This window comes from Martes martes (assembly GCF_963455335.1).
Source record: "Martes martes genome assembly, chromosome: 15".
In the NCBI taxonomy this organism is placed as follows: domain Eukaryota; kingdom Metazoa; phylum Chordata; class Mammalia; order Carnivora; family Mustelidae; genus Martes; species Martes martes.
Window position 1 is genome coordinate 20,573,401 of NC_137903.1, and position 72,089 is coordinate 20,645,489.

The following is a 72,089-nucleotide window of genomic DNA, read 5'->3' on the forward strand; positions in this document are numbered from 1 at the left end:
GTTATCTCATGATATTAATTTAGACTCTGTATTCTAGTAATCCTATTTTCCAAATTTCTTTCCTTTAGGGATTCTCTTTATATTGCTATATTTTATAAAATGGAATCTCCATTGTTATTAGACCATAGATTAACCAAAACCTTCTTCCATTTTCTTCATAATCCTGAGACGTTGTACTTATCAAGCCAGTTCAAAACACAAGAAGCAAAATATGCTAGCATATAACAGACTGAAGCACAAAGATAAACTAAAAAGGAGTTCTCAAGAAATATCTCAGAAATGTGACATAAGGAAAAATAGAAAAGGAGTTGTGGGAAAGAGAGGTTGCCTTCTCTCTCATAGAATTGTCAAGTGTTTAAAGACACAGAACAAGGAAGATGAGAGGTAGCTAATAGCTTCTCTATGGCCTATTAACTTCTAACAGGCTCACACAACAATGGCAGCTGAAGGGCTTCAGAGGAATTTCTCTGCCTGACTCCGTTCTTCTGTATGAGCAGCATGTGAAAGCAAGATTAGGGAGAGGAATGAATGACAGAGATGCTTCCAGTAGGAAGCAGAGGAATGATGACAATGAGGATGGAAGCAAGGACAATGGAAAAGTTATGAGACTTAAAACATGAAGCAACACTCCACAATTCTGAAGGTGGTCTGATGGAGGGATAAAGACATTTGTTAGGTGTTGGCCGGACAGTCACAGACTATTTAACAGTTCTGATTGCCTACATATTTAACATTTGGTAAATGTATCCTAAAATATTTGTGCTAGTTCTTCTTAATCCAAGTGATTGGTAAGAGTTTATCCCGTGTTTTTGAAATCGTAAATAACTGAGTATGACCATGGCACTAGGCACTATTCAGTATGATTAACGATGGGATAATTTAAGAAGAGAGTATACAGGTAGAGGTTCTTATGATGGATTTTCATTTTGCAGTAGCTCTAAGGAGTTGCTGGATTTGATTCTTTCACATAGGAAAGTAAGGAATAGCAACGACACACTGTTGCCTTCACGGAGTATTGTTCCCAGAACAAGGAGTAAATGAACAAATTCAAAAACATGGTAAGGAAGGAGCAGAGATGACAGCTTTTTTAGTGGGGAAATGGAGAAATTGTTAGATTATTTAAAAATCATAACATAAACATTGCCAATATTTGCAATACATCATATAAAAAGAATTCCGGGTCATGAAAATAACTATTCTTTTAGTTTATTCTCCCAATATCTCACTGCCATCGCTGTCCACTATCTTCCAAAAAAGCTTAAAGGATCATGAAGCTAAATACTGGGATTTAAAACCAGAATGCTGCAAAAACTTTGGAGATGCCATTAAATACTCTGGAAGTAGTCTCCATTAAAGGAACTGAACCATTATAATGCTTGTGGATAATGTTTATGTTCAGTGAAGTAAGTGGTTTCTCCAAGCCCTTTTCTGAAAATGATAGGTCCTGACATCATGTAGAGTATGTGTAATAAAAACATTGAGGGCAAAGAACCAAAACAATTTAGACAGATAACATCTTTGAGACAATCTGATAATGCTTATGTTCAAGAATTCCAGAGGGAAGAAAGAATGGAATGGGGTCACTGGCATCTTCTTGCAGTTTCATAAATCTGTTGACAAATGCCGAATGTGGAAAACCACATGAAAAACGATGAGGTCAGAGTAAAGAAGATCACAGGATGTCATTGGTTGTTACTTCTGGTAAGAGCATCAGAAAATCCGCTCATCTGAACTCTACAATGTGGAGAGGACAGTTTTGTGCCTGGTGACTTCACGTAAAGACAAAGAGGGAAGAAGTCCCTAGTAAATCTTTGATAAGTTGTCCTTATGTCAATGTGCTCACAAAACTGTAGAACAGATTTCTTTTACCAGCTGCAAAGTGTGATGTCTTATGGACAATATAACAGAGTTACAACTCAGTCACCTCAGAAAATCTTTGGAATATTTGCTTATGTATCTATATATCTATATCTATATTTCAGTGGTTCCATATATATATGCATATATATATTCATAATAAATACATATGTGTGTATAAATATATTCTAGTGGTTGGCTGGATAACTCATTTTCAAGCTAATATTCAAGCTAGGCTGAAGGTGAGTTGTTCAATATTTGGCACAGAATTTAGTGCTGGAGAGAACTGGATTTGAGTCTCAGCAGTCGCCTGCTAGCTGAGGAATCATGGGCATCTCACTTGGCTTCTCTAAGCTTCAGGCCTTCAGCCACCAGATGAAGATAACAAAAGGATGGATGTGGAGTATAAGACAGAAACAGGCATCAAGAATGAGCCATCTTTTTGGCTTGAGCAATTGCAAGGATAAAGTTGCCATCAATAGAAATAAGGGTTTGCCCGGGAGGAGCTAAGGCTTTGGAGGTGGTGCTTAGTGTTGATCATATTAGATATAAGATGCCTTTTAGATACCTCAATAAAGATGTTGGGTAAGAAGTTGGACATGAAAGTCTAAAAAGAGGTTGGGGAGGGAGATAAATATTTGGGAGTTGATAGCATGTGTTCAAAGGTATTGCTATGGGAGTGAGTATAGATCAAAGACACATTCTGAGGCTAAGAGGTTGGAAAGAAGAGGAGTGATAAATAAATAAACCTGAGAAAGTATGGCCATGATGTATGAAGACAAGGGAGTTCATGTCTTGGAAGCCAAGGAAAATGAAATATTTCTAGGAAAAGAGACTAATCATTTGTACGCTGCGGTTAGGAAAAGTAACATGGAATGACAAGTGGATTCAACCACTGCATTATGGGTAATCTTGAGAAGAGCAGTTCGGGAGGACCCCTGGGGATAAAAGTTGGAGTGGATTTAAGACAAAATAAAGATAAGAGAAGAAAAATTGGAGACGATGACCACAGACGAAGTTTTTTTGAGTTTTCTATTAAGAGGAGCAAAGAAATAGTACTGTCACTAGCAGAAAAAAAGGGATCAAAATACTTTCAGTCTCAATAATCTCCCTCTTACTTCTTATGACTGGAAAAGCTAAAAATGCTTTTTTCTTTTTTAGGATGAAGTTATCTGAAAATGTTCATTCGTATTCTGCTGTGTTTTAGACACGGTATCACAAATACAGTGTCACAGTATAGATGTACGTATCATTTTTAAAATATCAATGACCTAGGGGGAACCTCGGTGGCTCAGTCGGTTAAAAATATCGATGACCTAGACACAACACAACTAGAAGTCAAAAAGATTTAAAGATTCCAGTAGATGTGAGAACTCGGCAAAATTAAAGGTCATAAAACAACCAGCACCTTTACCCAGGGACATTCACTGTTCTGTGACCACACATAGGACCACACCATCCTTTTTTTAAAAAACCACAAAGACAAATGCAAAACCACCAAAATAAAACTAAGCTTTTAACTCCACAAATAGTTCATTACTTTATACTCTTATCTTAGCCATAATAATATAACAAATGTGCCACAGACCTGTAGTTCTTCACGATTCCAGTGCCACAAGAGAGAGGTGTGCTGTACTACTAACTCTGACCAAAAAAACTGTGGGCAGAAGTGATGTGTGTCACTTCCAGACTGAGGTCATGAAAAGCCCCAGAGGAGTACTGCACAGGTTTTCATTCCCTGCTTCAGTGAACGTGGAAAACTAGCGTTGAGATGACAGAGTCAAGATGGAAACTTGAGTTATTGCTTAAGGTAAGCTGCCCTGGCGACCCACCAGGCATACTGAAGGCTTTGCTGTATTAACGCATTGAGATTTCTGGGCTGTTTTGTTACGGAGGCATAGCCTAGCCTCCCTGACTACAGCACCTTGAAACTTTCACTTTTCTCTGCATTCCACAGTATTTCTTTTAAGATTTGATTTGATTGATTGATTGATTGATTTGTCAGAGAGAGAGAGCGAGCATGTGCACAAGCAGGCAGAGGCAGAGAGAGAGCAAGCAAGGACCCAATGTGGGACTCGATCCTAGGATTCTGGGATCATGGCCTGAGCCCAGGGCAGAGACTTAACCTGACTAAGCCACCCAGATGTCCCTATTCCACGGTATTTTAATCCATTTGCCACAAAGGTACTTATCTCTATGTAAGCTTTGGGCATTGTATTTAAACAGTCTTTGCTGAGTTAGACAAGTGTATTCTTAAGACCCCCCCCCTCATCCAGGGGCACCTGGGTGGCTCAGTGGATTAAAGCCTCTGCCTTCAACTCAGGTCATGATCTCAGGGTCCTGGGATCGAGCCCCACATCAGGCTCTCTGCTCAGCAGGGAGCCTGCTTCTCCCTCTCTCTCTGCCTGCTTGTGATCTCTGTCTGTCAAATAAATAAATAAAATCTTAAAAAAAAAAAAAAAGACCCCTCATCTGCTGCATTGTAAAAAGCATGGTATAAACTATTCGGATCTTAAAAATAACGCATCACAAACTAATATTTAAATTCATGCTTGTAAAAGAGATGTTGGCAATGTGCATCTACAGAAAACAAAGCAAAACAAAACAGAGACAAGAGAATTGATTAATTGTACCTACCTTTCTCCTATCAGTCATATTGAAGAGACCTAAATGTCATGTGCTCGTTTAAGAACAACACACACAAAAAGTACCAGAAATCAGTTTATTACTATTAAAATATACACGTGTATGTGTGATTAAAGTATCTTTGATTTGCATATTAAAAGTAACAGAACTCAGTTTCAAGAAGAAATGTGGATAAAGCAGAATCTTATCAACTAAAACCAAAAAAAAAAAACAAACCAAAACAAAAAAGGTTAGCATAACTCCAGCTGGCATCTGAAACTACTGGGCTATATATAAATGCAAACATGTAAGTTAATTACTAATATGTCTCACTTAGCTGAAGGAGTCAGTATGTTCGGAATCCAAGCCATTCAGCTCTGCGCTGCCTCAATGAAGCTGAAATGGTTGTAGTGGAAGCACACTTGGGTTTCCCAGGACAACCAAAAATATACGTGCTTGCCCATCATCTTGATATATTCCTAAAGAAATATAAAGCCTGTTTAAAATAGCGCTAAAGCCCAGGGACAATCTGTGGCACTTATATTCAGACGTACATAAAATTACATCTTCCAGTTAGCTTCTCAGGACATAAATTCCTAAAGATTTTAACTGCATACCTTTTTCAGCCCAGGAAAGTTGTGCTTAACTGTTTGCATTAAAACAGTGATTTTCAGGATCGAACGCACAGTGGGAAAGTAGAAGGTGAGAGAAGACATTAAAATCGTCAAGGGAGAGGGTGCCTCGGGGGCTCAGCCAGTTAAGCATGAGACTCTTGATTTAGGCTCAGGTCACGATCTCGGGGTTGTAGGATCAAGCCCTTACACCCCATGCTGAGTGCAGAGCCTGCTTAAGATTCCCTCTCTCCTTCTCCCTCTGTTCCTCTGCGTGCCTCCTCCAGCTCATAAAACCAAAAATCAATCACCAAGAGAGAACTTTCAAACCAGCTCATATCCCCACCCCACTACCCACCAGAGTTGATGTGCCCCTGGGACCTAGTGGGGCGTGGGGAGGAGGGGGGCAGCATGTAGGGACCTTGGTGATCTTTCTCCATCCCCACACCATCCCCCATTGGCAACTCCTGAAACGAAGAGAAACACATTTCTTTTTGTAAGATGTTTTAAACATAGACTCCTGAGAGAACAAATACAAACAAAATAATCAGCAGAACAGTCTCAATGTTCCTGACAGATATTGAACCGAATGTTTCCTGAGCATTCTCCTTCACACTTGTGTTATCGAGGAGCAGAACAACTTGTTCCAACTTTCTCACTTGACTCTCACATTCTGGGTAACAGAATGTCTCCCAGTACTGAAGAGCACTAGAGGGATTATGCTGAAAATCTTTTGTTGATGGCTTCCTTGAGTTTTAATGCAAAGGTAGAATTTAATAGTATTGTCTAAATGTAATGTTCTGTATCTTCCCCAAATTTTCTTTCTTCACAAAATTTCATCTTTCCTTGAAGTAAATTAATCCATGCTTATTGTATGCTGTATAGTATCAATATTTGTCAGAAATACGTATCCAACTTTATTTGATTCAATTGTGTAATTTGACTCTTGGGCTTCAAACCATACTAATTCAACTCCAAAAACATCTTAAATTATACCTATCCTCTATCTCTACTACTGGAGCAGTAAATCCAACTCATAACCTCTCATGAGAGCACCATTTTCAGACTACCTAACCATCCACTTACACTTTGAAGATTTATTGCTCTCCAACCCAAGTCTCATTGGGTCATATTGGATTAAAACCTATTGTTCCTTCTGTACAACCTTAAAGACAAAACCTAAACTTCTTTTGCTTTGCAGAAGCCCTTTCACAAGCTTTAATCTCAATTCACGCAGCTCCCCACTGTGTATAGTATACTCCGGTCTCATTGAACCCATTAGAGTTTTGAAAATTATTCCTGAATTCATCAGGACTTTTCTGTGACTTCATATATGCCATCTATTATTCTTAGAATGCCTTTCCCCCACATTCTTTGTGGAAAAAAATAAATAAAAATAAAATTTCCTATTGGCTCTTCAAGAAACAGCTCAAATTATACGTCTTCTCTGAGTGTTTGAGTATCTGTTACTGTGTGGTGAGTTGCTCTAAAACATAGCCACTTTTAAAACAACCAACATTTATCATCTCACAGTTTCTGTGGTCAGGAATTTAGATGGAACTTAACTGATGGTTCCAAGAGAGAAGTCTCATGCAGTTAAGATGTTTGCTGGGGCTGTAGTGATCCGAAGTCTTGACTGGGCTGGAGAATCCACTCCCAAGATGGCTCACTCACATGGCTATTGGGTCAAGTTCCTTACCGACTATTGACAGAATGCCTCAGTTCCTCATAATGCAGATCTCTCCATAGGCTGCTTAAGTGTCCTAATGATATGACAGCTAGTCTAGAGCGAGAAACTTGAGAGACAGGGAGAGCGAGGAGACTACGGGGTCTTTTCTGAGAGATGCTGTCTATTCTGCCACATTCTATTCATAGAAAGTATTTCACTAAGTTTTGACAACCCTTCAGAAAAGCCTCCATGTTTTGCATGGAGGACTGTGAAAGAATTTATAGACATATTTTTAAACCATCATAAAAGGTTTCCAGGATTTCCTCAGGAAGTCAGTTATTCTTTTTTATGTATTCCCAAGGTTTATCATACCAGTATTGCAAAGCTTAATATATTATATAATGAATTAATTTTAGAGGACATTTTTGGCTTTAACATGTAAACGGTAAATTTCTACTTTGATACTTCCATATGTTTGAGTCACAAAACCCCTAAAATTTGTTTTTCCACTAACCCAAATTATTATTTCACACCTTTTTATTTCCTTTAAATCTATGATACCCCTGCCCACTCCTCTCATTATCACAAGATAACCTGACTCATACTTCATTGAGCAAATAGAAGGACTGAGATGGAAATTTCCTCATCTCTCCCCCATCAGAAATACACTTCTACCTGTCAAGTCTACCTTGGTGCCTCCTCTTCCAACACATGAGATATTCCTGCTCCTATGTGCTTCTCCACCTCAGCTTTGGATCACATCCCCTATCATCTTTCCAAAGACTTGAGGCATACAGTAATCTCTTCTCCCTCAAATGATAATTATAAATAATATATGAATGGTGGGTGGGTGGGTAGGTGGGTGGATGGATGGATGGATAAGAAGAGAGAGGAAGGGAGAGAGAATTACATTCCCCTGATCACACCTGCCTGCAGCTTCAAACTTCACCCACCATTTTTATTTTTTATTTTATTTATTTATTTATTTTTTGTTTCTTCTCCCAGTAATACTTCTCTGGATTAATGCCTAAAGTCATTCTCTTCATTTCCTCACTTCCTAGCTTCTCATCAACCTGATCTAACTGGGCTTTGTCACCACAATTCTACAGGAACTGTGCTAATAAGCAAGGTCACGAAAACCCTCTCACGTCCAAACTGATGACACTTCTCTTCTCTTATCTTAAGAACTCAGCTATTTCGCTACCCCCTTCTTGAAACGTTTTCTCCTCTGTGGCAAGGCACTGTCCGGTGCTCCTCCTGGCTAACTGGCTGCTCATTCTCGGCTCATTCACATCTTCAGATATCACCTTATACACTTCTTTCTTACAAATCTGTATTTCCAGCTCCAACCTCTCCCCTCAGTTCTCTATCTAAAATGCACTTATTTCCATCTTAACATGTCCAAAACTGAACTCCCGATTTTCTCCCATATAGGATCTTCTACCATGTTCCCCTTATTAGTAAATGGTACTACAGCCTACCCAGTTGCTGAAGTCAGAAAGCTATTAGTTACTTTTTTTTCCTTTTTTTCCTCACATCCCAAATTAAAGCTATCAGAAGTCTTTAACTTTAAAAAATATATCCTAGCTCTAACCATTTCTTTCCATTCTTTATCACAGTGTTCCAAGCCATCATCGTCTTTCACTCATACTACTAAAATCTCCTCCTGCTTGCCTACCCATCATTCTTAGAGCAAAAATTCTGTATTTCATACAAAAGCAAGAATGGATTTTTTTTAAATGCAGGCCAGATCATGTTGAAAACACTGCAATGAATGTTCTTTACACCTAAAATAAAATAACTAACCTTCAGCGTGGCCTTGAAGCCCCTGTAACGTCTCATTTCCACCTACGTGACCTCATCCCATGTATCACTCCCCCATTGCTCAATACATTTCAACAATATTGACCTTTTTCTTCCCTGGTTGCGATCAAGACCTTTCTCAGAATACGTTCAGATTCCAGTTTCCCTGGTTGTTGTTTGTTTCTGTTGTCCTGATATCCTGTCCACTTCAGTATTTGCCCCAGACTTATGACTTTGCTTTAAAACCAAGGCTTATTAACAGTTCCATTAAAACAAGCCAGGATGGGCTTGGTAGAGCTTTACGTTGTACTTCCCTGGTCTTATTGAATAGTATGTAAGACACACATGCAGTGAACTAAACTCTTAACCTAACAAACTACTTCAGTTTGAAAGGGGATGACTGGAGAGCATGTTTATTTTTCAGACCCTTTGCAAAGGAAAAGTAAAAAACAAGCTGAGTTTTTCCTTAAAAAAAAAAAAAAGTACACTGGGATTTAAAAAAAAAAAAAAAAAAAAGCCAGGGAGAGCCAACTTTTCCAGGTCTTGGTTGATGGTAGGAGATGTACCTCTGCATCTAACACAGGAACACCAGAGAAAGGCAAACAAACCCCACCCCAAAAGGTGATTTCCAGTGTCGTAGCCAGCGGGACAAGAACTTGAGTAATATCCTGTGGACTGCTGGTCTGGGTATTGGAGTCTCACAGCCATGGTTATAAGGAAAGATTGTCTTCCTTTTTGTGGGAAACTAGTAAGAGATCACAGACGCCGAGCACAGCTTATGGCTGATGACCTTAAGCCCTGATTCGGCCCCTGAGGAGCAGCTGTGTGGGTTGGCAGCAATGTCAGTGGAAAGGATCTGCTCTGTCTGCCCAGACTGCCAAGGTTTCAGAAGGGACACCCAGAGCAGCAACATCCACAACAGTGCTCAGAAGGATGCCATTCACTGTACTCCCAATGTTTCAGGAGATAGAAACTTGGGGCAACCTCATTAGACTGAGTACATAACCCTAGGGCCCATGAGGATATCTGGAGATGAAAAAGAAAAAAATGGGCTGCCACGGATTGCGAAATGGAGATTCAGAGTCATGTTCATTTCATAGTAAATAATATGAGCATTTTTTGAACTCTTCTCTGGGTCATTTCACTTTATGGTCTCCAAAACACATAATAAATCTGAGCACACACTACTTACAAGAGAACTGCTACAAAGCTCTTGATGCCTAGCACAGGCTGGGCAAACAGTAGCCAATATCACTGGCTAGTAGTACCAGGAGTACCCAGACTATGTAAACTGCCTCCAAGTTTCCGAGAAGTTTACAGGTTCTTGTTTACATCTTCGGAGTATACATTCTACTTGGGTTGTAACTTGAATACAAATGAATTTAAATGGTAGTAAAAGTCAAAATGAGAGTAAGCTCAAAAGTAAGTACCCCAACAATAAATGCTGCAGGAATTCAATCAAAGGGAGTCATTTGGAGTTGGATAGTACTCTTTATATAAAAAGTATTGAGTTCATGAGTACTGTGGTCTACACAAATTTCAATCAGCAAAGTAAATAATGTTAACTACACCTCAGGAAAGTTGTAAACACCAAGAATAAGTTTAATGTTTTAATCTGTTTTCTTTTCCCTTAAAAATAAATAATTTACTGTTAGACGTTCAATTAAAGTACATATCGAGAAAGAGTAAGAACCTAGGAAAAACAAGATGGCCACCCTTCAAGGTCACAATGTCACAGTACCTCAGTAAATTGCTCTGACACTCAACCACCTGGGACCTAGAAACTATCTCATCAGTGTCCCAGAATGATAAACCTCAGAGATACTGACTAATGCAAACCAAGCCTACAAGTGACTAATGTCAATGGGCAACTTTACATAGAGGAATGTCATTGTCAGTTGTTCTAAACAGTACACTTCCTTTGGACACATGCTTCACAGAAACAAAATTTTCAGATGAGCTTGGTGAGGATAGGCTCAGAATGGGGGGCAGGGCAGTTAATTTTATGATCTGAATGTTCGATAACCTTAGATCTAATGGCCTTATGGGTCCATCTCCTTAATAAAGAAAGAATCACCAAGTAGCTTCATAATTCATGTTGAACACCTAGAACATAGTCTGGCTTGCTGTAGGCATTTCACAGTATTCATTGAATGAATGAGTGAAAGTTCCCCTGAACAGTGCTTGGATAATCATTGCCAAACTTTGTCTTGATATTTTTCCACAATTTTTTTTCTCCAGAAATGTTCTAAATTGCATTATTCTAATCAATGCATCTTTTGAATGACATATGAACACATTTAGTCTTTTATAGTCAAGATTCACTAGCTGGAAAGCCAGTTGTCCTTTTAAAACAGAGTTTCTCAACACCAGCTCTGTTGAGACGTTTAAGACCAGGTAATTGTTGTTGAAGCATTCATTGTCCTGTGCCCTGCAGCATGTTTAGCAGCATCACGGGCCTCTCTACCCACTACCGCCAGCAGAGCACACACACACACCCTCCTGTGTTTCCTGTTAATATTTACCTTTGCAATGCATGATAATATTGTGTTTCATGGTTTTGACATAGTTCCCTGCAATAAGACTAAATGAAAAGAGGTTTGGTTGGGGAGAGGGTGGGGTAGGGTTCAAGCAAGGGTTTGGAAGGAAGGACAGCTAAGAATAGTGAAGCCAATCAAAAACGTGCTCAGGCATTGCCAAATATCCCCCAGGCACGAAATTTACCTCCGATGAGAGCCAGTTCTTTAAAGTGATTTAGTTGCTCGTATCTGTTAAGTCTGAGTTTCAGAATTTATCGAAAACAATGTCACTGTGAGTTCTTGGGGTCTTCCAGGGTCTCTCCTAAGCCCCACCCTATTCCCCAGGTATTGCCAACCCCACTAGACCATAACAGAGAAACAATATGAGTAATTTCAAGGAGAGGGAAAAGACAATAATTTGGAAGGAAATCAAGCCCCTACTCCCTGTTGGGTGGAATGGAATTTGTTACTGCCTGTGCTGTTATTGACAAAATGGGAACTTCGGTCCCAAGGAAACTCAGGAACTGATAGTCAACCCTCCTTGCCTGCTGATAAGGTCTCAGAAAGTCAGAGATACTTTTCTGTTTTAAAGTCGGACATGGTATTTCGACACCTTGTTACTATACCTTAGATTAAATACAAGAGCCTTCAGAGATTTTTTTTTTCTTTCATCCTGAATCTTTTGTTCATTTGTCGAGTCAGGAAAATCAGAAAAGTTTAATGTGCCAGGAGTCACGAAAATGCCATTCTGATAAGCACTCAAAGCAAGGACATGTGTCTAAAAAAAGCTTTAGTTTATTTCAAGAACTTCCTAAAAGAGGTTTATAAGCTAATTTTCAGTCAATAAATTTAGTTTAAATGTGAACTGGGTAATGGGATAACATCAGTCCAAACTTTGGGACTTTTCCACTTCAGACACTTGCCTACGACAGAACCAAAGGTTACTTACAGTCATTGCCAGTAACAAACCTTGCTGCAGAAACCACTCTTTGTAAATACTTAAATGTAAAGAATAACAACAGGCTATGTCAGAAATGTAAGGACTCACAAAAATTTTGATCATTGTTCTTTCCTACACACAAAAAATCCCTGACCCTAAACTAGGATTACAAGTAAAATATATCATTGATTTTGAACATAAACTAGGATTACAAGTAAAATATATCACTGATTTTGAACATAAGAAGCAAAGAGCTATCAATGCCCAAGATGAAATCTCCTGGCTGGTGTTATCCTGTTTTGTTTTTTAACTTGTTTGTTTTTTGGTTTTTGTTTTTAAGTAAATGTTTAGGATAAAGTATTATTTTTCCCAAAGAGAAAAGTATAAAAACTGCGCTGACCTACGTGATTTATCATAGCTAAGAAACCAATTTTCAGAAAGAAAAAATTACCATAAGACAGATTGCTGCAAAAGATGTGAAAATCAGAAAAAAAAATTAAAAGCTTCCCTGGGTAAAAAGGGTAATTAGTCTGGGTAATTCCACTTTTGTTAATGATTCTAGTAATTGCCTGATTATGTACACATGACTATTCTATTTAATTTGCCACCTGATTTTCCCAGTGTATCTACATTGTTTGATTTTCTATAATTTCTTCATTTATAAAATAGAGATGATACTGATCTTCCTCATATGGGGATTCAGGGAGTGATAAGATGAATTTAAAGCATCTATTCTGAAAATATATTATGCAAAATAATGGAAAATCCACTTTCTTAAATAGTATAGTAAGCATGTGGTTGGTATTTAGTGGTTGCTAGATATCCTTCTTCCTTCTTTCCTTCATCCCTTCCTTAATCTCGCTTCTTGCTTTGGGGAGTAGGAAAAGCATGGAGCCAGGGGTCAGGAGAATTATTCTAGTACTAAACTGTCACTAACTACTTGATATCAGACTAATTTCAGCACCCTCGCCTTTAAAAGAGAGCAATGCCATTTCCTTTTCCTACTTCATATAGTTTTATGACCATGAAATGAGATAATGCATGTGAAAAACACTCTACAGTTATAATATCCTATGTAACACTAAGATGCTATTAGCAGGACTTTAAAGTGAAAATTAAAGAGACTATTTGGGCCTATTAAGCATTCATCACAGGGGTAGCTGAATGGCTCAGTTGTTGAGGGTCCTACTCTTAATTTCGGCTCCCATAACCATCTCAGCATTGTGGGATTAAGCCCTGAGCCATGCTCTATGCTCAGCAGGGAATCGACTTATGTTTTTCTCTCCATCTTTGCCCCTTCCTCCACTGGTAAGTGCTCTCTGTCTCTCAAATAATAAATAAATAAATCTTTAAAAAAAAATTCATCACAGCCTCTATCATTTATAAATCTTAGATGACTTTCAGTTTTTAAGGACTCCAAGTAGCTATTTATGTTTTCCTAACCCCATGCTCATATATCGGTCAAAAATCACTAGCATTATGTTCTAGGAGCCTAATTCGTATTCCACAAAAGCCTGAGGGACCTGAAAAAGATAAAAATCTGGCCTATGTTAGTGCCTACACTCAATTATGTAATAGTGCACATACCAAAGATTTTCAAAAATGCATCTCAGAAGAGCTGAATAGCAAACACCAGTTCTCAAGTAGCAAAATTAATATCGACCTAGTCAATTTCTCTTCTCTGTTAACTGGCCGTAGTCTCCGACCCTCCTTTTTCAGTGGCTTTCCAAATGACATCCACTTCATAAAATTCTGCATCTTTTGTAAATTTGGCTGGTAAGCTTTGCATTAGACTTGCACCCTATGTTAGTGACAGTTGATTTCCAGGACTGATGTTAAACAGGGAGGGGGGTCTGTGAGTAGAAAATATATCCATTCTCAATTCATTAATGGAAGCTTCCCTATTCTGATGCCTTTTGCATTCCTGTGCACTCAATGTGGAAACCAGGCTAATGAATGATCCGGTAAGGAGGACGCCCTATTCCTATCTCAAAAGCTTGCTGTGAGGACAAAAATACGAAATTCTTCTTGGTACACAGTAAGCCCCAGTAGATGCTGCTTATTTGTATTTTTAGAGATAGAAGGCAGTAAGCAGAAGCCATCAGGCAGAAACAAGGAGAGACAGAAGCGCACGGTGAAGCAAAGAAAAAGGTGCTGAGTCACAAGCAGGACAGGCAAGGAGAATGACTTGAGCCCCCTCGCTGGTCTCGAGCACGGCAGCCTTGCTGGGTTTCCTGGCTCTCCTTTCAGACTACAAGGACATCCTGACAAACACGGCTATCACCTGAGGTAACTGAAGGCTGTCTCAACCCTGAAATAACAAAACAATCTATTCGTTAAATTGTAATCAACCAAACTTGCTCTGAGAAGATACTGACAAAAGAAACACTCCTCTCACCTCATGAAAGGGCTCTTTTCTCTTCTGATTTAACTCAGTCTGAACTGTTCTGTTCTGAGATTCAATAGATCTCAAAGGATACTTTCTCCAACCTTCATGTAAAAAAAAAAAAAAAAAAACTTTAGTAATACATTAAGTATATTTAACACTCCATAATTTGTGAAGCATTTTATGTCACATTCTTAAGAGGAGATTATAACAAACCCTGGGAACGTAATCTCCGAATTTTCATTTTTAATAAGATCCCTAGATGACTAGCCAGTTTCATAATTTTTCACCTATTAAATGAGAACCAAATTCCAGTTTTACCTTCCTAAGAGTATTTGCATGTCATCTGAACTGAAGTTGTGGTTGTTTAAAAACTCTTCAATCACACATAGTCTTTTTGTTTATTACATAAATTACTAGCACCATCCATGGGCTTCCCATTAGTTAACTAATTCATTATTCTATTCAACAATTATATTGAGCATGCAATTAACATGTATCAAACAATATATCATATATCGGAGGCTAGGTTTCCCCAGCTCACCTTTCAAGATCAATCTTTTAGAGACCAGAATTACATAGCCAAGGGTATCCATGATGATACCTGTCCAGGACAACCCAAACTGACCTTCCTATGGAAACATCAGTCCTATAATAGAAAGATTTGGAATTCTAAGTAGACAGAATTGGATTTCAAGCCCCCGGTCTGCTGCTCTTGGTTGCTGTTGATTTGGAGCAATTCCTTCACTTCTCCAAACATCTATAAAATGGGAATCATAGCACCTATCTCATAGGGGTGTAAGGGTAAAAGATCATGCTATCATATGTTAAGTACCTGGTCAGTGTTTGGCATGTATAAATGATGCTCAATAAACAAGACAGATTGCTATCATTATTAAAGGAGGACCAGACTTTTTTTTAAGGAAGAGTCTTGGAAAACTCAATATTATCAATATTTCCCTATTTTCCAAATTAAAAAAAAAAAAATGTCGGGGCACCTGGGTGGCTCAATCAGTTGAGTGTCTGCCTTTGGCTGAGGTCATGATCCCAGGGTCCAGGGATCAAGTCCTGCGTCAGTATCTCTGCTCAGCGGGGAGTCTCCTTCTCCCTCGGCCTGCCACTCTCCCTGCTTGTGCTCTCTCTTTCTGTCTGTCTGACAAATAAATAAATATAATCTTTTTTAAAAAAATGCTTAGAGAAGTTAAATCATTCATTCATGTAACAAACTTGTTTAGCTTTACCTATGTGCCAGACCAGGGTTAGTGTCTACAGATACGAGGACAAAGAAGACAGTGACTCTGAAACTCAAGCACTCACTATCTCACAGAGAAGACACACAAAGATGCTAGATGCCCGAAAAGAAGGAAGCACAGAGTTGTGGGAGCGCATGAGCCAGCACCGTCAGAATGCAAGCTAGAGTGGGCGTCAAGGAGGCTCCGAGAGGGGATGTCCTAGCTGAGTCATGAAGGAAGTGACCCACAAAAGTGGTTAATCATTGGCAGCCTGGCCTCGAAACCAAATCCTTGTCCTCAAGACCAGTGAACTTGTCACTTACACCACAGCTTCTTTGATTAGATACAATTAAAAAGTATTTCTTTAGCACTTGCTTTATGGCAAAGCCTGTACTAGGTGGCAACAAAGGTGAGTGATTATAATTCTTATCTCATGATAGCAAGTGGAAATAAGTCGGACATACAGATAACCAACTCAAAACAAAAGTCACAAGAGCTTAATAACCAAAATCAAGTGCTGGACATTCTACTTCGGCTTTCAGCTAGTTCGCAGACTTTCAAGGTGGAGGCTAGTGATTCCTCACACTCCATGTGGTGACAGGTCAGTAACACTGCCACAAATGAGAATTCCACAAATGTGAATAAAAGCCACCTGGTAGCAAAGCCAAGTGGATATTATTCACTAGTTTTTCTATAAGTTGTAATACACTTTCTTTAATTTCTGCTTAACCCAAATTAAAAGGAACATCTTTTCTGACTTGTAGGTGCCAAGAATTCTATATTTCACCATACATAGTATTCCTGCTCACTTTAAATTGCTTACAGGTAGAACCTATTTAAAAATATTTTATTTAATTTAAGGCAACTACATCTTTGTAGTTGAAATTTTCCTTCAGTTTTCTTTTGAGTGTTTTCTTCATCAGGATGAAGGATCCAAATGATGCTTGCCTCAAGAAATCATTGAGAAAACTTCCCATCACTGTGCTTTGGAGCAGTATAAGATTATCTGGCCCTAATAGTTTTATTCAGTTCATTTACTAATAACAGTGCTCTCTGCTTCAAGCTCCTTAATACAGCATTCCACATAACCATTAAGTGACAAACATAGATCTGTTCATTTCCTTTCCGTTTTTAAAAAAATATTTTATTTATTTATTTGACAGAGAGAGAGTGAGGGAGAACAAGTGGGGGGTGGGAAGCAGCAGAGGGAGCAGGAGATGCAGGCTCCCCACTGTGCATGACACCTGATGCAGGGAGCCAGATCCCAGAACCCCAGGATTATGACCTGAGCCGAAGGCAGGTGCTCAACCAGCTTAGCCACTCAGGTGCCCTGGTTAATTTATTTTCAATCTTTCTTCTGTACAGCTGGTCCTTAAACAACATGAGTTTGAACTGCACAGGCCCACTTATACATGGATTGTTTTTCAATAAATACAATACAGTACTGTAAAGGTATTTTCTCTTCTTATGATTTTCTTAACATTTTTTTTCTATAGCATACTCCATGGTAAGAATGCAGTAGACATATAACAAACAAAATACGAGTTAATTAACTGTTTATGAGTGGTAAGTCTTCTACTCAACAGTAGACTATTAGAAGTTTGGGGGGACTCAAAAGTTATATGTAGATTTTCAACTATACCAGGTCAGAGTCCTCACCGCACATTGTTCAAAGGTCAACTGTATTAATTTTCCTCCTAATTTGGATCTCCGTTAAGTAATTTTTTAAAAGATTTTATTTATTTATTTGGCAGAGAGACAAAGATCACAAGTAGGCAGAGAGGCAGGCAGAGGGAGATGGGGAAGCAGGCTCCCCGCTGAGCAGAGAGCCGGATGTGGGGCTTGATCCCAGGACCCTAAGACCATGGCCCCAGCCCAAGGCAGAGGCTTAACCCACTGAACTGCCCAGGTGCCCCTCTGTTAAGTAATTTTACAAAAAAGTATTCTTTTTACAACAGATAAAAGGCAGATTTTTTTTTTTTTAAACTACAAACAGGGACGCCTGGGTGGCTCAGTTGGTTAAGCGGCTGCCTTCCGCTCAGGTCATGATCCCAGCATCCTGGGATCGAGTCCCATATCAGGCTCCTTGCTCGGCAGGGAGCCTGCTTCTCCCTCTGCCTCTGCCTGCCACTCTGTCTGCCTGTGCTCACTCTCTCTCTCTCTCTCTCTCTGACAAATAAAAAAAAAAAAACTACAAACAGATTATCTTATAAATAGCAAACAGAAGAAATACCAACAGAAAGAATAGAAAATTAATTTATAAATATGGCAAAACTCAGTGTTCTACGGAAGCTATTTTATAAGGTTACAATCAGAATTTAATTACAGGTATCAAGAACATATGAATTTCCGACAGAAGTCACACACTGGGAAAGTAATCATTCATTCATTTATTCATTCATGCTTCCATCCAACCATTTCCTCAATGAATATTTATTGAGTATCCTCTCTGTTCCAAGATACAATAATTTAAAGAAGAAAGAGGAGGAGGAGAAGGTCAAGAGCAGGAACAGGAACTGGAAACGGAACCAGAACAAGAAGAAGAAGAACAAAAACAAGAAGGAGAACAAGAAGTCATCTAGTGGGAACTACTGAGAAGAAACGAGACAGCTATAATAAACGGGGGTAAGGAAATTAATAGGTGCTGTGGGAGTACTTGGGAGGAACACCTCACCCAGACTTGTTGGGGGGGGGGGGGGGTGGGGAGGAAAAGCATATAGCTGGCGTCCAGGAGGGAAAGTTCGTTTAAGTGATACCTGTAGAAATATGAATAATATAGAAAACAGTCAGATGAAGAGTGGGAAGAATGAAAAAAAGATCCAGCTGGAGGGGAACAGCATGAGCAAACGGACAGAAGAAAGAAAAAGCACGGCAGAGAGAAGGAACTTTTAAAAAAATGCAGCAGAGTAACAGCACAAAGAAAGACAATGGTAACAAAAGGCTGGAAGGGCACTTGGGGGTCAAGAAAAAGTATCTTACAGGTCAGTTTAAGTTATCTGGAACTTATCTTAAGGGTAACAGAAAGCCATTAGTGGTTTTAATAACGGTCAGACAAGTGTTTTAGTAAAATCATGCTGACTGCAAAGCAGATAAGTTTTTGAAAAGGATCCATTTACAAGATGAGAATCACTTAGAAGCCTTGCTTAGATCCCTAAGAGAGATAGATATTAAGGAAAGCAGAAGGGGGAGTGAGGAGAATTTTATAGTTCCAGAGACATTTAAGTTGTAAAATTAATAGGCCGGATAGATTCAATCCAAGACTGAGAGAGGGTGGGACTCGATGGTGACCACCCCTCTCCTCCACCCCTATGTTCAGTCTTAAACACCTGAGGGGATGATGGTGCCATCCCCTGAGATAGAAAACAAAGGCAAAGGTGAGCACAGGGTGCTATACTTAACTAACGAATCATTGAACACTACATCAAGAACTAACTATGTACTATACAGTGACTAACTGAACATAATAAAAAATAATAAGAGAAATGAAATTTTAAAAACTTCAAGGCAGGGGCACCTGGGTGGCTCAGTGGGTTAAAGCCTCTGCCTTCAGCTCAGGTCATGATCCCAGCGTCCTGGGATCGAACCCCGCATCGGGCTCTCTGCTCAGCAGGGAGCCTGCTTCCTCCTCTCTCTCTGCCTGCCTCTCTGCCTACTTGTGATCTCTGTCTGTCAAATAAATAAATAAAATCTTAAGGGAAAAAATAAAAAAACTTCAAGCCAAAAAATAAAGAAAAATGAAAAAGAAAAAAGAAAACAAAGGCGAGAAATAGGTTTAGGTGCAAAGATGGGGAACACTATTTTGAACAAATTTATTTGAGTCATCTAAGTGAATCAAGCTAATGAACAATTAACTATACGGCTCTGAGGTGAGGAGAGAGAACTGCACGGGGATCAATCAGCGTACAGGTCACATTTGAATGTATGGGAATGGGTACCCTCAGTGAATGTGCAGAGCAAAGAGAAACTAACTGAGGAACTTCAAGATTTAAGGGATAAATGAGCAGATGCTTCAAAGGAGCAAGAAAAACAACTTCTTCCCACACAGAAAGTAAATCTGATATCCCCCAAAAGATTCCTGGCTTAGCTCTGGGAGACCTACAGGGAATGTTCTCCTGACCACCTTAAACTCACATCCTTGTGGAGCCTTCTCACTTTTCATAGCTTTCATCACCCATCCCCTGCCCCTCCCCCAACACACACACGTGCTCACAAACACACTTTCTCCTTTCCTGAAGTTCTTAAGCACTTTTCTGTCAAATCAAAAAGCAGTCTGTTAAGGAGGTCTGTTTATATGTTATATGACAGAAAGAAACCTTGAGAACTTCATGTGTAAAGGCAAAGGGGATACTCCACCCTGGTAACAATTTCCCAAAACAGAGACAACTTCCTCCACTTGCTCCTTAAATTTCGTTACAGTCGTCCACAACCCCAATGAATCGTGGTGTCCCCCCAACAGACAGGCTAGCCAGGGTCTCCAGAAGGTGGAAAAGAGAAGATAAAAAACCAAAATGTCAACTTGACTGAAATTCTGGAGCTCTTAGTTTCTGCTGGGTATTTCAGGACAAGAATCAAAGGCTCATCACCTTTTGGCGAGGTACTAGGAGGAATGACTCACTGCATCATTCCTTGCACCCTGACACTGATGTCGATTTATTCTTTTAAGGAAACTGTGATTGGCTACAAAAAAAAAAAAAAAAGTTCTCTCAGAAAAAAAATTATCTCCATCCTGCGAAAGATTAAAGTTTTTATACCAGCTGGAGCCCCACCAGGTTCAGGATATGAATTGTATTCACATATTTCCTGCTCTTCAGAGAAGGAAATGAAAGCCTATAAATATGAACAGAATTTCCTGGAATAGTGCAGTAACACAGCATTTGGTTCTGCTGAATCAGCATCTTGGACATTCAAGCTATTGTTATTCCATTGGACAGAAAGTGCTGTGAAGTGTCAGTAGGGCACAGTCAGTTGGGAATACTCTTCTAGCCATCTAGGAATTGATGTTCACTGTAGTAGGAGTTCATCTCTGTCAACTCACGTTTACCAAGACAGTGGCTGGTGAACCAAGCCATAGAAACAGAGGAAATGGGTAAACTATATTGATGTCCACTCTACATCCCAATTCCAGAAAATCTACAGTGTCCCTCAGGATCATGACTTCATGAAGAGAAAAGACCAAGACCATGAAATGAGATGCTGACATTTCATAGTCACAGTGAATTTTTAAAAGCGCAAATTGGATAACTGCCTTTTAATGGCTGTCTTGTGCTCTGCTGTTACCATTGTGGGGGAAGACTGGGCTTTACCACAAGTTCATAAGGTAAGGATGAGAGATATGAGGTGCACAGCCAAACACTGAGCTCTACCAGCCTATATCGGCTGACCCCCAGCTGACCTCAGGACACATGAGGGAGCCTGGCCAAGATCCACAGAGCCATGCAGCCTAGCCCGACCCAGATTTGCTAATCTCTAGCCTACTTCAAGATGCATGACTAAACTTCGCCAAGTCAGTGGAGATGTCCAGCCCAGACAAAATCACCGGACATCCACCCAATCTGCAGTCTTACTGTAAATAAGATTGAGCTGTTAATTGAACCAGACAAGATCTGGATACCCCTGGATCCACTGGATGGGCACTGGATGCCCTGTGCGTGTGCCCCTATGAGGAGCTGCATCCAGTTTCTAATACCTCCACAGATGATTATCCTGAACAGAAGCACCCTGGAGGGTCTCTGCATCATCAGATGTTTTTCCACGTGCAAGAACAGTTTGAAAAAAAAAAAAAAGATTTTATTCACTTACAGTTGGATTGTACATTCTTAAAATATGAAAACTTAAATTCCACTCTTTCTTCCTAATTTTTTAAAGGTAATATTGGCAAAGTAAGCTGAAACCTTTGTAGTGGCTCCCACAATCTCTCCCCACCCCTTCCCATAAACATTCAAAGCCAGCCAGACGTGGAGGGGCTTTAGAGTAGGAAGCTTCCTTTGGCCTGTATGAGTAAACAAGGCTTCTAGCGGCCCCAGAATGAAAAGTTTAGTCAAGAGAAGAAGGAACATTAGCCAATGATTTACTGTATTCGTCCCTGCTCCTTCACCTCCACTGAGGTCTGCCTAGATATCAGACACAGAGTGATTCAAGGCAGAAGGGTCACTGATGTTCTCTATGGCTTATGGGGCCATCAGAGTTTTGCCAACCTGAAGTGGCTCAGAATCCCCTAGATCTTGAAGAGTCTGCTCATGGTTGTGATGCTGTGTTGCACTGGTTCTAGAGACACTGTGGCAGCCCTAGCAGAGAACCTTAAACCGAACACAGATCCCTACCAATTACTATGAAAGATGGTGTTATTTGCAGTCATAGTCAGATTTTTAACAATTAAAAGCCTACCCTATGGAAGTAAAGACAGAGAACTAACCACTAAAGTATCTTCTAGAGGAAAGATATCAACATTTTTACAAGTTTAACCTAATTCAAGAAGAATTTTAAGACCTCCAATCCTCTTTAATGGAAACTGGAGTCAAGAACAAACTATCAGAAACAGAAAAACTGGAGGTCATTAACAAAGAGCTGGAAATCTCCAACCCTTTCCTTGGGTTTAGAATACAGACTTCTAGTAAAGCACTTAACAAAGAAAAATCCAAACATTTAGTACAAGTTGACATTATGAGAAATACTCAGTGCTTAGAAGATGCATCAAAAGTTATCCAATTTCAAGTAACTGTACCCTTCAAAGTACAGCAGAAAAGTGAAGAATAATTTCAGACAGCACCCAAAAACATGCTTTAGATGAAAATCCCCATCTTCAAATTTGGGACAAAATGGCTTTCACAAGAAGCTAAAGGATAGATAGAAAGAGTAAGCAAACTTATTAGTCGGGGTGGGGGGGGGGGATCTAAAAACAACATTCTACTACAAACAGGACAATTTTTAAATGATTAAGAAAGCCAGATCATTGCTAAAGAGGAGAGATCCTACTGTTCATAAAGAAGACAATGTGGATGGTGGAACCTTGAAACTGGATATAACAAACCCATCAGAAAATGGAAATATCCAAGAAGATGAATCTTAAGGAGTTTTGAAGAAACTGGTGATCCTGAGATAGATATAGCTGATCAAGGCTGGGCCAGACCAGTTGATTTTGCTGGTCTTAGCTGGGTTTATTTTAAGACTTACTTAGAAACTCTTGAGAACATGAAATCAAATGTATACTGAATTAACCGAAGGTGATAAAATAATTGATACCTGGGAGACTATAAGTCTCTGAATGAGATAGTTTCACTACAACCAGAGAGGGGGAAATGCAGTTAGAAAGGAACAGACAAAAGCATCAGAGGCACCTTTCCTCCCTCCTAAACTGCACTGAGGAAAAGAAATGAATTTTTGTCAAATATCCAAGAGAGAATTCACCCAATAAAGATAGTGGAGAATTCTTCCAAAATAGATGAAACACTTAGCCTGTGAAGAGCTAAAACATTTTTGAGCAGGAACTTTAAACATTTCAAAAAGTAACCTTATATCCCTGTTGTTTCCAGGGGAGCACTTTGGAAGAGCCCAAGGGGACCACCAGGGAACCTAATGGATGAATAGATCCCCAAGAAAGGAGGAGTATCAGGCAATGATAGTACCAGATCCAGGATGCAGTTCTCCCAGGGTGAAGACCACAGAGGCAGGATTCCCCATTAGGCCACCCCCATTCTCAGCTCAGTTGATCCTCCCCAGAAGCAAGATGGGGCTTGAACTGGTATTCCTTGAACTGGCAGATGCTCAGGGCTTTCTTTTGATTCAACCCTTTCCACCTTAACAGGAGCATGCTACCATTGGAGCATCACCAAATAGTGGGTGCTAATAAAGCAGCAACAAGATGGGAAAGAGTCACCTAGAAAAAACTAGTCCTGCTGCAAAGTGATGCTGAAAGCCAGCCAGCACTACATCACTCAGGGCATTCCCCACAGCATCTGAACTTCCTTGCAAAGGAAGGTTGCTAGAATCACTTCCACTCTAAAGATAGGAAGCCTAGGCACAAGAAAGCTAAGCAATTTGCCTGAGGTCATAACTAAGACAGTGCCAGAACAGGCAGCTAACTGCAAATATCCCAGGTATGGACAAACCCTCAACCATCCTGTTCTCCTAAGGATAATTTATGAAAAGAAAAGCAAAATTATTTTGTCTTTTGACGTTGAGACTGTTATGAGGTCTGGGTCATTGGTTCACCATTTGAGACTTCAATATTTATGACAATTGTGTCAAGTTCAAACTGGTATCTCCTTGAAAGCATTGTCCTTCCAATGAATTTTATTAAGATTTGAGAATTTTTGTTCCAAAAATGTGTTTGGTAGAGAAAATCCACAAGATCTTAGTTCGTGATGAAGTAGCCCATGGTTCAAAAATTGCTGAAAACCAAAGTCTAAAATGGGTGAATACTTCCTACATAGGGATAATCCATAAACTGGAAATACCAATGCAAAGAGATCATTTATTAGATGAATTTGATTATTTATTAGCCCTACTCCTCTCTCTCTCTCTCTGACTCTGTGATTGGTATCATGTCACCTTTGAACTCATGTATATTATGAACCCAATATCCCAAAATTTAAAAAAAAAATTGGCAGGACACTTGACACTCTAATGATTTGACAAAATTCTGTGCACAGAAATTACAATCCTAGGCAGAAGAAATGCCAGGAAATAAATTCTCCGCTCTACCTCTGTAATTTATAGACAGTATGCTACCTATATAACTTATTTTATAACAAGGGATTTATAATCACTGCTCCCCCTTGAGATTCTGTGTAGTCCACGGTCCCAGAAGACAGCAGCAGCAACGGGCATACACTAGAAATAATTCACTAATGTAGACTTTATACAATTGCTCCTTTAAACTACAGGTCTAATAACTACAGAAACCTATTAGAGGCATTTCAATAAATGTTAGCATTTTTTTATATAGGGTGAGGGGAGAAAATAACATTGTGATGCTCCTGATGCTGGTTTTCAAAGAAAATCTAGTTGCTTTAGTGAGGAAGGGGGTTATCAAATTTATTAGGCCCTGTCTGCATTTGAAGTAGGACATACTTTATACCACGGATGAATTTAAGGCAGAACCATGGAAATACTCTACCTGGAATTATCAACACAAAGATTGGTAAAATGACTAAAACTCTATAACCCATGTCAAGTACTTGGTTGGAACTCTGATTCATTCCTGACCAAAACACTAACTCTCTCTCTCTTATCAGCTTCTGGGTATACAAATTACATTCTAAGAAAGACATTAATCATGATTTTAAAAACTCAGATCATATTAGAGGTGAAGGAAAGTATGGAATCTTGTGGGGTCATGTGCTCATTCTGTTAAAAAAAAAATATTTCACCAACTAAAGTTAAATGAGACCCCTCTCCCCCAAAAGAAAGAAAGAAAAGGAAAAAAGGACGGAAAGGAGGGAGGTAGGGAAGGAGGAAGGGAGGGAGAAAAGGAGGGACAGGTGTCATACATCTTCAAATATTATCAACAATGACAGTATGAATATTTTCATTTTTTTCCAATTATTCATCACACTCTTTGCCACATAGCGTTTAACTTCTTAGGGTTCCCCCCTTTCTTTTAAACTCACCACCAACTTAAGATTTTGGGGAGGTAAGCAACAGGTTTACAGCTTTTGTAAATTTAAGAACTAAGATATCTATTGACTGAAAAAAAAAAACAAAGCATGGAGTAATACACAGAATGATTCTTTTGTGTTTTTTAAGCATTTCTCTAGTTTCTTAAATTTCTAAAGCCTAAGTATGAAAGTTATTCTGTATAAACATGTTTAGCTAATAATAATTCATAACTTTTAGTAATAATGGCATACAGTGGTAAGAGCATATGGGGGAAGAATTGTGGCAGGGGAGACTTTTGCCTTCCATATTCTAATTTTGCTATGGCTAAAAACTTGTATTTTTTGTTTGCTTTCTTCTGTAATTTACTTTTTTTTTTTTTAAATACAAAAAGTTGAAGAACCACACGGAGAACCTCTACCACTAATGTGTTCAGAGAACCTCTCCAGTAGAGGGCATGGTAGATTCAACATTGAGAATGTATATTCTCAAGCAAACCAAACTGCGGTTTTGCTATGCAATATTTACAACTATTGCATTGTCTCTCCCTCCACCACAGAATGGAAAATATGTGTCATCTTAATATTGAGCAATCCCATTTACCTAAAAGCCACTTGCAACAAAAAGACAAAGGGAAGCCATTAAACACTGTAGCTTTTGCTTTAAATCTATGTCTGCTGCCTTTATCAAAGAGATTAACATGGCAACTGTTTGACTGAAAATTTTCTCAGAAGCCTGAAATAGGTCTTGCCTTAAAATCTTAAAATAACTCCTACAGAAATAATAAATCGTTACACATTCAGATTTATCAATTGACCTCATAATTTTCAGGAAAAAAAAATTTGTTGCCACTTGACATTAGCTGTCAATCCAAAACCGTTTATGAAAAAAATAAACAGAAACAGAAACACCTAGAATAGTCTGTATTTAAACCAGTTGCTTAGACGGATACATATATTTTCTATTTAACTTCCCTGGCTTAGTGATCCCTGAAAGTTTACATGGCAAGTTGTTTGTTTGTTTTCCTTATTTGTTTATTATCCAGAGAATACATATTAAATATCTATTATGAGCTTAAGACTTTACAAATCTCTGGGACATTATTTTGATATTTTAATAGCATTTACACATTTATAACCTAATTAACTCTGAGTTAATTCTTTAATGGTTTTTCTACCTTGGATAGCTATAATTCCTTTTTCACACATATGCAAATTAATAATGCCAAATTTCTGTGTGCCCCTCACATGAGTCACATAACATCTCATGAGATTGACAATAAAGGTACATTACTCTGAGTACAAATGAAAAACTGGGGCTCCAGGAGGTGTGATGAGACAATCTCAACAGTTACTTAGCACTTATTGGTTAAGCTGAGATTCTAATTAGGTCTCCAGACACAGGTCCAGCTCTCTCTCCTTGCTGTCTCTTTGTCAGAACTCCTGGACCTTCCACTATGAGTGAATTCTAACATCTGAAGTTCTAAGTAAATAATGTATTAAGGTTCACACTGGCAAAAAAAAAAAAAAAAAAAAAAAAAAGCAAGTGCCTATTTATCACACATATTTAATAAATAATTATTGAATAATCAGGAAGTGAAAATAGATGGAAATATGCGATGTTCTTTTACAGATAAAAGAGTATATGCATGAGAAAAATAGCATTCTTACATTTCACACACACGTTTTAAAGTACTTACTGCTGAAATCTAAATGACTTTCCTTTCCATAATAAAGTATGGCTATTCTCTTTAGTAATAATTGCCCATTTTACCCTACAAGTCAAACTTCGAGCTCCCAATTACTGGCAGCTCACTTTAAGATGCTAAACTAGTTCCGATGTTCTTGAAGCAGTTCTAATGCAAATCAGGGAGAATTTTGCAGCCTAATCACTACGTTGCTGTTAATCTTATTTTCTACTTAAATGCTTGACCGGGAAACCGTTTAAATATTACTGTACAATTCTGTTACCTGAAATCAAGTAATTGTGTGGAGATGATCTATTGTGGAGGTTCTCCGTCCTTCCAATTAAAACATTTAAAGCTGGCTACAGTAGAGATGATTTTTGAAGAAATAACAAACTTATTCAAGTAAACCACTAACGTCTCCTCCTCCTCTCTACCCTCCCCACCTCTCCCCTCTTTGCAAGTTATTAAGTGTTCTGGTAAATTCTACGGCAACCAGGAATGACTCATGAGGAAATCCTACATCCTTGCATTCTTAAACAAGAATGGCTCTGGCGTATTACAGTTGCGAGGTCTTGGTGTTTCCCTCTGTCTCAGCACAGGGCGATCTGTGATCTCTGTTTTGGAAGGAAAAGCAGCCAAGGGCTCCGGAGAAATAGCTTGCAACCCCACGGAGAGACCCAATCACGCATCCCTTGGTGATCAATAGGGCACACACAGTTAGAAACACTATGGTCTGATGAAGTCACTTTCTCCTGTTTCCTCCCTATTTATCATTCCTTCCGAAACGTGTTCAAGAGGCCCCGGCAAGCTGCGGAGTAGGTCACACCACCTGCCCCTGAATTGTCAGGGTTCCTGCCTTTCATCTTTTCCTTCCCCGCAAACTAAATGGAGTCGCAGATGAGGGTCTCCCAACCGCCTCAGTTTGCAAACCAAGAAATGAGGGGTGGGAAGAGCGCGAGCTCTCAAAAGGGGTGGGAGGGGGGACATCTTATTTCAAAATAAGGCAACTCTTCTCTGGTTCCCTACAAGCAAGTTTTGCCCGGCGGGGAAGCCGCCCTCCACTCCGCGGTTAGGAGCACGTAAGCGTGGAGGAGGGGAGCAGAGAGCGAGCGTCGGGGGACCCCTCTCCCCCTCCCGCCTCCGCCCGCGGCCAGCTTTGGCTCCCTCCCCTCGCCGGGGGCCGCCACTCCTTGAGAAAGGTCGCTGGCCGTCGCTCGCTGCTGGGCTTCTCTGTCTGATCCCACACCAAACCCCACAAGCCGCCGGGTCTGGCACGAGTGCGCACGAAGCAGAAGCCGCAGACGTCAGCGGGCCTCGCTTCGAGACCCTTCCGCAGCGCCCGTGACTGCCGCAGGCTGGGGGCTGACTCCGCCCCGTGCCCGTCTACAACCGACCAATCGGCGCCCTCTGGGGGCGGGACCGGCGGCCTGAGGCCCCGCCCCACCCCCTCTAATAAATGTGGCCGCGCACATTCTCTCGCAAACATCTGCGGCCCTAGCAGGAGGAAGATAATGCAAAGTGCCATGTTCCTGGCTGTCCAGCACGACTGCGGATCCATGGACAAGAGCTCCGGCAACAGCCCCAAGAGCGAGGAGAAGCGGGAAAAAATGAAGCGGACCCTGTGAGTATGGCTTCTCTCCCGCCAGTCCCTGCGGACCTGGCTCTCCGGGTTGCTGCAAACGTGATACATTCCGGCTCGGTGTTGATTGACATTAGGAAACCCTGTAACCTGCGCCTCTGCAGGGGGAAAAAAAATGTGGAAAAGGTCAGTTTGCTAAGTTAGGTTAAATCCGTGTGGTATGTACTGATTTTGTTACGTGAGCAAAGGAGTCTCAGTAGTTTAGGAATTGAGAAAATTTTTGAACTGGAGGCGGTGGTAGATGCGCCTGAGAAATTGCGGGTTGGCTTTTTGTCCCCTGCATTTACGGTAACATCGGAGAATCCTGCGGCCGAAGGGCATCCCCAGAAATGGTACCTTGCATTATAAGTTTTGATCAGCTTACACAGCTTCTGGAAGGAGTATTTTGGTTGGTTCAGATTATATTCGTTTTAAAAAATGGAACTGCATATCTGACCCACCAAAGACTGAAACAAATCCTTTATGTGCATCATCTGCTTAAAACGAGTGTTGTAGTTGGGGGTGGGGGTGGGGGGCTCAGTCACACACACACACACACACACACACACACACCTCCCTCCCTCACGGCTTCTAGTTTGGTCCAGAGCCTCCTGCTCTAGGGGAAATGAATGCTGACCGGCTCCAGGCAGTTCCACTGGAGGTTTCAAGTGTGAAATGTCTCAGAATTGTAATTAAGGCTGCAGAAAAACTGCTGCCTTTTGTGGGCCAGAAATAGCATCTGCCTTTTGAAGTATGCCAACTGAATTCATTTAACTATACTAGTAATTTTAAGTAGTTTTACTCTTGGTTATAAAAGTAGTATTTCTGTTCAGATGAATGGATGAAACTAATTGTGTTTGGCACATAGGTGCTAGGTTTAAATGTAAAATGCGTTAAGACTGACTTGAAGAGTTCCTGTTTTGTCTTATTTAGTTTGTAGCTACTGGGTGACTTTATTTGGTAAAAATGCCTCCAACTGCAGTAGCAATTTAAAATGTTCCCACTTAGTGAGTATCTTTTTTTTTTTTTAGATTAAAAGATTGGAAGACCCGTTTGAGCTACTTCTTGCAAAATTCATCCTCTCCTGGGAAGCCCAAAAATGGCAAGAAAAGCAAACAGCAAACGTTCATCAAGTAAGTTGAAAATCTTGTACTTAGAAATGTGAATCGCTAGCTGCTGTGCTGGAAAGAGGAACTGTGATGTGCACAAGCTAACCTGCAGACTTTCTGTTGCAGGCCTTCCCCTGAGGAAGCACAACTGTGGTCAGAAGCATTTGATGAGCTGCTAGCCAGTAAATGTAAGTTAACCTGTTGAATTTGATCCATTTCAAGTATCACACGTCTAGAAAAAGCTGTTCACACAACAGAAGAGCAGATTGCCCAAGGGGAATTCAGCTTTATAGTCGCTAAAATATAATGCCTATTTTTCTCCTTTATTTCCTAGTATTCAACCATGGAAATGCATGGTTTATTCACTGTAGATAGGAAAGAAAAACTAGCCAAAATTATAGTGGCAGTTCCTCTTCCTTAGGGTTGAATCAGCTTTTCCATTGCATACAATATTTCCAGGAGGTTTAGTTCCCAGAGAATTTAAGTTCTCGTATAAATATTTGCATTAATAGCAAAGTTAACTATTTATATTTTTGTAGCAGTGCACCAACTTAAGCATTTTGCCTACTAGCATCTTAGCCTTTAAAGAGCTAAATTGAGAGGATTACAGGTTTGAGTGAAATCAAGAAAATTTCTATCATCTAGAAATAATAAAATACAGGAGTGGGAAAATGGTAGTTCTGGAAAAAATTTAAGGAATTAATTGGTCACCCAGTTCACATTCTGTATGCTTTCTTTTTCCTCCTCCTTCTCCAGATGGTCTTGCTGCATTCAGGGCTTTTTTAAAATCTGAGTTTTGTGAAGAAAATATTGAATTCTGGCTGGCCTGTGAAGACTTCAAAAAAACCAAGTCACCCCAAAAACTGTCCTCCAAAGCAAGGAAAATATATACTGATTTCATAGAAAAAGAAGCTCCAAAAGAGGTAAGAGGGAAACAACGTTCTTCATGGCAGCGTATTTTGAACACTCTTAGCACCAACACAAAACAAAAAACATCAAATTAAATGAAAGGCCAGTGGACTAGGGGGGTGGGGAGTAAAATGGTTTTTAGAAACTAATTCTAGTTTTTAATTAGATTAATTTCATTTCTTAAGTGACCTGGCTAATGAAGCTTATCACACATTAATAGTTTTTGCTTCTTGTTTTCAAATATCATATAGGTACCAATCTCTAGTTCTGAATATGGAATAAACCCCTTTTTTTTTTAAATTTCAGATAAACATAGACTTTCAAACCAAAACTCTGATTGCTCAAAATATACAAGAAGCTACAAGTGGCTGCTTTACAACTGCCCAGAAGAGGGTCTACAGCTTGATGGAGAACAACTCTTATCCCCGTTTCTTGGAGTCAGAATTTTACCAGGACTTGTGTAAAAAGCCTCAGATCACCACTGAGCCCCATGCCACATGAGATGAGAAAGGGAGCCCAAAAGTGGAGGACATTTCATTTTTTTCCTAAAGGGAAAGGCTGTGACCTGCCAAAAAGACTGACCTTGAATTTAGCCTGGGTGTTCAGGAAACATCACTCAGAACTATTGATTCAGAGTTAGTGCATCAGGAAGGTGGTAACTGTCTAGGAGAAGCTTGTATTGGGACAGCTTCCGTAGCTGTGTCCAGGACACAGGGAGAAAGTGGTCTACATGGTGTGTCTCACACTGGGAAGGCAGAAATAGGAATGTGAGACCCCAGGGTATGATGTGATACTGTTGGTCCAAAAGCATTTAAAAATCAATAGGTCTGGGATTATGTGGCCTTAGCTAGCTGGCTGTATATCTTTCCCTAAATCAGTCCATGTTACCACATAGTGGTTTTAGTTTTAGTTATTTAGGAGTAAGTAATGTTAAAATGTTTACTGTGTGCAAGGGTGTTGAAGTTCTTATGACTACAGATCATCAGTACTGTTGTCTCATGTAACACTAAAACTGAAACGGTCTGTATTTGAATTGTTAAGTGGTGTAATAGAATGAGTGCTGTCATGTAGGAAACTACATTGTCCCTGATGAGTGCCAAAAACTGTCCTGAAGGCAGCTAAACTTTGACGTGGTCTTTGAATACATTTAATAAATTTATTTTGATAAATAATGTTGAATATTTGGTTCAGATGTTTGGGGTTTTTGTGGGTTGTTGGAGGAGAGGGGATTGTTAAACTGGAAATATGCCAGATACAAGGGAAACCTCTTTCCAGTAATCAAGAGTATCCTAGGTGATGTGCCTGTTCCATAAAAATGGACAGTGCTCAGAAATGAGAAGTGATAGGAGTATGCCTTCTCTGCAGTTACCTCTTTTTTAAACCTAATAAACATTATGAAGGCCAAGAGAAGTCAGACCACCTCCTTAAAACCACTTTGGGGTCAAACTTTCTAATATAAACTTACAAAAAAAAATCAGGCTTATTGTTAATAAAAACAAATAAACAAAAATGACCTTAAAGCCCTTCATGGATATCTACTAAAGACTAGCTAAGTATAAGAAGTAAAATAATAGGGGTGCCTGGGTGGCTCAGTGGGTTAAGCCTCTGCCTTCAGCTCATGTCATGGTCTCAGGGTCCTGGGATCAAGCCCCGCATTGGGCTTTCTGCTCCGCAGGGAGCTAGCTTTCCCCTCTCTCTCTGCCTGCCTCTCTGCCTACTTGTGATCTCTCTCTGTTAAATAAATGAATAAAATCTTAAAAAAAAAAATTAAAATAATATAATCTAGACAAAGCACCAGAGTAATTCATACAGCTCTGCTTCTCTAATGAAAAAGAAAGCCAAATAAGGTGAATGTAGGACTGCCTTTTATATTTCCCTTGGTTACTACTTCCCCCACAGGGTGCAGACATGAACTTCCAAGATGCATACCCGAAATTGGTCATCTCCATGATCAATACAAAAATCAGAATTTTCCTGATTCTACTGCCTTCATTTGGCCAATAAAGAATCTGGTAGCTAATGATGAAGGCAAAAGAAGCACACTTTTGCTTCTTAAACTTAATTTAGGAATGTGCTTTTTTTCCTAGTTGAGAGTGAGAGGCCTTGAATCTGTTATTTTTCAAACTGGTTATTTAGAAAAGGAATACTCTTCTCCAGGAGGCTTCTTTCCCACCCTCCTTGATTACAGTCTTAAAAAGGAATGAGAGCCCTCATCTCAGATTTGCAAGACCTGAGCTGAGGTAATAATTGCTCATAGCTTTCTGACCTCGGAAGTCCATCTTCCCTAGTTTCTCAATGTACACCTTCCCATCGATCCCACTGCCCATGAGGTAGTAAGGGGCTTTAGAAATTGTAAATGACTTAAAAAAAAAAAAGCATCCTGATTTGCCAAAAGAAATTGACAGGTGCCTGGGTGGCTCAGTGGGTTAAGCATCTGTGTTTGGCTCAGGTCATGATCCTGAGGTCCTGGGATTAAGTCCCATATGGGGCTCCCTGCTCAACAGGGAGTCTGCCTCTCCCTCTACCTCTTCTCCTGCTTGAGCTCTCTCTCTCTCTCTCTCTCTCTTAAATAAAATCTTTAAAAAAAAAAAATTGACACCACTACCCCCATAGTTTAAATACTGTTTTCATTGTTTTGCCACTAATTTTCATTTTAGCCAAAGTGTCTGGTACCAACAGGCATAAGCTCCATGAAAGACTGCCTCCTGCACTCCTGCATTGCCAGCAACCAGGATATCACCAAACAGGTGCTCTGTAAATAGTGGTTGAATCAATGAATTCTGAAGGGTTATTGACAGAGACATTTCTTAAGAGAATAAATATGTCAGGTCTGCCTATGCCTTAATTTGGAAAGGTTTTGGCCAACAGAGAAACTCAAAGAGTCATGCCATATATTTCAATTCATTACCAAGTCCTGTTTATTTTAGCTCAAATATATTTCTAGCCCACTTTCCATGGCCACCCTCATCAAAGATGCCAATATCTGATACATGTCAAGACTCCCCTCATTCTTACCCCTACCTCCATGTGCCCCCTGCTTTTTAATTCTGGGAATCCTTTTCAAACATAAGCTTGATCTCGTCTCTTGTTGCTTATAAACCCTTGACAGGTTTTCCAAACAATTAGGATAAAGACATTATCCCTAATATGGCCTAGCACCTGCACAGTTTGAACCCTCCTTCCACTCCAACCTCGTCTTTGCCACATTTCCCCAGCTCTGCTGGCAACACTGACCCACTTCCGTTCCCACTGCAGGTAGCATGCCCACTGGTCCACAGAGCCTTTGCACGTAATAGTCCCTCTGCGGGGAATGCAGTTCTAGTTCTTACTCATCATTCATAAATCAGTGCAATTGTCACTTCCCTAGGGGAGCTTTCCCTGACCTCCTTATCTAGGTCAGATCCCTTTTAGACATTCTCATAACACCAGATTCTCTAATTTAGAGCGTTAATAGAATTCTCATTAATTGGTACAATTATTTGATAATCCTATGACTCCTCCCCCAGACTGTGGATAGTACAATTTGAGGGCAGTATCTTTTGCTATTCATTGCTGAATCCCAACACCTAGCACCTTGCCTGACACACACCGGAAGCGACATAAATCATTGCTGAATAAACGAACGAGTATTAAAAGTCTTATAAATAAATTTTGATGAAACAAGTATCTACCAATGCACAAGGAAATAGTACAAGGTTTTAAAAGGCACATTGGCTCAAATGTCTGAAAGTATCTGCAGAGTTTTTCCTTTGGCAAAAAAATAACTGCGTCTTACTCAGCATGTTCTCTATAACTTTTGGCCTTTAATAGAAGAAGAGGTCAGATTATAGTAACAAAAAACAAGAGTTTCGACTTTTTCAGGGCCGCTAAAAGCACAGGCTTTATTCAGGTGGTATTTTCCAATGTTCTCTAGTGTGGAACAAACAGAAATAGATTGAAGATTAGAAGCTACATACCTCCGCAAATAAATATCACTTAATGCTCCAGATTCTCCGGGTTCATACATTTAAGATCCACAGTCTATTCATTTTGATAGTATTTCACTTTTTCAAAGATTTCAAGCTCAGGAGCATTTCAAAATACAGCAATTTCTTGCAGTCCCACTGAAAAAAAAGAATTGCATATTTTCTGCCATGTGAACATAGGGAGGCAACAGATGAGTTTCAATAACGTGGTTTAAAGCGATCACTCAAAATTTCATAGGAAATGGGTCTTTGGTAGAGGGTTTGTTTGTGTGTTTGTCTGTTTTACCACGATGTTTGATCAGGGCCGGCAGGGAGTCTCTTACGGCTGGGGTGCATTGTGCATTTGGACTTTAAGAAAGCCCCACCCTATACCAGGCACTAGCCTGTTTCTAACTTTGTTTTCCTGTGTTAGTCCCATCACAGATTTAAAAAAGGAGTTAGTCTGACTTAAGGGACTTCGCCACTATTAAACAGTGAGCTTTGACCTTCACGGAGATTTCTGTGTACTGGCTTAGATGCCTTTTGACAACTCTGGAAAACAAGTTTTCCTGTTGTTGTCAATGGCAAGGAGACGAGGTTTATTTTTGGCATTCTAACTAAAGAGTAGGGCGGAGTTGCTTGAAGTGACAATAACAGCCCAAAAGAGTGTCTCCTGTAACCTGAAGGGCAAAATAAATAAATAAATAAAAGGGATCACTTGTCGGGTAAGAGGTCCATTCTAGCTTAAGGTGACAGGATTCAACAAAGTTCTGATATTAGCCATTTGGGGCCCATGGTCCAGCATGACCAGACCACACTGTGTGTGGAGAATAGAACCCAGCATGGGTGTAGAAGCGAAGCCCAGGACCAGGTGATAGAAGGTTTTTGAATATTAAAAGTTGGGATTTTATTCTGAGGCAACAGACACCAATCTCAACTAAAATGTACAAAAATAACTTGGCAGCAATTTGGAGGATGAATTGGAGGCAGGGAGATGAGCTAGGAGACTGCACTAATAGCCCAGACAAGAAATGCCATGCGCCTAAACCAGGACAATGCCACCCAATAAATAATTCAATGTGACAATAATAGATTATACATCACCTACGCTATGCAGAACACAAGTCTAGGCCATGGAGGAAATAAATATAAAGACATGTAAGATACACAGCTTGTCCTCCAAGAGGTGCCCATTAAATATCTCACAAAATAAGGGGCACCTGGTGGCTCTGGTCAGTGTCTGACCCTTGATCTCAGCTCAGGGCTAGATCTCAGGGTGCGGAGTTCAAGCCTCACATTTGGCTCTGTCCTGGGAAGGTAACCGACTTAAAAAATAGATATGGCTTACGGAATAATGTACAAAAGTTAAAACATCAGGTGGGCTATGATTGGTGATTAATTACCAAAAGAAAAATGCAAATACTTTTTAGTTAGAATCTGTCAAGGAACAAAGTAAAGCGGCGTTTTTGATGAGATTTAAAGAATGAGTAGATTTAATAAGGATGGAGGGGAAAGTACTCAGGGTGGAGAAATGGTTTAACTCAAGGGGAAGGTAAGATTAGGTCTTGTATAGTACTGTGACATTTTTGTAGGCAGATAGTTTCTGTGAGGATGTATATTTGAAAGCTGTTTTGTTGATTCAATTTTTTGGCAAACATTTACCAGGGCTTCTCTGGGCAAGAAAGATGTGAATCTTCCTTCAGTGTATCCCAGGCATCTTTCCCTTCTCCTCCTACAGCCAAGCTTACACACCATGGTTGTCATTCCCTCCCCTGGACCTGGGTAGACCTCAGGTTCTGTGTCCTGCTTCTAATTCATTCACTAGACTGCCACTTGAACATTGATGTCTTCACATCACTCTTCCGACCAGAAAATATGCAAACTCTCTGGTATCTCCCAAATCAGAGGAAACTCCAATACCTACAGATAAAAATTCTTTGGTTTTTTCTGCCTATCCAGTCTTAGTTTCACCATCCAGAAGCAATCAATGCTGGATTCTCTTATTGTTCCTGAGATACACTATTTTTCTCCCATTATTAGATCAAATTATCCCCCATGTTTAGAACTGCTCTGCCTTCCTTTAACTCATTTCTCAAGGCTCAGATCAAGTTTCGCCTCTATGAAAGGTTGTCAAGGGTGTGTCAGTCTTATCTTCCAACTAAATGGTCAATCACGGTACCATTTTGGCTTATTTTACTGAACTTTCAGAGTAATTATAAGGTTCCAAACATGAAGGATACGCAGTATCCATTGGTCATTGATTAACTGATCAGCTCATTGATTGATTCCCAAACTCTTCCATAAAAATGCATGCAGTGAAAAAAAAATTACAAACAGTGATATAAATGATTTCATTTAAATTTGCTAAACTCATTCGTAAAAAAAATTTTTTTCAGGAGTCTGCAAAGCTTTTTATTTTGGCTCTACATTTTTGCCTTGCAAATTTAGAGGGGGGAAAAAAACTAAACTATGTGGATCTTGGATAGGATCCTAACATTAGATTTTCTGGAATCCCAAGTTAATCTGATATTTATATGGTTTAAAAACTGCACTGACCTATATGGAAACTTCCCTTAGGAGTGAGACTTGTGTGTTTATTTAGCTGGTGTGTAACTTAGACATGTACAGACGTCATATCAAAGTCAAAATAATGAAAAAGAGAGAAGACCCAAATAGGAAAGTGAGAACAAACTATCTGCTGCCGTCTGCAATGGGGTAAAAAGTAACTTGGTGTTCTTGGTTGTTGTTTTGCCTTTTTTTCTTTTTTAATGCATTTGCAACTTCCAATCTCAGAGGCCCATTCCACTTCCATTGCAAACGATTCTCTCAGTCTTTAGCTTCAGAACACAGCCACAGATTTTCTATAATAAGTGCATTTTGAAACTGCAATACTAAAACACCAAGAAAATATGCAGTTTACATGACCTGTGCTAGAGTCTGAGAAAAACCAGATAGAAAGCTTTGCTTTCACAAGCAGGTGGTGCTTGGTTGAACTTTGCCCTTTCGCACGGAAGTTTATGACGTTAAATCTCCATTTGGCACAAACCAGTGCATTCTCATACAGAGTGATTTCACAGAAGTGGCCATTGAGCATGGTAACCTCAGTGTCCGGACTTAAAGTTCTACCCCTTTCTTAGTTCTTCTACTTCTGTTTCAGATTCCAGAACTTTGTAAACCCTGTAACATTCCACAAAAGTGCAAGTAAGATGATTAACGTTGTAGGACAGCTAGTAACAATAATTTCAAAAATACTTTTGGTCTTCATACAACTATTTTTAGAAAAAAAGTCAATAATCCATCTACTACTGAAAATGTTAATATTGATGAAGTATCTCTGAACTTTGAGTCATTTTTTTAAAATCCAGAGAATGTAGAAAGAGCCCAGAAACAACATTGAAGATAAAATCAGGAAAGTAGTGCTATCCAGTAAAAAAGTAATATGCCACATATATAATTTTTAGTTTATATTTTATAGCCTCATTGAAAGGTGCAAAATTTTTAGTTTTATGGCTGCATTAAAAGATGCAAAAAGATGGGGCACCTGGGTGGCTCCGTGGATTAAAGCCTCTGCCTTCGGCTCAGGTCATGATCCCAGGGTCCTGGGATGGAGCCCCACATCGGGCTCTCTGCTCAGCAAGGAGCGTGTTTCCCTTCCTCTCTCTCTGCCTGCCTCTCTGCCTACTTGTGATCTCTGTCAAATAAATAAATAAAATCTTTAAAAGATGCAAAAAGAAACAAATGAAGTTTATTTGAACAGTGTATTTTATATAACCCAGTATACTCAGAATAGTACGTGTTTCATATAGTAAATTATTAAAGAGGTATGTTGTATATTTTTTTCTTATTAAGTCCTCAAAATTGAGTCTTCAAATTCAGTTTAATTACATCTGATGTGTGTTTATACTTACAGCATATTCAAATGCCCACTAGTCACATTTCAAGGGTTCAGTAGTCCTTATTGGACCTCATAGCAATAAAGGTTGAATCTAGATGATAGATCACAAACCAAAATGAATTTATACTTTCTTATTTTTTTCCAAAGCCCGAATACATTTCATAGCCAGCATTCTCAAAATTCTTCACCACCATGTTGCCTTTAATTGGGAAAAGTATCTTCTATTTCCCGTACGAAGGCAATGAAGCTAGATTGTCACAATTCAAATGCCAACTCTCTTACTTACTGTGTGACCAAGCATGGACATATTATGGAACTTTTTTTGTGAAGTTTTACCTATTTAAATAATCTCTACCCTCAACATGGGGCTTGAACTCATAACCCTGAGATCAAAAGTCACATGCTCTTCCTACTCAGCCCCAGGCATGAACAAAACTGTCTCTCAAGTAGAAAGCAGAGGAATAATAGACTGCCTTACAGGTTTTTTTGTTCTTTTAATTTTGTTTTAAATAAATGGATTGATACATGCAAAATACTTACAGAAGTGCTAGCAAGCAATGTTTAGTAATAATATTATTTATTTAAGAGTTACCTATTAACACTGCTTTGCATCATTTTCTAGACAAAAGTATTGTCTAGTTCAAAAGCTATTGTTGACTGGAAGACCACTAACTCAGTTAATACGAAAACCCTGACTTGAGTGAGTCAGTTTCTCAAAATAACTGACTCCTGTGCTCATTATAATTTTTTTTAATTTTATTTATGTTTTATTTTGTTTTTAAGAGAGTACAAGTGGAGGGAGGGGTAGAGGGAGAGAGAATCTCAAGCAGACTCTGTGCTGAACTCCAAGCCCAATGTGGGGCTTGACCCCACAACCCTGAGATCATGAGTCAAAATCAAGAGTCAGATGCTCAACAGACTGAGCCACCCAGGTTCCCCTAGAATTATTAGAATTAGAATATTGCTTTCATGCATTCAACAATATTCATCCAGGTACCCAGCAGAGCAATGGACAAGATCTATGATCCCTGCCATCAGGAGAACTTTAGCTTCGATAGATTGTTCTCAACCCTGTATCTTTCATTTCATGGGTCTTCAGTTATTATTGATATGATTTAATATAGGCCTTATGTTAACATATGTTATCCTTGCTTACATCTAGCACTGGGATGACGTCATCCGCAAGTATTAGAAAACTCCAATCAAACTGGCATGAAAATATACAAATTCAAAGCTAAGGTAAATACCAATCCTGGTGCACCCTGAGCTCCTGCTGTTATCCGGCATTCCCTTTCACTCGGTCCTCCTCTCTACTTCAGTTGTGTCAACACAGTGGCTTCCATCATGGTCACAAAATGGTTGCCATTAACAAGGATAGCAATGGACACCAAAAGATTGCTCCTCCAACAATAGGGAAAAAGTTTATTTCTTAAGTCTAATTAGATCAACTTGTCACAGTCCATAGAAGAAATCATAAACGGATTGGCTTAACACTGGGTTTTTGAATGATCATGGGTCAAGGGTATGGAATCACCAGGATCCAATAAAACTCTTTAGTCTAGAAGTGAGATCATGCCTAAGGAAGCAACAGGTAGCTGAAACAACTTGAGGTTTTGTTAGAAAGGAGGAGCTAAAACTGTGTGGTCAATTGGCAACGTCCATTACACAATGCTGAGAGGAACTTGTTTTGGTATATTGTTCCGAAGTGACAGAAGAGACGGTCTATGATTCAGTAAGCACTTAGGGATGTCACGAGATGGGTCACTGCTAAATAAAACCCAGAACACACATGATTTTTATCCTGACTGCATGAGTTGTCTTTATCAGTTTAACTATGGCTGGAAAGTATTAAAAGAGAAAATAAGTCTAATACAAGGAGTAGCTATAGAAATTTGATTTGTAGCTCCACTTCCTAAAGTTTTGTGTGTGTAAATGTCACCTCTATGAGTCACAGTTTTCTCATTCAACTCATCTCTTAGCCTCAATTTCTGGTGGGTTGGGGGGGAATCAAAAGATATAATTCATGTGGAAGACATTTGTAAGGTTTTAATGCAAAATAGAAATCATTCATTATCATTAACAGGAAAATCAAAGCTTTCAAGTTTGGGGGAAAACAGTTCTCAATACTGCATCTTTCATTTCATGAGTCTTTAGTTATTGCTGATATGATTTAATATAGGCCTTATGTTAACATATGATTTTTGTGTTCCAACTACTTAGACAACAACATGCATTTCTTCTGAATTTGTACAACCTGTTACAAAAATAAATACTTCCTCGCTCAACATGCATTCTGCAAAAGTTAAAAGCAAAACATGTACATATTCTAGGTGGGACTGAACAAAAATATTTTTTTTAAGATTTTATTTTTAAGCAATCTCTACACCCAACATGGGGCTCAAACTTACAACCCTGAGATCAAGAGTCACATGCTCTACCGACTGAGCCAGCCAGGTATCCCTGAGCAAAAATATTCTAAGTATTAAATATTTTATCACAAAAGGCCTATTTTGGAGTAACAAAATTTAATCTGCTGTTTTAGTTCTGCCTGTTTGTCCTTCAGTGATTACTGCCCTTCTCCCTCTACTCCTCTACCATCGTTATCTAGGCCTTCTTTGTGTCAGGCCAATATTACTTCTTAGGCTGTTGCCTGTTCTCTTGGAATTAAAATTTCCTCTTTCCAACTCATCCTACATATGGAAGCAGAATATTGTTCATAAATGCCAATTTAACTATATATCGTGCTCCGTTCAAAAAGTTTCATTGCCTCCGTATTTCCCGAGTAGCATAGAAAGAGCACTGGATTAGAAGTCAACAGAATGAGAATCTGGTCATAACAGCATTAACTGCCTGGTTAACCTGGAGATTGTCACCTCTCAACTATTTCATCTGTAAACAGTTGACTGGGTCTCTAAAATCTCTTCTGGCTCTAAAATCCTGCTTGGCTTTGGATATTCCTTGAAATCTATCCCTATCCTAATTTTAACTTTTTTTCTTAAACAATCTAACATAAAAATCATTGCTTTCATCCACCTGCTCTCCTCCCTATCCCCAGAAGCAAAGCCAACATCATTTCACTCATACTGCCCTTCTGTCTGGACAGGCCCCCTACTCCATTTATCCTACCTATATCCTATACATTTTTCAAGACCCAACTCACATTCCCCAGGCACACCAGCTTATCAATCTCTGCCTCCAATCCTTCATTCAACAAAAACTTGCTGCATTCATACTGTGTGCAAGGCACTGGGGACACCATGCTGAATAAAAGAGAGAAGTTTCTGGCCCCTGTGGAATGGACATTCCACTGGAGTCAATAGTTAATGAACAAGTGAATAAACGAGATAATTCCAGATTATGACAAATGCCTAAGAAAGAAATAAGTTAAGTGGTCAGATAGGGAAGAGACAGAATGGTCTGAGAAGGTATATTTTAGCTGTGTAGTGTTGTTACATGCTCCCTGAACTTGTGTTGACGGACCGATTAAACCAAAGCCCAGCTCTGCTTTACAACAACAACTCCTCTTTAAATAAGAGCCTTAAAACTTGTGTTAGCTAAGTCATAACTTCTTCTTAATTACAAGATAATTTTTATCCATAGAAAGGATCATTTCTGAACCAACAACGTATTGCATTCACAGTATTTTTTAAGTTCTAAAAATTAAGAATCCCTTGAGGCATTTCTCAAATCACTAAGGATACTAGGGTACCCAAATTTTTTTTTTTTTTTTTTTTTTTTTTGCTAATGTCATTTTCATACTCCAGGCTACTGTCTTTCTGATTATTTCTTAATCGTTTATTTCCTCAGGTAGCATCCTGCTTCTCTCCCTAGTGCCCTAACATGTCGCTGACATTATCAACACCCACTCCATCCCCTGGGCTGAAAACCTGCCACCATATACCCTTTTATGAGGGTTAGAAACCTCACCCACTCACATTACTGCGTCACTAAACCTCAGAGATTTCCCCTCGAAGCTCTACTCCTTAAATTTCCACAAAGAATCCAAAAACAATAGCATTTAAGTAATTCCAGGATAACACCATTTTTCTTAAAAAACAAACAATTGCCTGAAGACAGTCTGCCTTTGGGTAGGCTCTCACCACCTCGCAGCTGGATTCCTGACTGCATTCTGCTGCAGGTTCTCACCTTCAGACCAGCCTCACTCCCATGCATCCTACTTGAGGAAAGGGGTGGAAAGAACATGGAGATGAAAATGGATCAGACTCCAGTTGTCATCTTGATTCACCATTTTAATTAGTTGTTCAGCCTCTGGGACGATCCTGAAGCTCTATCAGATTGTTTACTTGTAAGTTACGCAACGTTGGAAACCGTGCTAAGAAATCTAAGAAGCATTGTATGCGTTGTGCTTAACACCGGGCTGGCACACGGAGGCATCCAAATTTAACTCCCCTTCCCTTCTTCAAATTAAATCTGATCTCCACCTTCATTTCTCCATCGAGGAAAGCCTGTTCAGCAACCCTGTATCATTTATACAATCAGCTTCAGATCTATTAGCAGGCTCTTTTCATTCTGGTTCGATTACTTTTCCAGCTTTCTTTGATAGTTTCTTAAATTATTCCCTTTAGTCTCTACTAAGGCACCCTGGCCTGCCGTCAAAGCAGACATCTCAATACTCCTTGACAGCGTGAGCTTCCCAGGTGGCTCCACACCCCAGGTCTCGGCACACATGGTTTTCTTGTCTGAAATGCCCTTCTTTCCTCTGAGATTTCCTTATTCCCTCTTGAAATTCTTGTCAAAACTTTGATCTCTTTAAAACTTCACAGACAAACCTGAGGCAGAGCAAATACTTCTGATCTCCCAAGTTATTTGTTCGCACCTCCATAATAGCTTTGTTGTTGTTGTTCCATAAATTAACCCATTTATTATAAGCTAGTAATGTTTCAAATGGTGGAGCTTTCACTGGTCTTTCGATTTTTTCAGTCTTCTCCTAGTAGACTTTATTATGAGGGCAGAGGTGGTGTTGTAGGTCCAGGGACCATCAGCTACTGCTTTATGGAGGAACCACACTGCTGGATGCCCGTGGCTTTTCTTCCCATCTTGGTTTTGCCACAGAAGGAGCAAGTGTACTTGGCATGGTGGCTTATTTTAATTTTTTCCACCATTTTGCTGAGGGAGGCACCATAAGGTGTCCCATATTTACCAATGATTCTGACCTTTTGGGTCCATCTTAGCCATATCCCCACAAACTAGATCCAAGCTCAGAGAATATAGCCTTCTCACTGAGAAATCTATCCCCAAACATTAATCTTACTTCTCTTGTCAACCAGAAGCATTCTCATTGCTTGAGCAGATGTTCAAAACCTGTTTTCGGACCTTCTGGGGGTCTGTATCCTTGGATAGGAAAGAATTACATCTTTATTTTCACTAACTTCCAAGTAAATTTAGCATTTCCTTCCATTGTGAATCTAAGCAACAAACAACAGTAGCAGTAGCAAGACATGTGACTGTCACAAAGTACAGATATTTTTATGTCACATTACAGTTATTGAAGATATTTTGAAATATTGTTTGCATTCATCATTACTTCCAAGTTTCAATAGTAATTAGACTTACTGCTAGAAACTTTAAAAAAAGTTTAAAGTGTGAATAAAGAAGCACATTTATTATTCTATTACAGTTTTTTAAGAAAACGTTTTGAGAAATTGTTAACTCACATACAATTGCAAGAAACAATACAGAGAGAGCCTGTGTACTCTCAGTTTCCCAGTTTCCCCAATGGAGACATCCTACGAAACTATAGTAAAATATCATAACTGGGATACTGACATTGATACAGTCAAGATACAGAACATTTCTATCTTCACAAGGATTCATGCAAACATCCCTGCCACCCTACTCCATCGTTAAACCCTAGCAATCACTAATCTCTCCATTTCTATGATTTTGTTATTTCTAGAATGTCATATAAATGGAACCCTACAGTGTGTAACCTTTGGGGACTGGATTTTCTACTCAACATGATACTATGGAGAGTCTTCAAGATACTGCATGTATAACTGGCTTTTCCTTTTATTGCTGAGTAGTATTCCATAGTGTGAGTCTAACACCATCTCTTTTGCTACTTAATGTTTTGAATAGGTTATCAGTATGCCTGTCTTCCCCTTCCTTTCACGAGATAAGAACTGTGAGTAGTTCTAATGCTGACAGATGGTCTTAGTTTTCATTTATCAGAGAATGTCTTGATTTCTCCTTCATTCCTAAAGGACATTTGCCCTAGATGTAGAATTTGGGGTTGACCGTTGTTTTCTTTCAGCACATAAAAATGACACGCCACTTTCTTTGGCTTCCATGATTTCCGATAAATCTCATGTCATTCAAATTGCTTTCTCCCTATGAGTAAGGTCATTCTCTCTCACTCCTTACAAGATTTTGCTTTTCGGTTTTAGAAGTTTGTGTATGATACATTTTGATGTGGATTTCTATGGGTTTTTCCTTTTTGTGATCCACTCGCCTTCTCGATTATATAGGTTTAGTGTTCTCCTTGAATTGGGAAATTCTTAGCCTTCCTTTTGTTGTTGTTGTTGTTGTAATCCCACAAGTACATGAGGCACTGTTCATTTTTTTTTCCCTCCATTTTCTCTACTCTTTTAAACTGGAGAAATTCTATTTTATCTTTAAGGTCACTGATTGTTGCCTCTGTCTTATCCATTCTAATTTGGGGCCCAACCATTGAATGTTTTTATTTAGGTTCTTGTATTTTTCATTTCTAATTTTTCATTTCTAATTTCTAATTCTATCTTCTATTTCTCTGCTGAAACTTTCTACTTTTCTTATGTTTTAAACATGTTCATAATTGCTTACTGAAATATTTTTATAAAGGTTGCTTTGATATCTTTGCCAGATAATTTTAACATTTCTGTCATCTCTTTGTTGGCATCTACTGATTGTCTTTTTTTTTTTTTCCTTTGAGCTGAGATTAGCCTATTTCTTGGTGTGACAATTGATTTTGTATAATAATCTGGACATTCTGAATATTATGTTATGAGACTCTGGGTTCTATTGGAACTTTCTGTTTTAGCTGGTTTCATCCGACTCTGTTCCAGCAGGAGAAGGGAGATGCTGCCTTATCATTTCAGGTGGACCAGAAGTCCAAATTTCCCACTTGGCCTCTGTTGCTACTTGAGGGGAAGAGAAGCTTATCATTACACTGGGCAGGGGTAGGAGTCACAACTGTCCACTAGAACCCCACTACACTCCCCATTCAGCCTTTGCTGGCATAGGTGTGGGTGGGGCCACAGATTTTTTTTCCTATGGTGTTTGGCTGGAGTGGAATGCTTACTGTTTGAACTTTTCTGTCTTGCTAGACTTTCCCTTTCCTTGCCCTTTGGCTAGAAAGAAAGAAAGCTTCTGTTGGGACTTTTTTGTCTGTACGCCTTGATATTTCTGAGTTGCCAGCTTTTTAGCTTTAGGTCTAGAATATATGAGGCAAAAAGACAACCTGGGGAAATCACAACAATATCATTCCTTGGTCTCTAACGTCTCTAGCTGGTCTTTCCATTTCTCTCCACCTTTCAGAGTCTTTTTTGTTTGTTTCGTATGTAATGTCCAGGGCTTTTAGTTATTTTTAGTGGGAGGAATAAGGAAAAAAAAATGTATTCCACCTTCCCAAAAGTGTAAGTCTCCTCTGTCACCAGTTTTTTCTTTTTTTTAATATTTTGATTACAATATTTCAACATGATTGTGGTTTTTTGCAGTCCTATATGTTTTATTTATGCATTTATTTATCTGAGAAACATCAGACTGCCATAGAGTTTCCACAGAACCACCACTTTAAAGGAAAATTCAAAATGGAGATCCAAAGGAAGTAGCACAGAATTATATTCCAAGGTGACACAACTGGCCCAACTGCCTTCTTTAGAGTATGCATTGGCTTTCTAACTTCCATGCATCCTCTCCAGCCCCACCCGGGGTTAGGACAATTATACGGAGAGTTCTAGGGAGCCATCCATTACCAGGCAAGGCTGTTGCTTACAAAGTGACCCAAGTCTTCAGACCTTCCTCAAAACTCCAGAGAACAACACCTCTCACCCTAACCAAGAAGTAGTTAGTATTCTTCCCATCACTTTGGGTGTGGTTTTTCTACTCCCCAGGGTAGCCCCTTCTTAATTGTGCTACATTGGAAATTACCTTTTCAATGGCCCAGAATACTCATATGTATGCCTCGTACCCTGAAAGGAATGAAAGTCGTTCGTCACCCTGAGGGCAGATGAAGTAGAAGGGAAAGACCACACACCAAGACTAAAGAAGGACTGTTCAACCACGATCACATCACATTTAAATGTATATCTGCCCTTTCATTAGACTATGAATTCCTCAGAGGAATTAAACTGTTTTACATTCCCTTTTATTCTCAGAGTTTAACATAGGTTGAGACACATGAAAGATGCCTGATAAATGTTGTTAAATGAATAAATAAGCAAATCTATCCCAGAGAGAAATGGTATATATTAGACTTTACCAAAAGACTGCACACTTGTTTATTTCTAATTTAGCTTAAAAAACATTCTTAGGTCATTTAAGACAAATATTAGTCATTCCTTGGACTTTCATTCCTAATTTCTTCCTTTTTTTTTAAGATTTTATTTATTTATTTATCTATTTATTTATTTATAGAAAGAGCATGTGAGTGGGGGGAGAGGCAGAGGAAGAGGGAGAGAGAATATCAAGCAGATTCCACAACCAGCATGGAGCCCAATGCAGGGCTCAATTTCATGATCTTGATATTATGACCTGGGCCAAAATCAAAAATCAGACACTTAACTGACTGAACCACCCAGGCACCCCTCATTCCTAGTTTCTTCTCATCCACCCATTATTACTCACCCAAACTTGGACAATAGAATGGATGCATAATTTCTCCATTTCAAAGACCATCTTGCACGGATGTCTTGCATACTGCTCCGTCACAAATATGCTAAAGATGGCACAAGGTTTCCAGGTCTAGTCATAACAATACTATTCCCCTCCTCTGTTTCTTTACCTGGATCCCAATGCTCAAGGTGAACACGTCCTAGGACAAGAGTCTGGGAGTATCACCCTAAACAAAATTTAGGTAAGTCCCAGTGATCTGCCAATGACTGATGGTAGTATCTTTTGTTAGCTAGAGTCTGGAACACAAAAAGATAATGATCTTGAAAGCAGTCTCATAAATCTTTAACCCATGTAGCCTTCCTCAACAGCAAATTCTGATTAAAAGCAAATCACAATGTAAAGAAACCATTTGCACATCTCAGTGTTACCTAGCTACCCAACCAAGCCCAAGAAATGCAATGAACATTACCCAGGAGTTGAAAGGAAGTGACTAAGTAAGAGTTGAGAAATGGTTCACGGCATCAGGAATGACAACGTGTAAAGAAGGGTGGCATTCCACGCCTCCTCGCTAGGCAGGGCATCCAAGACAGCCTATGAGCTGTCATGAAAGATAAACAAAGGTTTGTCTTACTAAGGCCAGTAACAAAGGAAGCTTGGCAGTGAATCTGACAGCTAATACTGTGAGTGAGGTTACTGACGACAACAATTAATGAATAACCTGCCTGGAACTCTTCATCAGTGAGATAGGAATTATTGAGGAATTCATAGATTCAGGTCTCAGAGGGAACACCTTCTGCATAGCCCAGATAGATAAGGAAATTAAAACAGTATATTTTTTAAGGCAGATAATTTCATTCCTATGATAAAACAGAAAAGATGTGCAATTTGAATTAAAAACAAAACAAACATCTGAAGTAAATAAAAAGTTTTGATGAGACGAAAAACAGATTTTTAGGTATATTGTAAATATCACGCATACGAAACACAGATTTTTATAAGGGTGTTTTAAAATTGTCTTGCTTTATTATAAAATTAGCATTATAGATAATGTAAGTGCCAAATTGCATAAAATCATGTCAGATGTACTAACAAATAAATTTCCTAAAGTGGTTAAACTTCCAAAGGGACTAGTTTCATTTCCAAGTAGGTTGAGCATGTGTGCATGTGTACAGGTCTGTTCATCCCAGGTTAGACTAGAAATTGGGGGGAGGAAGGGTGATTAGTCAAATCTTTTCTACAACCATTATCTAGAAAAAAGACAAAAACTTTTGTTGACCATTCAACTGGTGTCTAAATGGAACAGGAAATATGAACAGGAAAGTCACATAAATCCAGAAGGGTTAGAATCTGTTTTCCCCTTTAAAACTTTTGAGAATTCTGTGTCATATAGTAACTGAACTTTTTATGGTATTGTAAGGTATCTAAAGGATGTATTTCCCTTTATCTCTTACTAGATTTTTATACTTTCCTATTTTTGTGCTCAATTTGTAGTATATAATCTCATTTACTTAAAACAAAAAAGCTTACTGACATCTGTTAAGAATCAACCTCCTAGAAGAGAAACAATAAAAAATTGCATCTATATTCTTAGTAGATGTAGTATATAATACAATATGCAGTATTAGAAGTCTACTGTTAATAATTATGCAGCCAATACTAAATTATTATAAACAACAAATATTGGTAATTATACTGATGGTAAATAGTAATTCAGTGATTCTAACTTAAAACTTGCTCATGAACACAAATGACTCATTAGCATCATTATAGATGCTAATATGACCCAGAAGCTTATCAGTTCTTAATGATTTAGCCCCTCATCTTCAGTGTCGACTTGATTGTTTATGCTTTTTTTTTTTTTTAAGATTTATTTATTTGAGAGAGAGCTGGGGGTGGGGGGTGCAGAGGGAGAGGGAGAGAGAACTCAAGCATACTCCAGACTGAGCAAGGAGCCCAACAGGGGGCTCAATCTCATGATCCTGAGATCAGAGCTGAGCGAAACCAAAAGTCGATCGCTTAACCAACTGTGCTACCTAGGCGCCCCGAATGTTTGTACTCTTAATGATACCTTAGAACTATATAATGCCTAACAGTGTGCAAGGCGTTTTCACAATCATACATAACTTATACTAGGATAGCAGTACACAGAACAGGTCTTTTAATAACTAATTCAATCTTCTTATTTTATAAGAAACAAAGAACTAGAAAGGAAAATGACTCATTAATACCACTTTGCTCACTTGGGACAGAACCAAGACAAGACTTCAGACCCAGGCCATTTCCCACTGCACGAGTTGCCTCAACTAGATTAGTCCATTTCTTTTTTTTTTGATTAGTCCATTTTTTTAAGACATCAAACTGAGGACCCATGAATTTAAGTGACATTTTTAAGGTTGTATGGTAAATAAGTACCAAAATCAAAAGGAAAGCCCACTTGACATGATTTTTCTTCCTTCTTCATCCATTATGGAAATTTATTTTATAATTATAGGTTATTTATGTACAAGAAGAATGGATTTTCCCCCAAAATTTAATAATGAAACTACCTTCAGACATTGAAAGAATCATTTTAATGGAGGACATAAGCATATGATTTTTTTCACCAGATATTTAAAAACACATGTTTGGAACCAGGTAGATAAGTCAGGCCTGAAGACTAAGACTCTGGAGTCCTCACTGTGCACATGCAAGGTAGTGCTGGAGAATCAGTTAGCTTCCCCAGGAAGAGCCTGTCATGTGCAGAGATAACAGAAGAGACCAAGCATCTGTTAGAGTATATCAAGATTTGAGAGACATGTTGAGGTTCAGCAAAAGACACTGAGGAGTAATTAACAGAGATACCACTGGAATCAAGAGAAAATGCTGTTCTAGAAGCTAAGGGAGAAGAAAGTTTTGGAAAAGTAAGTTCAGGCCACGCAATTCAAAATGCTAGAAAAATATCAAATAAGAGTCGGGAGGCCATAGGACCTAGCATATCCAAAAAGATGTTGCTAAAGATTAACTTTAGCTTTATTGTTAAAGAAATATGGGGAATTTTTTTAAACCATTTTTGCCCAAGAGAGTATCAAGACGAGAATTATTCCCCAAAAGTCTGATCTAGCTACTTCATGTAGTGTAAATTGAGATGAGAAGAAATTATAGGAAAGACAATCACAATTGTACAGTTAAGAAGAAATAAAAACTAAAACTAAAGTGATATCAGTAGGGACAGAAACGTGATAGAAGATGCAACCAATATTTTGGAAGGAGTAAAAGCAAATATATATATTTTATATATAACATATGTATTAAATACATGTATATTATATACATATATACACACGTTTTACATGTCATATACATTTATATATGTATAATACATATATATGTGTTATATATATTACAACTCTAGCCTTTGAGGAATCTTTGTTGAGGGGAAGATGAATTCTTACACATTTAAAATATGAGCTGATAATACAAGGCCTTCTGGTACAGTAAGTGCTGATACTGTGGGAGCTTTGTTAAAGAGGCATGGCTAGAGGCAAGTCACTTGAGATATTTTTAATTTATGTAGAAGCCAAGCAGCAATTTTTTTAGTGCTGAAGAGAAAGTGTTGGTTTAAAAATTCATATTAACTTCAAATAGGGAGATCAGTCATTAAGCTGAGGTGGCATTCGTCATCTAAGTAGGCATCTAGTCAAACCAGTAATGAGACTTCTTTTCATTTCTAAACAGAAAAAAAATTATATGGCTTTACCGATGCACTTATCAAAATACTGTGGCAAAGACCAGTTTAAAATGAACTTCGGCAAGCATTCTCAGAAGCAATGTCTCACAATGTCCCCTAGGGTGATTGTGAAGACATTGTGAAGACAGTAAGAGGAAAAATGCATGACACCAAGACCTATGATTGACAGGCAATCCATTGCCAGATTCTAAGTGGAAATTCAGCTGCCCAAGCACGCCGTGAAGCTAATTTAGGAAGCACAGTCTTTTGATGACACATGGTTTACAACCTGAGAAAGAACAAAACCGTCTGTCTGAGAGGAATGAGACTTTAATTCTCTCCCCAGTACCTGCCTTCGGGCACAAAACCAGGGGGCCGTTTGTTGGGGCTACCAGGGCACTCTTCCCCCAGTATTCCCGCCAGCGACCTCCCTTTATAGACACAGGTGGAGACTGCAACCTCCTCTACCCCACACCCTCCCCCTTTTGCCAAAAAAGGAAAGCAAGAAAGAATTTGTGGGGGCTGGTGAGGAGCACTGCATCTTGGGAGGAGAGACCAAGTGAGGCTCGGCGGAGGAGGCAGACGGAGCGCTGGGAGCAGTGCGTGGGGCAAGTGACAGCATCCCATGCATTCCACTGGTTCAGAGAGAGACACACCGGGTGATAGGGGTCAACAGCCCCCCTCCGCACAGCAAAGTCATGTTTGGCGGATACCTTCGAGATGCCGGCAACTGGGCCGTTAGGTGAACTCCATCAGCATACCCTCCACGTGAGAGGAAGGAGATTGGACAGGGCTGGGCCAAGCCACACACCATTAGCAAACTCCAAGAGTGAAGCATCCGATTCTCTGGGCCACTCTCCTGACGCTGCGGTTGCATCTTCTTGGTCTCTGTTTCTCACTTACAGGCTCTTCTTCCAAGTCTCTTTGCCTGATAGGGATGTATCTGAGAAAGCGTTCAGAGGAGAAAGACCTAGGATTTCAGGGGGACGGGAGTGGACCGTTTATTGTGGCCCGCAGCGTGAGGGCGGCGTTCACCGAGGGGCAGTATTTAGGATGGTTCGGGTGATGGAGCTGCTCTGCTGCGGACCTGTCATGGCAGGGGCAGCACTACAGTTCTGGACTCCAGTCAGCGGGAGGGGAGAAAAAAAAAAAAAAAAAAAAAGATGTCTTCCTTGTGGTTTTGAGCAAGGACCTCTCCTTTGCTCAGACTACCACTCCCCTGGACCATTTTATCTCTGTTGCTACATCTGATGGGGAGGGGATGTCCTGTACAGAGGCACCTGGTCCAGGAGGAGGGGGATTTAGTTGGAGCTGAAGTCCTAAGGCAGGAGCAGCATTGGCCTTCGGGGATGCCATGCAGATTTCTAATTATTTGGCCCAGAGGGAGTTTCTTTTCTGAAGGCACGTGATTTGTTTGCCAGCAGGCAACCCTCTACCTCCTCCACTCCCATGGCCTCAGTTATCATTTATATGTCGACATTTCCCTTCAGACCACATCTAGAACCAATTGCTATTGATGACAGGCGAATGTTAGCAGGAAGCTTATAAGAAAGTTCTATCTCGATTTTAAAGGAAAAACAAGGAAATGCCTTCTCTCTTTCTGCCGCCTGTGAATAAGAAAATAGATAATCCTGATTGCTATGAGCAGCCTTCTTGTCACCACAGAAAGCACCAAATTCTGAGTGAAGCTGATGCTGTGAACCACAGAGCAGAGCGGGGAAAGAGCCGGTGTTCTTGTTACCTTCACTTATCTCCTTCATCAACTAACCCTGAAGACTGCTCTATGTCTGGTTCTCCTTTTACGTAAGCTAAGAAATTTCTTAATTGTTCAAATCAGTTTGAATTAAATATTCAGTAAGAAAGACCAATACGTCCTAACCAAACATCTTGTGGTCTCTACTAGGTGTCTGCTGTAATGAGACCTTTGCAATGACCTACCCAGCTGTGCTGAAGGACCGCTGAAGGGTCAGGCCTCTCCTGTAGTCTTATTAGAAAGAGACCCTAACTAGAGACGTAAGAGCAGTGGGGGTCCTTTTGTCCCATTAATCTAACATTTGATGAATACATTCTCATGTCTAAGAGGGGGTATTAGAATCCCAGCTTTACCATCCAATAGTTGGGTGACCATGAGAAAGTTACTAAGGTTCTCTGGGCCTTGATTTCTTCACTTACAAATGGAGATAATCATAGTACCTATCTCAGAGAGTTATTGTCAGGATAAAATGACATTATATATGTAAATCAGCTGGGATTTATTTCAGCTATGAATAGCATTTCAAAAATAACTGTGGTTTAAACAAGGAAAGTTTCCTTCACTCCTCTCACATGCAAGTGTCCAAAGAGATTCTTTCCAGAACACAGGGGGCCCTTTGTTATATCAGAAAGTCAGACTACTTCTACCTTGTTGCCTAATCCCCAAGCTTCCCTCATGTTATGTGATGGTTCCTGGAGCTCCAGTCATTCAGGTCCCATCCCAGGCAGGAGGACAGAAGCAAAAAAGAAGAGCATGCTTCAAGTCTTTAAGGACATTTTCTGGAAGTTGCACACACCACTTCTGCAGGTGTGCCCAGCTAAAAGCCAGAGGGTTTGTTATAGATGAAGGGGGGAAAGCATCCAACCTCTACCACAACCTGTGAAGTATGAGCACCAGCATCAGTGGATGGCAGTTATTCTTATTAAAAAATCTGTACTTCTTGAAATCTTGCTATATGCAACATGGATGAAGCTAGAGGATGCTATGCTCAGTGAAATAAACCGATCTCACAAAGACAAATACTGCGTGATTCAACTTATAGGAGTTACCTAAAATAGTTAAACTCAGAAAAGCGGAGGATAGAATGTTAGATGCCAGTGGCTGGGGGAATGTGGAAATGGAAAGTTGCTTTTCAATGAGTATAAAGTTTCAGTCATGCAAGATGAATTAGTTCTAGAGATTCTCTGTACACAGAGTGCCTGTAGTTAACCACATTGCACACTTAAAATGTTGTACAATGTATTGTATTATACACTTAAAATGTTGTAAAGAAGGGGTAGACCTCATGTTAAATGTTCTCACCACAATTAAAAAAGAAATCTCCACTTCACTTCATCACAAGAGCTTGTCCTCTCCCCAGCACTTAACCTCGGCCTTCTTTCCACCAAAATCCAGCCTGTCATCTAGACCCATCCGGGGGGCTACTTAAACTAACAGTTGTGAAGAAAGCACATTGTATGGGCACAAGACATACAGAAGTAAGTAAATAAATAAAGAGAAGTTACTGTCAAGTTACTGCATGTGAAGCCTTGCCTGGCTCAAGGAAGTGCTCAATGAATTAAGAATTATTATTCTGTGGCAAAGGGCCTAGACATTAGGGTCAGCCATTTACTGTCTGTGTAACTTTAGACAAGTCACTAATCTGTCTAGTAGCCCTGTTTTCACATCTTCAACAGCTGCCTTCTGCATATGAGAGATAGAGAGCATTTCTTTATATGAGAGATAGAGAGAGCATGAGCGGCAGAGGGGAGAGTCAGAAGGAGAGGGAGAAGCAGACTCCCTGCTGAGCACGGAGACTGACACAGAGCTTAGGACCCCGAGATCATGACTTGAGTAGGAGGCAGACCCTTAACCAACTGAGCCAACCAGGTGGCCCAAGAGCATTGCATCTTATATCCTTTTCCAAATTTGAGATTTCAGTCACAAGTCTTATAAACCACAACATCTTAAAAAAATTACTATGTAGATTAACACTTCTAAATGTCACTATGTGAGAAAAGAAAGTGATTTCTTTCAAAACACTGATGGTGTCTGAACAAGAACTGTTTCTTTAATCTATTCTTTCATCTAGTAATACTACCAACATGTCTTGTCAGGTATTTGAGTTTCCAGAATACCAGAAGGATTGTGTGACAAAGGAACAGTCAAAACAATACACAAAACATCTTTGTCCAAATTTACTCATGTTCCAAGGAAAGATGAGTTAGCTAACACTTGTGATCATGTAGCTCGGAAATCTAAAAATAGCTTTTTCATAGAAGGCCAAATCTCCAAAACTTGAAATAGAGAAGCTGGTAAACAGATCACTTGGGCTTATTGTTTTATTATTGTTTTAATTTAATTTGATGATTCAAATTAAGCATAAATAAAGATTTTATTGGATAGGTCTGTAGTCTATTTATTGGTTTTGTTATGGGAAGTTTAAAGATAGAAGGGTATTTCCAGTAAAAATATTCTCTGGGTTTTTTAAACTGAGAAAGAAAAGAAGAAAGAGATAAAAAAATGATGAAAGAGAAAGAGGAAGGCGGTGGAAGAGAATTTTAACTTGTGCATATTTACAGGACACTTGAGAATTTTGAGAACCCCCCAGCCATTGAATAGAGTTCCAACCCTTACTTGATGCTGGCAAGAGAACACATAATTTACTTGCAAGAATCCTCCGACGCAAGTGGAGTCTTCCTACCACTGGATAGAAAGTCTAGCTCAACCATAGAATATCCAATCATTTTCTAGAGGAGCAGTTTGGTTTAAAGTTATCAAAAATGGGGGTGAAGGGTGGCTCAGTTGGTTGAGCACCCGCCTCGGCTTCAGCTCAGGTCATGATCTTAGGGTTGTGAGATCAAGCCCTGCATGGCTCTGTGCTCAGTGAGAAGTCTACTGGAGAGTCTCTGCCTCTTCTTCTCCCTCCCTCCCGCTCCTCTCTCTCTCTCTCTCTCTCTCTCTCTCTCAAACAAATAAATAAAATCTTAAAAAAATAAAGTTATCAAAAACATTTACCACCCCTTTCTACGACAAATGGCTAAGTTAAAAACATAATTTAACATTTTGTGGAGAAGGTTATTCTGCTTCAGGAGGTACAATTTTATCTAGAACGTGCCTTGTCAGAAATCTTTTCAATTCTTAAGCCTAAAAACCTAAAACTATCACTTGAAAATATTCACCTCCCCCCCCAAAAAAATTGGTGTCCTGGTAACTAAAGCTTCTGAGGTTACTCAATTTCTAAATACATACTACTTATTAAGTATTGTTTTAAGATATTCCTGATCCAAAGAGTACATCTCATTCTCTTGTCTAATCTCTAACATTCTGTTCCTCATTTGGTATTGTGGACTGTCCAAATGTAGTCTCATTGTAACATGTAAGTAACAGCAGTACTATCAGACCAACATCTCAAAAGGACAACAGAAGGGACTGAATTTATAAACCCACAGTCTATAAATCAGGAAGTTTTTCAGGCCAAGACGGTAGGTGAAAAAAAAAAAAAAAAATCAAGGACCTGGGGAAAAAATATTCAAATGCATTACTGTTGGTTATGAGGCTTTTGTTTCACAGTAGAAAATCTGACTCAAATGACTCAAATCAAAATAAATAAAATAAAGAGGAAAAATAAATGTACAAACTCAGTGTTGACTTCAGTCATGACTTGATCCGTGAAGCCGCCATGTTTCTGTTTCTCCGTGTTCTCAGCTCCTCCTTTGGGTCAGTTTTGTCCTCTATCTGGCCTCCTCCACAACAGGAAGATCTACAGCACAGCCTCTAGACTTCACATTCTCCTGCCACATTGTTTGGGAAGATGTTCCCAAAAAAGTGGGAACATCTCTAGCCAAATGACATTGTGAGTCTTTCTCCCAGATTATCTCACTTCGCATCTCTTCAGGCCACCCACTTAAGTGGGAGGTCACAGACCTACTCTGAAATGAATCATTGTAAGCAAGAGTACAAGCTTTGCAGAAGGTCCTTCCCTGGGCCTGAAGGTGAAGTCAATTCCACTCACTTCACCCACCACAGTAGCTAAAAACGTTAAAAAAAAAAAAAAAAAGTTCTCCCAAGGTAGTACCTAGATGCTGATAGAAAAGAAGGCAGGTAGGCAGGGATCAATGAAGAATTCTAGGGACGTGAATAAAGATGCCTAGTACAATTATTTAGGATTTTCTTTTTAATTGCAGAAACCCATTCTAACTAGCTTAGATGGAAAATGGAACTTTGGACAGAAAATGGAAAATCCCTTATGCTTAAAGGCATGAATGCTATTAGGCTTCTGGAAGGGTCTAGAACCAAGAGTATAAAGCCATTGGAATTTTCTCTTTAAGGTTTCTTCTCTGTGTCTAGACTGGTTTCCTTTGTTCTTAAATCCACATGAGAAGTAAGACTTCCAGTATCTCTGGACTAGGCATAAAGTCCAGTTCACAGAGAAAATGAATCTCATCCTCTGGGTCTCAGTTCTGGAATTCTAGGAAAGAAAGTCCAATACAATTTGGATCAAGTGACTCTCCCTAGTCATAAAGCAGAGTTACATTTTATGATGGGACTCCCAAAGGTCCACTTTTGTAACTTCCCAAAGAAGGGAAAGCCGAGGAGACCATTCTGCAGGTTCCTGGTATATACCCACTACAGCACATTTGCATGATATTGGCCACATGAAACATTTAAAGTATAAATTTTGTTCTAAAGATTTTTATTTACTTATCTGACAGAGAGAGAGGCTGAGAGGCAGGTGGGGGCGGGGAGAAGCAGGCTCCCCACTGAGCAGAGAGCCCAATGCAGGGCTCAATCCCATGACCCCGAGATCATGACCTGAGCCGAAGGCAGAAGCTTAACCCACTGAGCCACCCAGGTGCTCCTAAATTTCATTCTAAAGTTGCAAATGTATATACAAAGAAGCAAACTATCAAACCTGGGACTTAAAAGGAGGGGCAAGAGAAAGCTCCTTTTCTTCCCCATTGCTTGGCTGAAATCCTTCCGAGCATCTCTTGAGTTTCAGAAACACTTTGTACCAGTGCCTATTAGCACACCTGACTGCATTTTCAAAATTAACTCCATGTGTGTTCCTTGAGAAGCCAGCAGCATTCTCTTAGAATTGGAGAGGTGCTTTTTTAAAAAAGATTTGTCTATCTTAGAAAGAGAGAGAGAGAGAGAGAGCATGAGCGGGAGAAGGGCAGAGGGAGACAGAGAATCCTCAGGCAGACTCCTCACTGAGTGTGGAGACCAATGTGAAGTTGATCCCAGAACACTGAGATCATGACCTGAGCCAAAATCAGGAGCCAGCTGCTTAACCGAGTGAGCCACCCAGGTGCACTGGAGATGTGCTTTTTAAATCACTGCACCCAACAAAGATGCTAGTACTATCTCAGAGTTAAAGTTCATTACTATTTATTTAATGGGTGGATTAATGATGAATGATTCTGGGGTTCCCATTACTTCATTCACTAACCATTTGAATCAACGCTTTGCTTACAGAACTATTTGAGAAATTACAGAAAAAGTTGAACATTGAATATCTTGTTCCCCCCCCCATTTGTCTTTAAACGAAAAGATGATCGAAAACCACCTAAATGAAAAAACAAAATGTTATCCCTTAATAAGTGTTTCTTTATTCACTCTCAAAGTCTTTAGCTGACTATTGTTAGTTTAAGGTTTTCTTTTGCTATTATTGCTCGATAGAAAGGAGCCCAATATCATGTACTTGGAGTATAGTAGTACTTTAATAGGTGTTAGTGAATGAATGTTGACTTTAAGGATATCTTACAAAAATGCATCCCAATATTTTTCACACCATGATCAGGATCACTGGGTGTGTTCCATGAGATCGCTCCAGGTCTGGGATGATGAGGAATGCATTGTCCTGACAATCCCAGGCAAGAGCTGTAGGGACTGATATCTCAGCACAAATTTTTCTGACAGATAAGAGGAAGAATAAATAATACGTGGTCCAAATTTTTCATCCTGGATGACTCAACTCCCTTTAGACTATGAGACTTTCTTTTTTAAAATTATTGTTTAGAGAAATCATTCTGAGTACCACTGCCTCTTTACATGAGGGATCATGACTCTAAGCAGAATGATGGGGAAATTTTATTTGAACCGGTGCTTCCAAGTTACCTCAGCTTTCAAAGTATTGGTTACTAGAGATTTGGATTCCTAGAAAATGACATAATATGTGCATTTCTTCATTCCATCTCTTTTTCTCCTATTTTTAGGGGTTACCCCAGCTGTAAACTCTGGGAATGTTCAATTCCATTTCCTGCTGGGCAGAGAGACTGTACAAAACCATTTAATAACACTTTGAGACACCAGAGCCATTATCCTTTTACCCACAGTCACCCACACCAGAGTCTTACAGTCTCTCCCTCCTCTCCCATCTCCCTCAGTAAAGTAGTCACTAAGTCCCTCCATTTTACCATAGAAACTGTCTCAAACTTGTCTTTTCCCTCCATCAGTACGGGCCAACCTCATCTTATCTTGCTGCAGACCATTTCAAAATCCCCCTGCCCTCATCCCCACCACCTTTAATCAATCCCCACTACCCTAGCCAAAACAGTCTCTTTAAATCTATAAATTCAACCATGTCACAATTCTACTCAAAAGTCTTCAGTGGTTTCCTGTTTCCCATAAGAGAAAAACTGAACATGGTATGAAATGCAGAGCCCCTGTTGGTGCTATCCCCTAGACTTGAGGAGCGTTAGACAACGTTTAGTTTCTCGAATATTCCATGTTCTCCCCTCCCTCTCTGTCTTTGCACATGTCGTTTGCTCTTCCTAGGGGGAAAAAAAAAAATTTTTTTTCCCATCAAGAGTAGATCCAAGAATCACTTTCTCAGTGGGACTTTCTCTGAGTTCTCAGACAGGCCAAAGCAGAGGCTGTGGATGTCTAGTCCACATCCCTTAGCCCTAACCACTCAGGGCACTCAGACCTGCTTTCCAGCTGCCCCTGTGTGCATTTCTCTGCCAAAGGACATGTTGGCTGCCTATGCAGCAAACCTGCGTTGACCTGGATGAATGTCCACAGGGGCAGCTTCAACCAAAGACAGAGTGTAAATACTCCAACTCCCTGCCCCTTGAATGAAAAATAACTCAGGGCCATGGCTGGTCTACCAGCCCCCAGAGTTTTAAAGTCTAATCATCCTCAGGAACAGCTGGCCTCATTGTCCATTTTCTCTTTCCTATCATCCTTGATCACTCCTCTATCAGCATTGTTTTTGCTTATCAAAAACACTACTTGCCATTTGAATTTTTGTCTTGGGTCTGCTTTGGGGGCACCTCAAACTAAGACATGCTTTCTGCTTATGTTCCCCCTGCACTTAGTAAATAATTCCATTACAACAGTTACTTAAACTTGTAATGATCTGCCTTCCGATGGCACTAAATGCCTTGAGGTCAGGAATTGGGTCTAATTTGTCTCTGTCTTCCCACACCTAAAAAAAGAGAAATGCTTAACAAATATTAGTCACTCTTCACATGCTTATGGAATAAATGAGTAAGTTTTCTAAAGAATGAATAAAAAGAAGAGATGGAGGTGAGAGTAGAAAAATAAGGTTGGATCATGATAAATAGTCAAATATAAAAGTGATTGATGAGAAGTCAGTATTTTTATTTATTGTTAAAAATTATAACTCAGGGTGCCTGAGTGGCTCAGTTGGTTTAGCGACTGCCTTCAGCTCAGGTCATGATCCTGGATTCTGGGGATCGAGTCCTGCTTGGGGCTGCCTGTTCAACCCGGAATCTGCTTCTCCCTCTGCCCCTCTCCCCTCTCTTGCTCTCTTCCACTCTCCCTCTCTCTCTCTAACAAATAAATAAAATATTTTTTTTTTAAAGAATAATTCACGGGCACCTGGGTGGCTCAGTTGGTTAAGCCTCTGCCTTCCACTCAGGTCATGATCCCAGAGTCATGGGATAGAGCCCCGCATCGGGCCCCCTGCTCGGCAGGAAGCCTCCTTCTCTCTCTCCCACTCTCCCTGCTTGTGTTCCCTCTCTCACTGCATCGTCAAATAAATAAATAGAATCTTTTCTTAAAAAGTATAATTCATACAAGTAAAATCCTATCCATGTTTCACATAATCCATAGGCACATTAATCATGTGGCAATATTTATTTCATAATAATTAAGTGCTTCCCATTCATTTCTATAACAATTAAGATGACCTAATGCGGTATTTGAGAGTCCCGGCACAGAGTCTAACTGCATGGGATTGAATCCTAGCTTCCTCTGCACCAGCTGTGTGATTTAAGAGACATGTGTCTCTGACTTTAATGTGAGTGTGAATACCTAAGAGTCTTACTGAATGCACATTCTAATTCTGCAGGTTTCTAAGGTGAGGCTTGAAGTTCTGCATTTAAAACAAGCTCCCAGAGGAACCAGATGCAGTTGCTTCAGTGGCAAAGGTCTAAGACAAGGGACTTCTCTGTGTCTCTATTTTCCTCAACTTTAAAAAAAAAAAAGGGATAATAGTAATAACCCTACTTCAATGGGTATTGAGAAGATAAATTAAATAATACATGAACTTTGAACTAGAAAATATTAGCCATGTTAGCTATTATTGTTATAAAATTTACAGTTAATACTGATGCTTTTATGTATATTAAATCTAGGGATAAAAATAACTCCTGATATATATATATATATATATATATATATATATGATCTAATATATATATTAGATCTCTAGGGCTTTTTAATCTGTTAGTTGCAAATTTATATTCTTTTTTTAATTTTTTTATTTTTTTATAAACATATAATGTATTATTAGCCCCAGGGGTACAGGTCTGTGAATCACCAGGTTTACACACTTCACAGCACTCACCATAGCACATACCCTCCCCAATGTCCATAACACCACCACCCTCTCCCTACCCCCCTCCCCCCAGCAACCCTCAGTTTGTTTTGTGAGATTAAGGGTCCCTTATGGTTTGTCTCCCTCCCAATCCCATCCTGTTTCATTTATTTTTTTCCTACCCCCCAAACCCCCCATGTTGCATCTCTACTTCTTCATATCAGGGAGATCATATGACAGTTGTCTTTCTCCTATTGACTTATTTCGCTAAGCATAATACCCTCTAGTTCCATCCACATCATCGCAAATGGCAAGATTTCATTTCTTTTGGTGGCTGCATAGTATCCCATTGCATATATATATATATATATATGCCACATCTTCTTTATCCATTCATCTGTTGATGGACATCTAGGTTCTTTCCATAATTTGGCTATTGTGGACATGGCTGCTATAAACATTCGGGTGCAAGTGCCTCTTCAGATCACTACATTTTTATCTTTAGGGTAAATACCCAGTAGTGCAATTGCTGGGTCATAGGGTAGCTCTATTTTCAACTTTTTGAGGAACCTCCATGCTGTTTTCCAGAGTGGTTGCACCAGCTTGCATTCCCACCAGCAGTGTAGGAGGGTTCCCCTTTCTCTGCATCCTCGCCAGCATCTGTCATTTCCTGACTTGTTAACTTTAGCCATTCTGACTGGTGTCAGGTGGTATCTCATTGTGGTTTTGATTTGTATTTCCCTGATTCCAAGTGATGTGGAGCATTTTTTCATGTGTCTGTTGGCCATCTGGATGTCTTCTTTGCAGAAATGTCTGTTCATGTCCTCTGCCCATTTCTTGATTGGATTATTTGTTCTTTGGGTGTTGAGTTTGCTAAGCTCTTTATAGATTTTGGATACTAACTGTTGATATATTTCATGGTTGTTGGATACTTTGCATATTGTTAGGATAACTGTTATTGCAATGAGAAGAAACACAAAAGCACAAAAGCATTTCACATACACGTGCATATATTAATTGAATGTGAATAACTGATTTTCAATAATGTAAGAAGAAATGGCAGCTTTCTTTTAGCTGCTATAACCCAGCAATAACTGGGTTCTGGTTAAGACCATAGGTCAGGGTAGCACGCAGGCTTAGAATCAAGTCCTTTTTCTCTTTAAGCAAGTTATAAACCTCATTTTTCTCATTGTTAAATGGGAATACTTTCAACACTTTGAGGAAGAAAAAAGAAATACCTATAAGGCCATTAGCCCAGCACCTGACACAGAGCAAGCACTAATAAATGTCAATTTTAAGCATTCTTATCAACAAGTTGAAGAGCCTAAGTATACATTATATCTATTAAGCACAGATCTAAGAACTAGAAGCTAGTTGACAAAAGTTAAGGTGGTAAACACCCTAAAACCAAAACTGAACTGAATTCTGCATCTGGCTACCTAATGGCAAAAGATTAATAGAAGACCAGAAGCAAAAATAATTTGGAAAATGTCTAACTCAGCAGAACCAACCTAAGACCAGCAAGCAAGGTAGAGGAGAGTGCCCAGGAATTCCAAGCATGAACAAAGCATTGTTTCAATATCATCAGACTCTTCACATAATTTTGATCAGAGCAGAACATGTGATACTAAAGGTTATATTTCAGAAGTTAGAGAAATACTAAGGAGTTGATGCTGTAGACTTATTCTGACAAGCAAGAACCATCTACCTATCATTGGTGAGGTAGGGATATTAAAAAATCTTAGGGGAGGAAAAAAAAAAAGGACCACTTTAACATTCTTAATAGCAAAATTAGCTAACATGGGCACAGTGAGATATGCACTCCCAGTGACATGAAAGTATATTTCAAAATTCCAGAGCAATGATAAATATAATTTCATATAAAGGACACTAAAGTGACAAATGAATTTGAGTGAGACAAAGAGATTCATGTTAATTCACAAACAAACACAAGAATTCTGAAGACAGACGTGCAGAAGTCTTGATGCCATACAACACTGTAGAAAGAGCCCCAAGATTGGAAATCAGGCAGACCAGGATCTTCCTACCACTTTGAAAGATAGCATGAGCTCAGTAAATGCCTTGACCTCTCTGCCTTGATTGAGGCACCTCTAAAAATGGGAATAATGGTGATAAAGCCCAATTCTCAGTACTGTAGGAATGCAAAGACATGTGGTCCCTGCTCCTCATGTTCGGCAAACAGATAGGAATAAGACTACCAACACTATAGGACAAGATAGGACAATGAAATACTCTTTCTATAGGAATGTTGTGAAGGAAGAAATCAATTCTTATTAGGGAAATCAGAGCCTTATGAAAGAGATATCAGGGGTGCCTGGGTGGCTCAGTCCCTTAAATGTCAGACTCTTGATTTGGGTTCAGGTCATGATCTCGGGGTTATGTGATCGAACCCCTCATCATTGGGCTCCACGCTGAGTATGGATCCTGCTTAATATTCTTTCTCTCTAAGACAACTATCATATGATCTCCCTGATATGAGGAAGTGGAGATGCAACGTAGGGGGCTTGGAGGGTAGGAAAAGAATAACTGAAACAAGATGGGATCGAGAGGGAGACAAACCGTAAGAGACTCTCAATCTCGCAAAACAAACAGGGTTGCTGGGGGGAGAGGGGTCGGGAGAGGGTGGTTGGGTTATGGACACTGGGGAGGGTATGTGCTATGGTGAGTGCTGTGAAGTGTGTAAACCTGGCGATTCACAGACCTGTACCCCTGGGGCTAAAAATACATATGTTTGTAAAAAAATTAAAAAATTTAAAAAAATATTCTCTCTCTCTCTCTCTCCTCTCTCTCTCTCTCTCTCTCTCTCTGCCGCTCCCTCCCTGTCTCTCTAAAGAAGGAAGAAAGGAAGGAAAAAAGGATGGAAGGAAAAGGGAGGGGGGAAGGAAGGAAGGGAAAGGAAAGGAAATGGCACTTGAGTTTGGTCTTGAGTTTGAGGTAGGAAGTGAGGGGGAGAGAAAAAGAGATTGAGTGAGCTGATGGTGGGGGAGAATATTCCAGGCACTTTTAGCAAAGACAAAAGATGAATATCTGAACATTAAGGGACTAGTGAGAAATAAAATCGTGTGTTTAGATGTTCAGGAAAGAAGTCAGTGGCCAGTAGCAGAAAACAAGATTGGAAGGCAGGTCAGGGTCAGATATTAAAGGACTTCCAACAGCAAAACAAAGTGGCTTGATAATTCTCTGTATTATCAAGACCTTACATTTTTATAGGCCTTCATTTCCACATCCATCATCTTTTTAAATTAAAGTCCCCCCCAAATCTTTAGGGTGCTTGGGTGGCTCAGTCGGTTGAGCATCCAACTCTTGATCTCAGCTCAGGTCTTGACCTCAGGGTTGTGAGTTCAAGCCCCACATTGGGTATGGCACCCACTTAAATAAATAAATAAATAAATGAATAAAAATTTTATAAAAGAATAAAAATGAAGTCCCCCAAACCTTTAAAGAAGGTAGATGGCCTAATTTGTCCCCACTTTAATACCGACAAAGAAACTAAGTCTGAGTGACTTCCTATGTTACCAACCAACAAATAGCAGAGTCAGACTAGAAAGTAGACTTGTTGACTGGCCAATACTCCTTCCACAACGCCATGTTCTTTCTGTAGGCACTTGGGAGACACAGGACTTTGAATGTCAGGTTGCAATGTCTGCAAGATTGGTTTTTCAGGCAGAAGCTTTAAATAAACACAACAGGAGTTTGCACTCCGGTAGCAGTACCTAAGAATGCACTGGAGAGAAGAGATGCTAAGGCTACATCTAGAATATGAAGGAAAAAAATCAACAAGGTGCAATCTACTCAAACATGGTGGTAAAGCCATATATATTTAAGTTTCAGAATAGACACTTTGTAAGTTCAGGTTGCATAAGAACTGAATTAATAGTTCATAAGAAATAAATCTATGACTGTTAATTAATCTTGATACTCATGTACGCTTAGTGTTTTGGAGCTGCTAAAAGTAAATGTCCTGCTTGGTGGTGTTATCAGAAAATTAATGTTCAGAAGAAATATATGAGATTGTGTGTTGCTTATACCACCCAGGAGTGTATCCCCTTGAGCCGTAAGAAGGGTATTCTTGATAAACTGAACAGATATAAAACAACTAGGATGATGAAAGACCCGAAAAACACGTGTGAGGTTTTTTTTAGAAAAAAATGGAAATTTAACAAGAGAAAGGAGAGTGGGGAGGGAGATAGATTTCCAAGGTCAAACTACAAGGCAGAATGAAGACCAGTTGTGGGATTGCACATAGTTTGCCCAAACATAGGACTTTTTCCCCCAAAATAAGTATCATCTGTAAAATACCAAGCTTGCTGCTCCAAATGTACAAGCAACAGCTGAGGGTTTATGTGAAGCAGGTTGGGGTTAATTGCTTTTGTGGGAAAGAGGTTTGCCGAGAGGGTTCTGAGGTCTCTAAAAAATTTTTCAGTTTATAAATTTATACACACACACAGACACAGACACACACACACACTATTATTATTATAAATTTTTGGCAAATTCAGAATTAAGGGGGGATATGAAATATGGCATATGGCATTTAAGAAAAGAGAAACTTAATTATGTCTCATTCAGTTCCTTATATTTTTTCCTTCTAATTCATCAGTGGAGAGTCATATGACACATTTCTATACTACAAGTACAGTGAATGATGGCTGTATGTATTGATAGTAATTGATAAGTCACCATCTTCATTATTTGTCAATTAATAAAGTAATTTACACTGGTGGGGATTTTCAGCTACTTTTTATTCCTTCTATGGGTCTTAGAAATACAGTTGTTGCTTTCTAAATAGTTTATCAGTGTTAAATTATTAAGTGTGCGACAACAGATTATCACACACATCATTCAAAGCTTCTTGTTTCCCATAATTTAAATGTGCTCTAAGATAGAAACAGCCATGGAATTGGACTTTTTCCTTAGTTTTTTTGAAAATAGGACATTTTCTTTAACCTCTTCTTACTACAATGCTGTCTTTTTTTTTTTTTTTTTTTTTTTTTTTGACAGACAGAGATCACAAGCAGGCAGAGAGGCAGGCAGAGAGAGAGGAGGAAGCAGGCTCCCCACTGAGCAGAAAGCCCGATGCAGGGCTTGATCCCAGGACCCTGGGATCATGACCTGAGCTAAAGGCAGAGGCTTTAATCCACTGAGCCACCCAGGCGCCCCACTACAATGATGTCTTTTCAAAAATTTGTAGAATAGAAAAATTCATAAAAATCATTAAATCGTAACTAAAATCACCTCGTTTTTTTACAAAAAACTTTATAGATGACTTTATTGATATACTTTTTTCTAACTTGTTTACTACATGTTTGCCTAATTTAATGTTTATGTGATTATCGCATCTTGAACTGTGAAGAATGTGACTATATAGCAAATTCCTATGTATTAGTCATCAATTTTTGTACATGATAAAATCAATCCTATTATTTCCCACACTGTTAATTAGAGCCTTTTGCTAGCCAGTACTTCTGCATTTAGAAAATAAAGTGATATCACTCTGTACCATCTAGATTAGGCACTTAGGTATCCACTGAACGATGTTCAAATTAGACTTAAAGTGAACCTAATTATGTTCTTGTTCTCTATAAATTGCTAATCCAAGTAGTATAGAAATCATATTTTTAACCACACATCTCCTTTCTTAATCAAAAATCCAAAACCTATTTATTAAGCACAGAACTCATACAAATTCCTTGTCTATACATAAGAGAAATACAAAGAAGTAAAATTTTAGACATCTTTCAATGAGATTATGAGCTATTTAATGAAATTAGATATTCATGAAGATAAAATTAAAAGTTCGGTAAGATATTTTACAGTGACAGCTGAGTAATGACAACTGATATCAAAATTATTTTGGCATCATCTCATATTTTTTTCAGATCTCTTCATATGAATGATTCCTTCTTTTGGTCAAATAATCTCAAGGAGACACCATTTGTTAATTGTAGTTCTATATGTTTGACCAGTTAATACCAGTACAACATTTATAAGAAGGGCCTCTTGATTTATTACCAGTACCAATTTCCACAAGATTTCATTACTTATACCCTTTTTTTTAAAAGATTTTATTTATTTATTTGACAGACAGAGATCACAAGTAGGCAGAGAGGCAGGTAGGCAGAGAGAGAGAGAGGGAAGCAGGCTCCCTGCTAAGCAGAGATCCCGATGTGGGACTCGATCCCAGGACCCTGGGATCATGACCTGAGCCAAAGGCAGAGACTTTAACCCACTGAGCCACCCAGGTGCCCCTGGCTGACATCTTTTAAGACAATATCCAACTGAAACAAAGCAATCAATAATTTTTCCTCCTGCATTAAAGAGCAGAGATTTCTTTTAATGTGATAAATACTGTTGCTAGAGAAAGAAATTGGTCAACTCTTGAGCATTACTAGAACGACCAACTAGTTTTAACACCGATGAGAGCTGCTCTCATCCCTCAATTTTCCAACTACTTTCATTGATTGTTAGAGTCACATGTTTGAACTTATTATTACCCATCTTTAGAGATTTTAAGTCTTGGCTCGTGTTTTTTTTTTTTTACGAAGCATGGTATTTAATCCCAATAACTATTAAGAAGCAAGGATGCAAACCAAGTTATTAGCTTTTTTTTTAATTTTATTTATTTATTTGACAGAGATCACAAGTAGGCAGAGAGGCAGGCAGAGAGAGAGGAGGAAGCAGGCTCCCTGCAGAGCAGAGAGCCCGATGCAGGGCTCGATCCCAGGACCCTGGGATCATGACCTGAGCTGAAGACAGAGGCTTTAACCCACTGAGCCACCCAGGCGCCCCCAAGTTATTAGCTTTTTAAAAGACTTAAGTTCACTTCTTGTAAAAGGTGGTGTTTCTTACCAATAAATATGCACAAATCATTTTTAGGATATGTTCTCTGTAGTCAATAGCTTGGAATAAAAGTAGAATATATATCTGAAATTAGAAAAGGGTAAGGATAATAAAACTTTTCAACCTGTAGAGTGGATTAGCTGTCTTCTGAAGACAAGTGCAAAAAGAATCCACTCTACAGTGTGATTGTTTATTTATTTTTGTACTTCCCTGCTAGCCTAGCCCACCACCTCTTATAGAGTAGGTACTGTGTGTGTGTGTGTGTGTGTGTGCATGTGCAACTGAGTTGGATTCTATTGGAAATATAAGCAAAGTCTTATAATAGTGATAAGACATGAGAAAACAATTTTATTTTATTTTACTTATTTATTTGAGAGAGTCAGCATGAGCACAGAGGAAGGGCAGAGGGAAAGGGGGAAGCAGACTCCCCACTGAGCTAGGAGCCTCACACTGGGCTCAGTCCCAGGACCCCGATATCATGACCTGAGCCTAACTAAGTCAGATGCATAAGCAACTGAGCCACCCAGATGCCCTGACATGAGAAAACAATTTCTTAAAAACATTTACATAGCTAAGCTAGATGATCCAGATAAAGGAAAGGCTGATCATATGGAGACCACTTATGAATTAGGAACGTTAGACCTACTTTAAATTTGTTTTTGTAGAAGTTAAACACCTCTTACAGGTTTATTTTTGAAGGTAAGATGGTAGTTAAAGATGGCACTCATAAATATGTTCACATATTAATTAACCTACCACATGACTATGTGAACACAAGTTGTACTAAACAAAACTTGTAATTATGACGCTTATAATTATTATCTGAAGTAGCATCTAAGTTGCAGCCAAACATTCCTACTCAATTTAGAAAGTGTGAGGGAATATACTCACTAGCTCCCAATGATAAGATTCTCCTGGAAGAAGAGAAGAAACACTACTTTCAAGCTTTCTGTGGAAGGAACTTTTAAATTTTAAATGATTACCGTGGATTCATCATAAAATGTTGAAACTGTTTTAAAAGAGTTCCAATGGGAATTTAAGCTGAATCTAATATGCAAGGAGACATGGAAAACATTGCAAACATGACAATTTGGTGCCAGATATCTGGTTCATGAGGAGAAAGTAGACAAAAAAGAAGAAATATTTGAGATTAAAGTGGGTTTTTATTGTTGTTGTTCATCATCAATTGTATGAATAAGTTTCATCTATAGGTTTGGCTTCAGACTAAAGGCTACCTGGGAGGTTTTGTGTTTTATAGTAATTCTATTCCTAGGGAGGATGCCGTGGTTCCTCAGCAGATACCCCAATCATCACGTCATAAGCACTACTGGGCTTCAGATGGAAAATAGACTGTACTTACTCACCAACCAACTAGGAGATTAAACAAGCTACCCGGTGTCTCCAGGAGGACAAGGAGCCAAAAGGCACATTTATCACCTCTGAATCACAGAGAAGTCCTGCTTTGAAACAAGATTTTCTTCTTCGTGACCATTTTAAATAGTCAATTAGTAGGTGACTGGGAGGAGCTGGGAGTGCTGGGAGTTGCGTGATGACTCACCCCATGATGACTTGGGTCCATTGCAATGTGCAGAATGATTGAAAGTTGAGCACAAATTTCTCAGAAATAAAGCTTGATTTTTGGCCCTAGATAGAGCTAACTGTATGTATAGAAGAAGCGAACAGTCATCTACTTAATCCCCTTGAGAAACACTAGAAAACTCCACTAACTCCTCTCTACAATACAGATCACACCTGCAAAGGGAGCTTTCCTATTTTCACCAGCTTATTACTAATAAGCAGAAGCTTCAGTTAAATAGAGAAACTTAGAAGTCCTTAGACTCCTAAAACATTTATTAATCCATTTATTGAATTGTCCAATATTTTTAATGCCTATCATTCTAGGTTCAGGGGTAAAGAGGAGAATAAAGTCCCTGCTCTCGTGGAACTTCTATACTACTGAGGCAAGAGACAACAATCAAATATATCAAATGTCAGTGGTTGATATGCATAAATGAAAAAAAAAAAACAAACAGAGTAAGAGTGATCATGGTGGCTATGAGGGAGAACCCCATTTTGTATTGCCTGGTTAAGGAGGGCCTCTCCAAAAAGGGGACCTTGGAGATCTGAAGGAGGTGAGGGAGTGAGTCATACCAACACATCTGGGGAGAGAGCTCTCCAGACAAGGGGACAACAAAGGCCAAGCCCGCAAGGCAGGACGATGCTTGGCGTGTTCTATATACAGTAAGTTGCTCGGTGTGGAGGCACTGGGCATGGGGAGTCGAGGGGGAAAGATGGATCACAAAGGTGTTGGGAGGTCTAGAGGGAGATCAGAAAGATGATATAGAACTTTTAAGGCCTTGGGGCACTGGGTGGCTCAGTGGGTTAAAGCCTCTGCCTTCGGCTCAGGTCATGATTCCAGGGTCCTGGGATCGAGCCCCGCATCGGGCTCTCTGCTCAGCAGGGACCTGCTTCCTCCTCTCTCTCTGCCTGCCTCTCTGTCTACTTGTGATCTCAGTCTGTCAAATAAATAAATAAATAAATAAATATTTTAAAAAAAAAAAAAAAGACCTTTTAAGGCCACAATAAGTATTTTAGCATTTACCTGCAATGGAAAGCCATTCAATGGTTTGAGCCGAGGAACGCAATGCCTTTTTAAAAGTGTCACTATGGCAGCTGTGTGGCAACGAGATGGAGTGGGTGGAAGCAGGGTGACTGAAGAGACGTAACAGTAGTCAAATCGAGGCATGATCCTGGCTTTGGGGTAAAGAGAGAGCAGTTGAGGTGATAAGCAGTTGTATTTAGGATATATTTTCCGAATAGTCACATAGATTTGTTTAGGGAGTGTGGAAGAACCAAGGATGAAGGCAGTGTTTTTGGTCTGAGCAACTGAAACGAGCTGCCAGACCCATGGGAAGACTTGGGAGCAGATAGTGTTGGGATCGGAGAGAAGGGTGGAATTAAGAGCAGTTTTGAACAAGTCCCATTTGAGATGCCTGTTAGACACCAGATTGGAAAAATCAAGGAGCCAATTGCAGGTATAGGGTTCCAGAGGGAGGTCAAAGATGAACATATAAACTTGGAAATCATCAGTTACCTGGTGATATGTAAAGCTACGGGATTGGATAAGGTTAACATGGAGAATGAATACAGAGGTGAGGTTCTCATCCTGAGACAAGATCAAGAGTTTGGGACAGAAGGAGGAACCAACAAAGGAAAACTAAGAAAGGGTGGGATAGTCAAGCAGAAGGATAAACAAGATTGCATGGTATCCTGGGAGCCAAATAAAGTATTTCAAAAAAGGAAGGAGCAGCCGTCAATCCTGCTGACTGGTCAGGAAGTTGAGAACCAAGAATGTAAGGTTTGATTTGTCTGGTAAATTATTAATAAACTTGAAAAAGGAAGTTTCTGCAGAGAGGTGGAGAAAATATGATTAGAATAGGTCAAAGAGAATTGGAGGAGAAGAATCAGAGACAGAGATTGTGAACAACTCCTGTTAGAGTTTAATTGACAAAAGCAGAGGAGAAATGAGATGATTTAATTAGAGGGTGATGTGGGGATTCAACAAAGGGTTTACTAAACTGAAAATTGTTCCAGCAATTTTTTTTTCTTGGTAGGGATCCAATGTGGGGGGGTGGGGGGAGTGAGACAATTGTAGGAGCTGTGTCCTTTAGAGTATAGGAGGGGTGAGACCCAGTGGGCAATTAAAGATGGTAATTGCTTTAGATAAGAAGCCTGGGTGCAGTTTTTAATTGTATTAATTGATCAAATTAGC

The 72,089-nt window shown here is 39.4% G+C and overlaps 1 protein-coding gene and 1 pseudogene across 2 annotated transcripts; one reads left to right on the forward strand and one right to left on the reverse strand.

Moving 5' to 3' along the window:
* The first annotated feature begins 28,407 nt into the window (after nucleotides 1-28,407).
* On the forward strand, nucleotides 28,408-31,736 carry RGS2 (regulator of G protein signaling 2). Its single transcript, XM_080824759.1, has 5 exons — nucleotides 28,408-28,544; nucleotides 29,573-29,674; nucleotides 29,777-29,838; nucleotides 30,407-30,573; nucleotides 30,866-31,736. The coding sequence occupies exons 1-5, from the start codon at nucleotides 28,435-28,437 to the stop codon at nucleotides 31,058-31,060; spliced, it is 636 nt and encodes a 211-aa protein (XP_080680885.1). The 5' UTR covers nucleotides 28,408-28,434; the 3' UTR covers nucleotides 31,061-31,736.
* An 11,579-nt stretch (nucleotides 31,737-43,315) lies between these two features.
* LOC308355908 (large ribosomal subunit protein eL43-like) lies at nucleotides 43,316-51,636 on the reverse strand (annotated as a pseudogene). Its single transcript has 2 exons — nucleotides 51,593-51,636; nucleotides 43,316-43,585 (listed from the first exon to the last, which is right to left on the reverse strand). The product of its transcript is annotated as a large ribosomal subunit protein eL43-like (transcript).
* Between the last annotated feature and the right edge of the window lie 20,453 nt (nucleotides 51,637-72,089).

Coding starts and splice junctions, on each gene's coding strand:
- RGS2 (XM_080824759.1), top strand. CDS start 28,435: ATGCAAAGTGCCATGTTCCTGGCTGTCCAGCACGACTGCGGATCCATG. Junction 28,545..29,572: donor GAAAAAATGAAGCGGACCCT/GTGAGTATGGCT, acceptor TTTTTTTTTTAG/ATTAAAAGATTGGAAGACCC. Junction 30,574..30,865: donor AAAAAGAAGCTCCAAAAGAG/GTAAGAGGGAAA, acceptor TTTAAATTTCAG/ATAAACATAGACTTTCAAAC.